The sequence below is a fragment of the Ceratotherium simum genome, chromosome 10 (assembly GCF_057802395.1).
Source record: "Ceratotherium simum simum isolate JZ-2026a chromosome 10, ASM5780239v1, whole genome shotgun sequence".
NCBI classification, from domain to species: domain Eukaryota; kingdom Metazoa; phylum Chordata; class Mammalia; order Perissodactyla; family Rhinocerotidae; genus Ceratotherium; species Ceratotherium simum.
This window is the reverse complement of record NC_141909.1, coordinates 16,586,306-16,658,394: the sequence shown is the minus strand read 5'-3', so window position 1 is coordinate 16,658,394 and position 72,089 is coordinate 16,586,306. Positions and strand designations below refer to the sequence as shown.

The window sequence follows — 72,089 nt, the reverse complement described above, 5'->3', positions numbered from 1 at the left end:
GCTGGCAGGATAAGGTCCAAGCATTTTTTCATGGCAGACAAGGCCCTCCATGACCTGGCCACCACATTCCTCTCTAGCCTCATCTCCCCTCTCACATTATAGAGCAGTAGTTCTCAGACATTTACCATGTTAACTATTTTTAAGTGTACAATTCAGTGGCATTAAGTACACACACAATGTTGTGCAACTATCACCATTATCCACTTTCAGAATTTTTTTGTTGGGGGAAGAGAGAGAATCTCCCTCTGCCCTTTCCCTTAAGGTTCTTATGGCTGGCCAAATAATTAACAAGACAGGTTAGCAGGAGAAAATAATACCAAGTTTAATAACATGTATACACGGGAGAAAGCAGGGACACTGAGTTTCTCAACACAATAGCACAAATTCTCCTCTTAAATACCATGTTCAGCCAAAGACAAAGGAGGATTTTGGGGGTGGGGGGAGTCACTTACAGGAGATTACCACTAAAGCACAGTAAACAAGAGTAAGGTTATTATGTAGATTTAAGGCCTCACCTTCCACATTGATAGGCCCCTAGAAATGAGGCCATCCCCCCCTCTTCCCAAAACAGAGAGGGAGATACCTTTACAAATGGAGATTTCCCTTATAAATGTAAATGATTGCCTGGCAACTCCTCACAGGGCCATCCAGAGAATGTGGCCAGAGACAGAACTTCCGATAAGATGGGCTTGTTGGTGCCTTTCCTATTGTAACATTTATCCTACATTATCTTTACAGCCATCATGATAGAAGATCTGTTCCAGGAAGGAGCTACCATGTCAAATTCTTTAGGCAGTTAGTGGGGGAGGTCAAATGTCCCTCAGAGAAAACAATCAAGGTAAAGAGATATATTTTAGGATGGCCAAATCTTGATCTCCCACATTTTCATCTTTCCAAATAGAAACTGTGTACCCATTTAAACATAACTCTCCCTTTCCCCCTCTACACAGCCCTTGGTAAACCTCTACTCCACTCTCTGTGTCTATGAATTTGCCTACTCTAGGTACCTCATATAAGTGGAATCATACCATTCCATTGTTTGTATATACCATATCTTATTTATCCATTCATCTGTAGATGCACATTTGGGTTATGTCCACTTTCTGGCTACTGTGAATAATGCTGCCATGAACAATGGTATACAAGATCTGTTTGAGATCCTGCTTTCAATTCTTTGGGGTATATATCCAGAAGTGGAATTGCTGGATCATATGGTAATTCTATGTTTACCTTTTCGAGGACCCATCATACTGTTTTCCACAGTGGGTGCACCATTTTACATCCCTACCAGAAATGCATGAGGGTTTCAATTTCTCCACATTCTTACCATCACTTGTTATTTTCTGATTTTTCAAATAGCCATCCTAATGGGTGTGAAGTGGTATCTCATTATAGTTATTATTTGCATTTCCCTAATGAACTGGAGGCACATTGTGAGAATGACTGTGCTACAGTAATACTGATAACCTGTAGATCCCAGAATACAAAGTATTATTTACAACTTGGTGCTTGCACTCTGCTAGTCCCTCTGCCTGGAATCATCCTCAGTTTCCTCCACTAACTCTGTTTCATCCTTTAAGATACAACGCAAATATCATCCCCAGAAAGCCTTCTCAGAACCTCTAGGTTGGACTAGTTGACCTCACAGAAGCCCTGAGAGGCTCAGGCCCCCACAGCACCAGGTGCTACAGAAAGAGGGCACAGGGGAGTGGGGAGAGTAAGGCATTGGATAAAAATCAAGCGTTTTGTTTGAAAGTCTGTATAGAGAGCTGATAAGCCCCAAGACCCCATCCCCCATGGCAAACAGCCAAGTGGCAGCTTGTTATGAGAGGTTCAGGGATTCGATCAGAGACGTAAAAGAAACTTTCCACTCCAAACAAATGGACTGAAGGTATATTTTATTATATAGAGGAAAGTAAATGCGATAGTCCACAAACAGATTCAAATAGGTCAAATATTGAGAGGGAAAAACATCAGCTCGACTGGAATGGGAAAACGTCCACATCGACTGAGCAGCAGATTCGAATAGATCATATAATGAGAGGGAAAAACATCAGATCGACTGGAAAGGGAAAACATCCACATTGACTGAAGGGAAATGACACAAATCAGTCAGAAAGAGAAACACCAGGTTGACCAAAAAGAGAAGACATCAGACTGGCTACTCACAACATCCACGCCCCACTGCCGGGGAGAATCTCTTCAATTGACATGGCTGGGCAGGAATCCGATCATCAGAGGTCCTGGGCTGGGCGTCCCCTCCACAGGTGAGGCTCTCACCAGGCCTCGGTTTCCAGCAGTTTACATAAGCAGTTACAGAGTTTACAATGCAAGCAGTGTTCCCATGCACAAATGGTTATCAGTGGCATACGTGCACTGAGCCCCCTGGCTATCGTCCCAGCCCGGCAGTTGTGTACGTGCATTGTTTTCCCTGGTTATCGTTCCAGCCTGGCACAGATGGCCAGTCTGCCCCAGGCTGCCATGCCTAAAGGACCTAGAAATTTTTACAAATTGCAACTGTCTCTGTGGGAGAAGGGCCAGTTCCCACCACACAGGAAGCAGATTTATATTTCTTTGTGTGCTGGTGGCTGTAGGTTCATGGAACGGCCAAACATGGCTATACTCATGTCAAGACACAGCTATAGAGGTCCCCCCACTTAGATTTCCCTTTAAGACTGAGCTTGCCATTCAGCTGCCAAGAATGCGGTTAGCTGACAGCCTCTGCCTGCAAAGCCTTCAGGATCCACCTTGGTTCCTTCTGAGTAGCCTCCAACCCATGACTGAGCACAATGAGGCACCTGGCATTTCTGTCTGGTATGAGAATTCGTGGCACCAATGACATGGTGGATAACAGCTACACAGCAGACCTAGAATGCAACTGACATTCCACCAAATATATGACACCATCAGTTTTAAAAAGCACGATTATTTTATATACCACTAAGAAAGACCAAACACTAAAAATTATCCTAAGACATTATAGATTTCCTAATTTCAGAAATGTTGAATAGTGAAGAAGTGTGGATCTTGGTGTCAATTAAATATGGTAGCTCAGATTGGAGGATTGGGGGCTCCAAGAGTTAAGTCCCTAAGAATAAAATGAAATCCATAGATTATCTGAAATATTTGAGCATTTAGGAAGGAACTTATTAATATGAGAGATCTGATGGAAAAATTAAAGATAATATCTAGAAAATTGAAAAGAAAAATGAGACAATTACAAACTCCAGGAAAAAACAAAGTTTTATGAGATAGGAATTATAATCATAGCACTCTTCTTGACTCTATAATGAAAAATACATATGTAATTATAATATAAATACTAATTTAATTAAAATTAAATGTGGTTTTACTATTTGGGGAGGATTAGAAGAGAACTGGAAGTTGGGGAAGTATGCAAGAGAGGTAAATTCTCATCTATTATTTCAAGAAGTTGATAAGAGCAGTATAAACATGCCACTTAAAAACATAATAAGAGGGGCCGGCCCGGTGGTGCAGTGGTTAAGTGCACGCACTCTGCTTTGGTGGCCTGGGGTTCACAGGTTCGGATCCTGGATGCGCACCAATGCACTGCTTGTCAAGCCATGCTGTGGCGGCGTCCCATATAAAGTAGAGGAAGATGGGCACGAATGTTAGCCCAGGGTCAATCTTCCTCAGTGGAAAAAAAAAAAAAAGAGGAGGATCGGCATTGGATGTTAGCTCAGGGTTAATCTTCCTCAAAAAAAAAAAAAACATAAAAAGAGATGAATGGGGGAAAAAGATTAATGATGGTGGAAGGGAAGGATATGGAGAAGAAGAAAATATCAACGATGACTACCAGGTTCCATTTATTAAAATAGGGACCACCAGGGGCTTAGCATCATACTGAGATTGAAGCGCTCCAAAGGCATCAATTTGCAAATATCAAGTAGGCAACTGGATACATGAGATTTCAAACTGGAGATCAGCTCAGAAAAGAGCTCTTGGCTAGAGATAAGAAATTGAAATTGGAAAAAAAAAAAAAGATGGTAATTGAAGCCATGGGAGTAGATGGCACTTCTCAGGAGGGTTTTTGATACTGGTGACTAGATGGAGAATTCCTAAGTGGAGGCGGAATGGAAGGCAGAGAGCAGCAAGTTGAGTACAAAGCAGGTGAGGAAAGGGAGACAGCTTTCAAAGGCCTCTTGGAGACCAAAGGCTTTTAACGTAAGTCAGTCAATTTCTTTATTTTTAAAGTTGCTCTTAATTTTAAGACTTTTTTTTAGAGCAGTTTTAGGTTTACCACAAAACTGAGAGAGAGGTACACAGATGTCCCATATATTGCCTGTCTCCACACATGCACAGCCTCCCCCATTATCAACATCACTCACCAGAGTGGTATATTTTTTACCAAGGATGAACCCACATTGATACAACATAATCACCCAAAGTCCACAGTTTACCTTAGGGTTCACTCTTGTGTTATACAGTCTATGGGTTTGGACAAATGCATAATGACATATAGCCATCATTATATTATCATACAGGGTCTTTTCACTGCCCTAAAAATCCTCTGTGCTCTGCCTATTCATCCCCACCCTGCCCACCCTTAGCAACCACTGATTTTTTTACAGTCTCCATAGTTTTGCCTTTTTCAGAATGTCATATAGTTGGAATCATACAGTATGTACCCTTTTCAGATTGGCTTCTTCTACTTAGTAACATGCACTTAAGGTTCCATGTCTTTTCATAGCTTGATAGCTCATTTCCTTTTAGGACCGAATAATATTCAATTGTCGGGATGTACCAGTTTATTTATCCATTCACCTACTGAAGGACATCATTGCTTCTGAGTTTTGGCAATTATGAATAAAGCTACTATAAACGTCCTTGCAGTTTTTTGTGTGGACATAAGTTTCAACTCCTTTGGGTAAATACCATAGAGTGTGACTGCTAGATCGTATGGTAAGAGTGTATTTAGTTTTTTAAGAAACTGCCAAACTCTTCCAAAGTGGCTGCACCATTTTGCATTCCCACCAGCAATGCACGCGAGTTCCTGTTGCTCCATATCCTGGTCAGCATTTGGTGTTGTCAGTGTTCCACATTCTGGCTGTTCTAATAGGTGTGTAGTGGTATCTTGTTAATTTGCATTTCTCTGATGACATATGTGGAGCATTAATTTTTTTTTACACTTTTTGCATAAAGTTTTTTTTTTCTTTTTTTATTGAATTTTCATTATATGTTCCTAATGCCTGTGAAGGTCATCTCCTGAGAGCAGACAAACGATAAAGGTCAATCATATTGAGTATATGATAGTTGGAAATGTAAGTGTACACAAAAATATGTGCAAGAACAAATGACACAGAGTAAGTGTTTTTATTTTGTCATCTACTCTCAAGATAAAACTTCACCAAAGACCATTTGCTCTCAGTTGGTCCCATTTTCTGCCTGTAACTTCCTAGCCTCCCTGAGCTCTAACCTCCACTCCTTTATGCCCACTCTCCATCTCCACTTTCTCTAGAGCTACAGGCTTCCTCCAAGAAGCACTTTCTTCCCTACACAACTAAGATCCATGGAGCATCATTTCAGTTACCCTCACTCTCAACTCTCTGGTCCTCTGCCCCACTTGCCTTGTATGTACTATGCCCGACTCTGGCTCAATCTACTTTCACATGTCTCAGAATTCTGAAATTACAGTGTTCAACTTCACTTAATGTTTTATTCCTGTTTGGAAAATTCCCTTATTGATTTTAAATATGCTTACTCTTTTCCCAATCTCCACATCCTTAAGGCCCTTACTCCACTCCTATCCCCCTCTCTCAACCACCTGTGAGTTAAAGACCTTGCTTCTTACTTTAAAGAGAAACCAAGGCATTGCTCACGCACTGAAGCCAGAAAGCTGGGCATAATCTTTTCCCTTTCTCAACACAATATCCAATCAGTTACCTTTTCAAATAATCTTAAAGTCTTTAGGGGAGAGAGGAATTAAAAATATATAATCAAATAGTTTAATAAATTTTTTACAGCAAAATAAAAACATACATTATTTTAAAAAGCCACATTCTACATTAAATACATTAAAATATTGATAATTTTATAAATAAAATCATTTTAAACAGTAAATACATGATAAAATTTCTCTGATACAAGGTTACGTACATATATTTCAATGACTGATTTTGAAAATATAAAAATTGCATCCTTCTTTTAAAAAACATTTAACTTAATGAGTTTTACAAAATTATCAAAAGTTAAAAAGTGCTAGATATGCTTCCATTTTGTTCCATTTTTAAAGCAATTATAGCACAACATCAGACCTTAAAAAAAGGTGAATTAGGGTATAAAGCTCATCCTATATTGCCTAAAAATGAAAACTTCAGAGACTTTCTAGGCAGTGGGAAAGGTTGGGAAGCCAATGAAGTTCAACGCCAGCAAAGGCTGTCACCTGCCCAGGGCTATTACCTGTCCTTGTTCTCAGAACCACGAGATTCCTCCTTCCTGGCCCACTCCTACAGAGGAGCCTTTTTATGCCTAATGGTTCCTAATTTTCAAGAGAAAAGGTTTCTGAAAGATTTTTTTTTTTTTTGGTGAGGAAGATTAGCCCTGAGCTAACATCTGTTGCCAATCTTCCTCTTTTCGCTGAGGAAGATTGGCCCCGGGCTAACATCTGCGCCCATCTTCCTCTACTTTATATGTGGGACGCTGCCACAGCATGGCTTGACAAGTGGTGCGTCGGTGCACGCCCAGGATCCAAACCTGCGAACCCCGGGCCGCCGACGCAGAGTGCTCATACTTAACCACTACGCCACCAGGCCGGCCCCCTGAAAGAATTTTGATATTTAAATCCTATGCCAATACTGAAACTCTTCTAAAGATTGAGGCATTTTGCATTTGAATTTTATAAAAAAAGTCATGAATCTTATTCCAAATGAAAAGAGGACACTTCGTTTGGTCACTTGATTTCATATCACTTGTAGAGGTAGGATAATTTTCTCCTCTCTCTGAAAACTGTCCTGACTATACAAATGATGGTTGTACTGGAAAGGGTTCTAATGCCTTTTCCACATTCTTCCAGTTGTGAAAATTCTCTCTGTACCACTCAACTGAAAGGAAAAAACAAAAGACAAAAATCAAAAATCAAAAACTAAAAACAAGATAACCAACACTTACTGAGTTCCTACTAAGTAAAAAAGTCTTGCCTGTCAGCTTATCAGCAGGTGAGAGTTGCTTAACAATGAAAGCAATTTGATTTTAAACTAACCAATGAAGTTAATCAGAAGATATTTCATCACCTGAAAACTTAGATTCAAATATCAACTTTTATTTTAACTTCAAAAGTCCTTCAATACTGAATTTGCTGGTATAAGTGTTTAAGACATTGTGATGCTAAGGAGTTCAGGAGGAAAGGGAGATAAGTCATTTGCACCAGTTTTAAAGTTACAGAAAAAAGTGTAATATTTTGTTCATGTAAATGTAGCAATACTACATTATAGGCATAGTGAGAAACTGTGAGCTTCCTTCTGTTAATATGTGAAATTATTTTATGTCACTACACTAAAACCTTTTTTAGTTAAAAAATGATAAATTTTCTTTGTATTTGCTTTTAAAATTCAACACAAATATTTTGTATTTCAAGGTCTGAATCAAGACTTTTTTCCCTACATTTGGGTATCTTTTACCATGAGTACATTTCTAAATAGAAGTTTAACATATATACACAGACTTTGTATACACTTATTTTAATGGATATTTCTAAATTTAATGCATATACTAAATTTGTTTCCTATTTGTTTGTTTCATTATGAAAAGACTCAAGACACTCAAAGACGGTGAACTGTCTATACTTCATCAAATCTAAGACGCCACTGATCTTACAGTGGACCATTATTTTACATACCACTAGGAAGGAAAAAATAGTTGCAATAATAATTATAAGACACTAGTGACTGTAAAACACATACCTTTCAAGGATGTGAAAAAATGTGTATCAGAGAATCAATGAAATAGGTATCTGATAAATGCTAAAACATAAGAAGACTGATCAGAAGTTATTCTATGAAATTCAAAGTGCTTAGGAAATATATTACTATTGCTAGAAATAGATTAAATGTAACACTGAAAAGTGAAAACGATTCATCACAATATTCTGCTGAATTTGTAATGTTCTAAAAATAAATTACTGTTCCTTTAAATTTTTCTGAATCCCCCTCCAAAAAATGACCAATTCATAACATACTTGTTTTCTTTATTCCTTCTTTCCAAGGCACTTTAGGTCTCCAACCTAAGCCATGTATTTTTTCTGACTTCATTGGATATCTCATGTCATTGGTAGGTCTTGGAAAACAAAAGATTTAAAATGACATTGTGGATACACATTTACAAATTTAAATACTAAGAGAAATAATACATGTCTATGCATCTTTACCATAATTCAAATTTTTTCTTAAAAAATCTTCCCTGATGACATGCTTATTGTAAAGAATTTGTAAAATAAGGTATATATTTAAAAAAATCATCTATAACCCCAGAAGCCTAACCTTCTCTGTAGTTCATCCCTTTCTTATTTCAGCCACAATCTAGGTATGAATACAGTGCCTCATACCTAAATGTTTGACCAATGAATAAATAAATACACATAAACTTATTAGGACTCTCATGTTTCCCACCCTAGATCGGGTACTTTATATAAATTACAATTAAACCTTACATACTTTTGTGAGCAAGGTATTCTTTTCCCTATTTCACATTGGAGGAAATCTCAGACTTGGAAAGAGCCAATAACTTTAAGTCACACAGCTAGTTAGTAATAATGTTGCACTTTATTCTGATGACATTTATCATTAGGAAAAAATATTTTAGCAGAAAACTCAAAAGAGATAAACTAGTTTCTGGTTAAGTCCATGTATTTTATAATTTTGTAAGTACCTAAGATTTCACAACCTTTCCCCCATGTTTTAACTTGTTACTCACCTATCATTAACATAATCGACCCAGTTTTCCATTTCAGACTCTGAACTGGTGTCTTTGATCTGTCAAAATGGAGAAGGCTTTTGAGTCAAATTATAAAATGAGACCAGAGAATAACAATGGTATTCAATAGCTGATTCCAAAGACAAGAAAAACCACCTCCTCCATTTGGGGGAGACGGAGACAGCTAAAATGAACAGCATTTTAGTAACACTTTCTATACTTTATAACCTAAATTCCATCTGAAGCTCACAGAGAATACTCATTGTATAAACTATGGGAGAAAATAAATTTTTTTGGCTTTTGTTTATCATTCAGTGTGATTTATAATAAAAAACATAGATTTGGTCTTCATCCCTGTCCCTAGCACAGCGCTCCTAAAACCCTTGGAATTTCCCAATGAGACAGCAAGTTGTCTTTTGCTACTCATAACAAGCCCCTTTTACCACACCAGCATTTGTTAAGAAGTGATTTTTGGAAAGCCCCTAAGCATGTGAGGGCTAGTTGCCAGGGGAACCAACCATGTGATCCGAGGGACAGAACTCAGCCCCTTTCTCACCACCTCTAGGGAGAGAAGATGGACTGGAGGTTAAATTAATCACCAGTGGCCAATGACTTAATCAGTCATGCCTACTTAATGAAGTCTCCATAAAAACCCAAAAGGACGGGGTTTGGAGAACTTCCAGGCTGCTGAAAACATGGAGGTGCTGCGAGGGTGCATGGACACTCCACACCCCCTCCTTCATAGCTTGCCCTATGCGTCTGCTCCATCTGGCTGTTCCTGAGTTATATCCTTTGTAATAAACCAGTAGTCTAGAAAGTAAACTGTTTTCCTGAGTTCTGTGAGCCACTTGAGCAAAGTACCTCCAATTTATAGCCGGTTGGTCAGAAGCACAGGTGACAACCAGGTCTTGTGATTGGCATCTGAAGCAAGGGAGTCTTGTGGGACTGAGCCTTTAACCTGTGGGATCTGATGCTCTCTCTAGGAGGATAATATCAGAATTGAGTTAAATTGTAGGAGAGCCAGCTGGTGTCTGAGAAGTGCTTGGTGTGGAAAACCCACGTTTGGAGTACAGAGTATTCTGTGATTAGCGTAAATGAAAACAAAAGTTCTTCCATACACTCAGTCTCCCTTTCTACTGAGTCCTGTGATTTATAATTGATGTTCAGTAATACATACACACACCCATAACTATAATTATTTATATATCATTGTTCCTTGTCTAGACACACAATTTTATATTTGTGAAATTGAGGTATTTCTTATAACAGGTATATACATTTAATGTACTAGGATGTTTTTCCCTGAAAAGCTATTACTAAATGAGTGATACAGGTTCAAATAATGACGTATCTTAGTATACATAATTATGAATTTCATTTTTTACTTGTCCACTTTTCAATTGAGTAAACTGTAAATTGTTGATTTTGACTAAATCAGTGATTATTGCCACTAATTTAGTGACAATTTGGAAAACACGATCCTTTCACAATATATACATACCAGTTGTATTAGTTCTTTGGCAAGCTGGAGAACTGACATTTCAAAATTGGTTCCGATGTTATAAATTTCACCTGGTTTCCCCTTTTTGAGGACAGTGAGAAATGCTTCTACTACATCAGTAGCATAAAGGAAATTTCTTGTTTGAAGCCCTGATCCATGAATGCAGCTAAAAAGATGAGATGAAAGGGAATCATCAAGTGTAAAAAAGTAAGCTCTCCCAAACCAGAGTAAGGCAATGACTGGGTACAACTCCAGAGAAGCCAATTCTCATGGGGATCCTAGACATCTTTTACTGAAAACACAAATTCTTATGACTTTTCTAAATTTTATCCATAGTTCTTAAATGATCTCCAAACCTCCTGAGAGTACTCAATAGGAAAGTGGTAAACATAAGTGAATACTGAGAAATATTTATTCATCAATTTTATACCTTAAATTAATTTTGAAGAAATATCTACAGTTCTATGAATTAAACAAATCCTTTGAAAAAGTAAAATTACATAAAAATCGATGCCTTTGAGTTCTAGGATATATCATTTAAGAACTGAAATTATCTTAGAAAGTATATTATAAAGATGAATTACAGATTATAATTATTTAAAAATCTATTACACTGATTGTAGAAGGAATTCTTAAATTTGTTGGGACATTCAATTCTGTGGCCTCCAACTCTAAGACTTCATGATTTTCAAGACAGACTGTCACCAAATACTATCAACATACCATACAGGTACAAAGGTAAATAATGACATACCATTTCCTGTTGTGTTGTAGTAAAGATATAAATTTCGGAATAACCTAAAAGAATATTTAAATATCATTTCAGATTTTGGAAATACACTCAATATGAATCTGAACTCATCATAAGATTAAAAGATTATTATTGTTAAGAAATATACATATGGATAAACTCTAATTCTTCTTATCAGGAGTTCAAGAAAAAACCTATTATAATTTTGACAAGTAAAAACTCTAAGATAGCTTCCTATTTCACAAAAACAAGTTGCTAGATAAATATGAAAATAAAATGATACAAATAGTGGAAAAATTCAGAAGAAGTGTTCATGAACAGTTTGCTCTCATCAAAAAGCTCACTTCTGTGCTGATTTTCCAAGGGCAGGAATCATATCCTACTTATTTATCTGCTTTACAAATAGTACCTACTGAATAAGTGCTTGTAAAATTAATAAAAAGTAAATTCTAGTGCCATTGGATTCAAAGAAAATTTATGTTAAACAGAGTGAGATAAATACCTAAATTTAAAATAAACCTGTTAAAGACACTCCAGAAATTAAAGCAAGCAGATATTAATACCAGAGATCAAGATATGGCCCTTTCCTTTGGGAGAATAGATCAATGCACCCAGCTGGGAAGTGCAAAACACAGACTCTAATTTTAGGCAGAGAAAGCAATAGTTACTTAAAATTGGGTGTAATGATACATAACCAACTGCACAGGCATTTTCAGCCTTTTAACTGCATTTCCTGATTCGCTACTTGTACTACTTTCAGGAAGACACTCAGGCCTGCAACAATGAGGAGGAGTTGGAGAACAGTTAACGAGCTGACTGTAAGACAAATGTATGTACAAGCCTCCTGCATCCCTCTCTAACCACCTTTTATATTTCCGTTCATACTGACATTTCCTGACATACTGGTCTGACTGCTAACCAGGAGTCTGAACCACGTTACAGGAGTGACGGGAGTACTCAATAGTGCTTTAGAATCTTGCAAAGTATAAGGCATTTTCACATATATCATCTCACTGGATCCTTCAAAATCCTTTCTAAATATTATCATCACCCTTCAATTTAAAGATGAAGCTCAACGGCCTAAGGTCATGCCAGCCGGCATCAGGTTGAGACTTCAACTCAAAACCTGACGAGAGTTGCATGTGGCCTACGTAGCATTTATAATCATGTATAATTACAACATAAATTATTTTGGACAAATAACTGAAGACAGACTATTTTAAATAATGAGAAGTTACAATCACTAAAATACACTATGAATTCAGAAGTAAAATGTACCTTTTCTGGATACTGATGTGGTCCATAAACATTACTGCTTCTTGTGATGACAACTGGAAACTTAAAGAGCATTCAACATTAAAGTAATGGAAAAGTCCAAACATAATTCTCTAAAGATAAGCAGTTTTAAATATGGGTGCTTCTGGCTAAATAATTCAACACACCTTAAGGACAGAAGTGAACGGATTTTTTTCTAACGTAAGGGTCCTGAAAAGACAGCGGAGGATGGGATTCAGATAAAAGCAAAGGTTCCAAAAGGAAGAAGAGGAATATTCTCTTTACTGGGACCAGGGGAGGATGAATATAGATGGAGGCAGGTTTTTAAGTCTGATAGCAGAAAATTAAGGAAATTTCCACGTGATTCTTTCAGAGACTACCTCTAGGACTCTACGTTTGGTTAGATGCCGACCTTCAAGCTGGCTTTCTCTGTTGTACCAACACGTACAAATAAAAAGAGCTACTATGAAAGGGAAAAGGACCAACGCTACTGAAACACAAAAGGCAAGAGAGTCTGAAGTAATCTCTTGGCTTGCCTTTCCGACCTCGTCCCTAATAACGCCATGAGAAGATCAGGGGGAGCCAAAGGCAGGGATTCGAGTTGATAATTCATATCGGGTAAGGCTCCCACACCGACAATGTCAGAGCCCCAGGGCAAGTATGCCTCCCATTCATGAGGAGCCAAGAGGTGAACCACGCAGAGAGGAGCAGGCGGAAGGTCAGGGAATCTGCCCTCCCTCTGTCTTCCTTCACTCAGAGGGTTCCTGGGACTCAGGATATTCCAACAGGGCTTTTCACTATAGTGTTACACTCTACCTATTACTAAAGTAGGAAAAAAATATACACAAATTATTCCTTTAAATGATGAACTGAATAAGAAGAAGTAGGTCCTACTTAGTCTACACAATATAGGAAATCAGTTTATTTATTTATTTATTTATTTTTTAATAATTTTATTTATCTATTTTTCCCCCCAAAGCCCCAGTAGATAGTTGTATGCCACAGCTGCACATCCCTCTAGTTGCTGTATGTGGGACGCGGCCCGAGCATGGCCGGAGAAGAGGTGCGTCCATCAGTGCGCGCCCGGGATCCGAACCCGGGCCACCAGCAGCGGAGCGCGTGCACTTACCCACTAAGCCACGGGGCCGGGCCAAGGAAATCAGTTTTTTTAATTCCTTAATATATAACTTTTCTCAACCTATGTCTTCTACTCTAAAAAAGAAATGTTGCTAATGCTAACTTGGAGTGTTTTGTTTTGTTTTTATTTTTATTATTTTGTGAGGAAGATCAGCCCTGAGCTAACATCTGATGCCAATCCTCCTCTTTTTGCTGAGGAAGACTGGCCCTGGGCTAACATCGGTGCCCATCTTCCTCTACTTTATATGGGACGCCACCACAGCATGGCTTGACAAGCAGTGCATCAGTGCACGCTCGGGATCCGAACCCCGGGGCCGCCACAGCGGAGTGCGCACACTTAACCGCTATGCCACCAGGCCAGCCCCCAACTTGGAGTTTTTGTTGTTTTTTTTTTTTTTGGTATTTTTTTTTTATTGATGTTTTAATAGTTTATAACATTGTGAAATTTTGGGTTGTACATTTTTGTTTGTCCATCACCATATATATGTCTCCTTTCACCCCTTGTGCCCACCTCCTACCCTCATTGCCCCTGGTAACCACAATACAGTTTTCTCTGTCCATGTGTTGGTTTATATTCCACATAGGAGTGAGATCATACAGTGTTTGTCTTTCTCTTTCTGGCTTATTTCACTTAACATAATACCCTCCAGGCCCATCCATGTTGTTGCAAATGGGACGATTTTGTCTTTTTTTATGGCTGAGTAGTATTCCATTATATATATATATATATATATATATATATATATATATATATATACACCACATCTTCTTGATCCAATCATCAGTCAAGGGACACTTAGGTTGCTTCCACTTCTTGGCTATAGTGAATAATGCTGCAATGAACATAGGGGTGCATAAGCCTCTTTGGGTTATTCATTTCAGGTTCGTTGGATAGATTTCCAGTAATGGGATAGCTGGATCATAGGGTATTTCTATTTTTAATTCTTTGAGGAATCTCCATACCGTTTTCCATAGAGGCTGCACCAGTTTGCATTCCCACCAGCTGTGTATGAGGGTTCCTGTTTCTCCACATCCTCTCCAACATTTGTTGCCTAACTTGGAGTTTTAACACCTAGGTCCAGAGAAAATTGACTCAAGAGTTTCTGAAATCAGTTCTTACCTTATATCGTTCCCAGTAAGATTGTACAAAACACTCAGCAGCTGCTTTAGACGACGCATAAGGATTTGTAGGTTGTTTGGGTGAAGATTCATCAAATTCCTAATTTTAAAAAGATATATATTTAAAAAATAAGTGTTATGCATACTTTCTAAGAAGAAAAATTAGAAAACATATTACAAACTTGAAACGTTAATCACTACATTTAAAAAAACATTTATTGAACCCCAACTATGTGTCTGCCATTTTTCTAAGACCTTTCTATGTAGTAACTTCTTTAAAGTTGACAACAACCCTGTAAGGCAGGCAGAGAGAACAGCAAGCGCAAAGGCCCTGACACAGAAGTGTGTCCAAAGGAACTATAAGGAGGTTCGTGTGAGGGAAGAGAAATAGGAGATGAGGTTGGAGAGCTAGAGGGAGGCCAGAACATGTGGACCCTTGAAGGCCACTGTAAAAACATTAACAGGTTTTGGGCAGAGTAATGCCATGATCTGACTTATGTTTTAAAAATCATTCTGGCTACTGTGTCAGATCTGATGTAGGGTGACAAGGGTACAAGAAGAAAAGTCTACCTCATAAAAGTTGCAAAGACAGTTGAAAGTGGTTACTTCTTAGAAGTGGGACTGGGGATTGAGGACAAGTGGTCAGGGTCTGCATTTTCTCATTATAAGTTTTTTGAAACTACTAGATTTTTTTTGCTATGTACATGTGGTAAAAATAAAAAAATAAAACAAAACAGAATGAGGTCACTGCAAACATTGACTATAAAAAATACCGACCAGAAGAGAAGAGATTCCAGTTTCTACAATAATTTCACACTCACTCTGACATTCCAATTTGCTTTCTGAGGGGAAGAGAAAGGTGAGCAGACAGCAAGTATGTGGCAGCCTATCTTACATATGCTTTGGCCCACAGGAATGACATTCATCATGTAAGACTGGGACAAAAAGCTGAGATCAGCTGCTCTCTTACAAAATAGTGTCAGTCAAATTACATATAAATCTGTGCCGGGACTAGGTTATTGTTGCCAATGGGTGGCATTATTTGATCTGAACAGGAGATACAATGGAATAACATTTGGAGAGTCCCAGAAGTTGTATAATCAGAGGATGAAAAAAGCCCAGAGTAGGTTTTAATAAGACAGATGTGTATGGTGATCCATGGTAAGCAGGTGCAATACACATTTGCTAGGCTTACCTTATCAAGACTGCCTCCATAGACTTCATCTGTGCTGACGTAAATAAACTTCTCCACTCTGGCTTCATGAGCTGCACTTACCAAAACGTGAGTGCCGTAAACATTAACATATGTAAACTCAAAGGCCCGTACAAATGAAAGATCTAAAAAGAGAGAAAAAGCTAGAACAATCCCACCCAAGGGACAAAACAAATACCAAGCAATAGACTCAGGTTCAAAGAGTAACAATGATTTCTAGTGGAACTGAAAAAACAAGACAGACTTCAAATTCTGAAAAAAAAACAGAGTTGAGAATAGATACGTGGAGTTACGTGTCTAAAGTCTTTGTGTTATTTGAGAGGAGGGCAAAGGTTTCGATGGACTTTAGTCTTTGATAAGCTAATTACACATGTAATTTCCAGGGTAACCACTCAAAGAACACAAACAGAATATATAACAACCAACTAGTAGAGGAAGAAAATAGAATAAAAAAAAAAGTTGCTCAGTCAAGTCCTTAAAAAAGCAAGCAAGAATTTTTCTTAAAAGGATTTTGAAAAAAGGCAAGGAAGGGTAGGCCCCGTGGCTTAGCAGTTGAGTGCGTGCGCTCCGCTGCTGGCGGCCCGGGTTCAGATCCCGGGCGTGCACGGACGCACCGCTTCTCCGGCCATGCTGAGGCCGCATCCCACATACAGCAACTAGAAGGATGTGCAGCTATGACATACAACTATCTACTGGGGCTTTGGGACAAAAAATAAATAAATAAAAAAGGCAAGGAAGAATTTTTTTAAAAAGAACTAAAAAACAAACAAGCAAAGACACAGAACAGGTGAGAAAAATAGAAAGCATATAATAAGATGGTAGAAATAAATCCAAATATATCAACAAACTAAATGCTCAGGGTAAATATCAAGGATGGTCGGACTGGATTGAAAAAACAAAATCCAAACACAAATTGTTTATAAGACATACAGCTAAACCATAAAGCCAGAGAAAGGTTGGAAATAAAAGGATGGAAAAAGACATATCATGAAAATAATAACTAAAAGGAAGGTGACACAGCTATATTAATTTCAAACAAAATTTACTTCAAGGCAGCACACATCACCAAGGAAGAAAGATCACTTTATAAGGATAAAAGGTTCAATTCAGCAAAAATATACAGGAGATTTGAAGGATATGATTAACCAATTTAACCTAATAGATATTTAAAGAGCAACATACCCACCGTTTACAGATTACACATTCTTTTCAATACACGTGTAATATTTACACAGAGTGACCATACACTGAGCCAAAAAGCAAGTTGAAGCACAAAGAACTGAAATCATACAACATGTTATCTAACCAATAAAATTAAGCTAGAAATCAATAACAAGAAAATCCACATGTTTGGAAATTAAGATATACACTTCTAAGGAATCCATGGATTGAAGAAGAAATCAAATCCTTAAAAAGATCATAAAAATAATGCACATGAAAACTTGTTATATTCAGATAAACCAGCATTTAAAAGTAAATTTATAGCCTAAAATGTAAATATTAGAGAAAAGCTCAAAATTAATAAGCTAAATGTTATGAAATATTATACAAAAAGGTAGGAAAAAAATAGAAAATAAACCCAAACAAAGTAGAAATAATGAATAATAAACCTAAGAGTAGAAATTCATTACGTAGAAAACAAGCATACAATAGAAAAGATCAACAAAGTCAAAGATAATTTTTTGGAACAACAAAAGGGTGGGAGGGTATCAAGAATTGGTGAATTTGCTGGTATCAAGAATTGTTACAAAGTTACAGTGATTAAGACAGTGTGGTAATGGCATAAGGACAAAGACCAACAGAACAGAACAGGAGCCCAGAAATACAAGCACACAGAAATGGGCACCTGAACTACAACAAAGGGGGCGAGGAGGAAAGGCCGAGTCTTTTCAATAAACTGTGTTGGGTAAACCTAATATTGATACATGGGAAAAATCTGAATGTACAAGGCAAAACAGTAACTTTCATGAAAAGCATGTAAGACTATCTCCATGACCTTGGAGGTAGGAAAAGAGTTCTTACACAGAACACAAAGAGCACTAACCCTAAAGGAAAAGGGTGATAAACTGGACTACACTGAAATGCACAACTTCAATTGATCAAAAGACAATTTAGAAACTGAAAAGGAAAATGAAAGATTGAAAAAAGGTAATAGCCAAAGGCTTGAATCCAGAATAGATAAAGGACTTATAAAAATCTGTAAGGAAAAAACTGACAACCCACCAGAAAACACAGAGACTTAAACAGAAACTTTCCAAAGAAGACAGACCAATAAGAAAGGCGAGAGGATAGTCCAATAAATAAATGCAAAGGTTTTTAACCTCATTAGTAATCACGGAAAAATAAAATAAAACCACCATAGACTGACAACAGCAAGTGTTCATGAGCATCTCATAAATTGCTGGAAGGAGTGTACAACTGCTTTATCATTTACCAAGTAGAAGGATTTGCTCTACCAGATATGAAAGTACTATATTAGTCAATATACTGTGTAACCAGCACAGGTATAGACAAAGAGACAAATGAAGAGTCAAGAAACAGACACTCATATAAGGATACTTGATATATGACAAGGCACAGGAAACTGGTGAACTTTTCCCTAATTGGTAGAGGTCCAATTGGTATTCAAATAGAAAAAAATGAAATTGAACTCCTACTTTATACTGCACATAAAAATCAATTTCAGATGGATTACAAATCAAAATGTGAAAGGCAAAACTATAAAGCTTTTCAAAGATAATACAGGAGAATATCTTCAGGACCTTGGGGCAAGAGAGAACTTTTTTTTTTTTATATAATATTTCTTTTTTTTCTTTTTTGAGGAAGATTGGCTCTGAGCTAACATCTGTTGCCGATCTTCCTCCTTTTTACATTTTCTCCCTGAAGCCCCAGTACACAGTTGTATATCCTAGTGGTAGGTCCTTCTAGTTCTTCTATATGGGATGCCGCCTCAGCATGGCTTGATGAGCAGTGAGCAGGTCTGCACCCAGGATGCAAACCAATGAACCCTGGGCCGCTGAAGTGGAATGCACAAACTGAACTGCTATGCCACCAGGCCAGCCCCAAGAGAGAACTTTTTAAGACCCAAAAAGCATTAACCATAACATAAAGGAAAAGATATATAACTTCAACTACATGAAAATTAAGAACATCTGTTCATCAAGACGCCCTAGAAAAAACATCAAAAGATAAGCCATGGAGTGGGAGAAGATAGGTATAATAATGTAACAAAGGACTAGTATCCAGAACATATATAAACTCCTACAAATCAATGATAAAAAGGAAAATAACCCAATTTAAAAATGGGCAAAAGATTTCAACAGCATTTCACAAAAGAAGAAATCTAAATTACCAATAAACATATAAAAGGTGCACAGCTTCACTTGTCATCAGGGAAGCAGAAATTAAAACCACAATGAGATACCACTACACACTACTCAGATTGCCAAAAATGAAAAACTAACCTTTGGTGAGATGTGGAGCAAAAGGAGGTCTCACACAGTCTTGGAAGAGTGGAAACTGGTATAATTACTTTGGGAAACAGCTGGACATTATCTCAATGCTGAAGTGTGCAGATCTTATGAATCTAGTTATACACTGAGAGAAAGGTGTACTTGTGTGTTCCAAGGTACATGTGTAAGAACATTCATGGTAGTATTGTTCAAAATTGCCCAAAAGTGTAAATAATCCACATGTCCATCAAGAGTAAAAGAGATACACAAATTGTGGTATATACTTAGAATGGAACATTGTATGTCACTGGAAATGAACAAATTGTACCTACAGCCAACTACAGGGAGGAATCTACATAAATGAAAAAGCAGTATCAATAAACCGACATGTTATTTTATATACACATTTTAATAAAATTTAAAAACAGGCAAAACTAATCTATACTATTTAGGGATAAATTCATAGACACTAAAACTGTAGACAAAACTAAGTGAAATTTTAATTTTAAAATCAGGTAATAAAGCAGTAGTAATACTATTATTAAAGAGGGTTCAGCAACATCCTATCTGTTGTTTAAGTGATAGCTACATGGATATTTACATTATCATTATTCATTTACCTTTACTTCTAAATTCTTCTGAATATATATTTCACAATATAAAATGTTAGACAAATTATTAGAAGATATTTCAGGTGTACAAAACAGTAACAGATGATAATGTAATGTTCAGGGCCGGCCCCGTGGCTTAGTGGTTAAGTGCGCACGCTCTGAACCAGGCGGCCCAGGTTCGGATCCAGGGCACGCACTGATGCACTGCTTGTCCAGCCACGCTGAGGCGGCGTCCCACATACAGCAACTAGAAGGATGTGCAACTATGACATACAACTATCTACTGGGGCTTTGGGGAGGAAAAGGAGGAGGATTGGCAATAGATGTTAGCTCAGGGCCGGTCTTTCTCAGCAAAAAGAGGAGGATTGGAATGGATGTTAGCTCAGGGCTGATCTCCCTCACACACACAAAAAATAAAAATGTAATGTTCAACTGTGCATCACCACCCAGCTTAAGACAAACACCATAAAAAACAAAGTTGAAGGCCTATTTCCCCAGAAGTAATCCCTAACCTGAATTTGGTTAAACTCAGAGTTTTAAGATAGCATTCAAGGTTACATTTCAACCTACACTAATAAAAGTGATCTGAAATGTGCCTAGTATCTTGATGACAGTGACCACAGGCTTGTTTTTCTGATAGAGCATGGTATCTACTCTTTCAAAGACATATATTAAGTACCTACTTGTTCAACCTCATTAATGTACTTTGATTTAGGCTACTTAGCCACTGGAAAAAAAAATTTTGCCCATCATAACTGTAATATAAAACAATGCTTACCTACATGTGTTTGCGCAGCAAAATGCAGTACTATATCTATTTTCTCTGTTTCAAAAAGCAGTTTCACAAAGTGAGAATCACATATGTCACCCTATATAAAAAAGCAAACATGAAAAAACGAAATTTCATTGAGTACTCCCATTCATAATAACCATTTTACTATATAAACAAAAAAAAGATAATAAAAAAATTAATTCTTCCCACCACCTTGGTTTAATAAATAGAGAATATCTTGAATATTCAACTGACAGGTCAAGAAAGTATAGTAGTGATGTATTTCTCCAGCATCCTAGGATATAAGATATTCAATTCAAAATATTTTTTTGCAAGTAAGTGTCTAAAACAACATTTTATTGAGCACCCACTACTATTAAGGACTGTGCTAGCTTTTTTCCTTAACATTCTTGCCAACCTAAGGTCATCGTGTTAATAAGAAATTTTTAAACATATTTTTAAAAGTTTGAAATAACCGTTATCGAAGTATATTGAAAGTAAGTAACAACTGGAATGACATTTTGAAAAACGTATTTAACCACAACTAAGCACACTTATGAGTACTTTTGATGTTATATGTACAGTTAGTTCTTCTAAAAATATGTATTCTCAACAATTCTTTGGTGTCTGAAGGAAACACTTTCACATAGAAGAACAGAATTATGAAATGTTTGCTCAGTATATTCTTTAACATTTCTGGTTAAAAAAAGAATTTATAGGGCCGGCCCCATGGCCTAGTGGTTAGGTTCAGCACACTTCACTTTGGTGGCCTGAGTTCACAAGTTCGGATCCCAGGCATGGACTTACACCACTTGTCAGCCATGCTATAGCAGTGACCCATATATAAAATAGAGGAAGACTGGCATAGATGTTAGCTTAAGGTGAATCTTCCTCAAGCAAAACAAAAAGAGGAAGACTGGCAACAGATGTTAGCTCAGGGCTAATCTTCCTCAGCAAAAAAAAAAAAAAAGAAAGAAAAAGAAAAAGAGAGAGAATTTACAGAATCACTAAAAAAAACATAAATCATAAGACAAACAGTTTCATTTGACATTAAAATTTCCCTTTGCAAATTAATGGCCTGGCTCTCTGGTTCATACTTTGGACTCTTCTAAGAGTGGCTAGTAAGAATCAGCCTTCCAGAGCCAATCAATCAACCTTCATGGGAGAAGACTATCCCATGGGCTGTGTGGTGGGCTTTTTGGCTGTTGGCTGGACTGAGTAAAACCTGGCCTTATATCAATCTCTTTAAATCCCAGAAAAGCCTTATTAAGAAGGCTAGTGAAGCCCTAAAAGTCACAAACCATGTAAGTTCAATCAGCTACTCATAGATCTGCCAAGGCACCAAAAATCAAATGTAGCTTTATATGTGGTGTCAATCCAAAAGTTGTATTCTCTATAGCACACGGTACTTCTGGAAATTAAAAAGGCTTTCATAAGTGTGCCTTCCAAGCCCATATTACACAAGTTTGTAATCCCATATTGTAAACCCATATTACACAAGTCTGTAAAGTAGAAAGATAAAATGTCTGAATGACTAAAGAAGCACCGTATAATAACTATATAATTACAAGAAAACTTTCATACCTGTATAAATTTGTAGTTCTGTTTGTTAGAAATTGTTTCAAGATTCTTCAAGCTTGCACAGTAATCCAGCTTAAAACAAGTGGGGGGGGTGGAGAAACAACACAAAAAGTGATAATGGCTTTTCCTATAAAAATATCAATTTATTTTAAAGACTATAGATGTTCTGATTATAATACAAGAACATGTCTTCTTAAAGTGTTTGCTCTTTGTATTTTTAGAAATTTCTGACATCTTAAAAGTAAAGAAGAAAAAACATGTAATTTTATTACCTTTCCAAAATACAAAAAAATTACTTTTTATAAATCTGTTCTTTAAACATTTTTCTTGTCCAGATTTGCCTCCAGCCACTGGTGGCTAGAAAAGTTTACCACTCCTTACCGACAAGAAATTAGTGATTAAAACAATTATACCTGTGTTACACATATTGTAAGTCATTACACTTTTTCCTGAGTTAACTGTTGGTAAGTTGGTGTACAGATGGGGTGAAAAATTACTGTCTATGATGGTAAGGCAGGCAAAAATTCATAAGACTTACAGATTATTCTTTGTCTACACATTTTTATTATTATGTTTTATGAAATTAAGGTTAACTAATTGCATCTTGTGTTTAAAGTCAAAAATCCAGTGATGACCAATCACGGCTTTCAGACTCTGCAGGGAGACTCCAATCATTACAGAAAAATTCTCAAAACTCTAGTAACTTAACTGCATCTTAATTTAAAAAATAAATATATTTAAATATAATTTAAAAAATAAATATATAAAAAAAATAAACTGTCGTGCTGCATAACGTCATTTTGGTTAACGATGGACCACATATATGACAGTGGTCCCATAAGATTAGTACCATATAACCTAGGTGTGCAGTAGGTAATACCACCTAGGTTTGCGAAAGTACACTCTAAGATGTTTGCATAACGACGAAATTGCCTAATGAGGCATTTCTCAGAACGTATCCCTTTTGTGAAGCAGTGCATAACTGTATAATTTTCCAGGAGGTGGCAGTTATAAAATTAAATAATAAAACCATAATCAAATAATCAGAGTATCCCAACTCCAAAAAAGATTAATAATCACAAGATCACACTAAATATTGAATTTAGGATGAAGATTTTCTTTTGGTAAAAATACTGCACTAAAACCTTTACTTTATGGGCTACCAAAATAAATGAAAAAGTTTCAAAAGACTTTATGTAAGACTAAATACAGCAAGAACATGACTATATAGGCCCCTAAGTTGCTAAAATGACTAAATAAAAAACTAAAATATCAGCATAACAGGATTCTAATATTTTTTAAAAATATAAATAAGTTTCAGTACTTAAAGCTCATTTTTATAAAACTCACCTTGTCTAGATTTATGATCATATAATTTGGATAATCTTCTACTAAAGAGACAATCATATGTGATGCACTATAAGAAAAAAGTGTATCTTGTTAGCAGAAAATTTAACCTTTTCCCTAAATTCTTGAATGTTACCCTAAGCTGTCGATTGTTAGGAAACTATTCAAAGATACCTTTAAATTTCTCCAAGACAACAGAAATAATATATCTACACTGAATATACACACACCCACACTTTTCACTAACCTTCTCAACAGTATCAACATACAAAGTCTTATACTCCTTTTATACTATGTAGAACAGAGAATTCACTGGTCCTGGGTATAAGAAAAAAATTAGTTTAAGCAAATGATGCTGTCCCTGGATGCTCTGAGTGTGGGAGGAAAGGAGGATGATAAACACAATGAGCAATGGTTAGTGCAAATGGATTGAAACTATAATGAGCCTTTTTGGTGACAGTAGGCATAATTACGTAAAAATAAAGTTAGTATGAGCATATTGAGTTGTCTATGTTCACAGTAACCCTGCTGCAGTTTATCTCTTGGCACAAGGATTTGGTGTAAACCAGAATCCTCTGGGGGACGAGATGGGGTAGCAGTGTCCTAGACTAAACCTAGGTTTCCAAGGCTAATGATGGCTGAAACTATCCTGAGCTGGATACCCATAGTGGCTCCTGGGTTTCAGAGGACCCTGAAGTGCAACCAGAGGCATATCTCAACGAGACAATGCACCAGATTTTATCATATACACCAAACCGTTGGGCTCCCAGGAACAAGAGCAGCCCCTGACCAAAGTTAGGAACTGAAACTTTGTACCTGGCAGCCCTTTCAAAGCAATTTCTAGGATGTACTCTTCCTGGACCAGCACTCTCACACTAGTACCACCCTTTATATGCCCATGCTCCTCTTCTCATAAGTGAATCTTGCCTGCCTGGTACCCTCCTCCAAGTCACTGTCAGATTAGAAGAGGTGATTTAATGTGCTAATGGGCCAGGGGGATAAAAAGATCCCATGTTCCTCTTCTTCCACTAGACACTGGGATAATTTCCTGTTTGTACTCATGAATTCATCCGTTCAGCAATTACTGAAGACCTTTATAAAATAAGCCAGGCATTCTCCCAGGTGCTGAGTGAACAACAGTCTGCCCTCAACCACTTTACATTCCAGAGTGGGGAAGCAGGCAATAAGCAAGTGAACACAAATACAATAACAATTTCAAGGCAGCTGAAATTAATTTCAGCAATATAATTTCCATAAAGGCAATATAATTTCAGGTAGTGATAACTGTGTTAGTTGGCGGAGGAGCTATTTTCGATAGGGTGGTCAGGTAAGGCCTCTCTGATGAGGCGATGTCTGAGTAAACGTCCGAACTGAGTGACGCAAACAGCCTAAGCAAAGGGGAAGCAAGTGCAGAGGCCTCAAGACAGGAGCAACGAGCTCGTGTGCTCCAGGAACTGCAAGGGTTACGGTAAGTGTGGCAGGCACTCAGCCGCAGATCAGGTCGGAAAACAGGGCTTGGGCACTTGAGTCTTGTAGATACGGTAAGGAGTTTGGATTTTATTCTCAGCCTGACAGGAACCATTGGAGTAAAACTCTATGAGCTGATTTACTTAATAAACAACACCGACTTCTGTGTGAGGAACAGACTTTAAGGGAACCAGAGGGGCAGCAGTGTGACCAATCGGGAGGCTACAGAAGCAGTCTAGGCAAAAGAAGACAGTGACATGGGCTAGGACGGAAGGGGGAGGGGGTGAGAAGTGTTCGCCTTGACGATAGACTTTGGCAGTAGTGAGAGGACTTGCTGACTGAATGTGGGTGAGAGGGCAAGAGGCATCAAACGTTTAGTACAGGTCAAAGCACCAAGAAAGGATTTTTTAAAGTCTGCTAAATAAATGAATGCCCTAAGTCGTTTTTTGGCGCCTATATGTACAAGGTTTGAATATGGGGGCGGGGGGAGTTGGTGAGAAGCAATGTGGGCGCACTCAGAAGAGTGACAAGTGCATCTCGGGCCAGGTAGGACAGCAGTTTTGCTTTGGGAGGGAGGCGTTTTAAAGAAGCCGCAGTTTCAAAGGAACCACGTCTTTGCAGGCCGGGGAGGAGAGAGAAGGTAGAATGATCTCGGTCGTGCTTCAAGACCCTCTCCATATCAGACCCCCAAAGTTGGTCCCAAGTTGCCAAGGGCAAGCAGAGCCGCAGGAAAGGGTTGAGGTTTATGGGGAGCCACGGCTCGGCCAGTGGCGCCGTTACCTACATGAAACCAGCACCCCCGGTCACCAGGACCCGCTTGGCAAAGCTCCTGGAAGGACCCCAGGGCTCCGCCTGGAACGCAGTCGACATCTCCCGGCTCAGCAATGCCTGGCACCGTAAAGCGCCAGGTCTGTAGGCCGTAGGGAAGGTCCACCGCGACTTTTTGCGACGCGTCTTGCTCCCCCGACACGTCAACGAGGCAGGCAGCAGCCGCTTCCGGAGCGTGGACGATTTGTCCCCGCCCACTGGCGGGGAGGTGCGGTCCTCGGGTGCGCGGGCAGCGCAGCGCCACTGCGCAGGCGCAGTTCTTCTCTGCTACTGCCTGGCGGGCTAGGAGCTCTTGGGGTGTCTGGGAAAGTGGGGTCTGAGACGTTTTCGGAGCAAGTGTCACCAGCATGAATTAGGCTTTTCTTAGATACACAGATAGTCGGAGTTATGCACGATTACCTTCCTGTGATCCTTGTACTATAGCCATCTCCACAGATTACCCACCAGTTGAGCTGAGGACTCCTGGCGAGTTCCCTTGCAAACTGTAGAGATGGGAGGTTGGAACTGCAAAATGACCTTTTACTGCTGTTGTTAATATCATTATTAGAGACAGCACAGGCTGCTTGCAATCATGGTAAAGATGTTCTCTAGATCCTACCCTTACATCTTTTCCTACTACTCCTCTTGCACACTCTGCCCCAGCCTCCCTGTCCTCCTTGCTCTTCCTTGAATTCGCCTGGCATGCCATTTCCTTTAGGCCTGGATGCCCTTCCCCAGATATCTGCCTAGTTTTTACCCTTACTTCTTCAGTTTTCAGCTTGAATATCACCCAGTCCTTCCTTGACCACCCCAATTAAAATATCAAACTCTACCCTAGCCCTGCCAAACCACTTTACCCCTCTTTATTTTTCTCCATAGCAGTCATCAACATTTATGTTGAATAGTTCATTGTCACTGCTCCATGAGGGCAAGAATGTACCAACATGGAATAAGGACCAAAATATATTATAGTGGATACTTACCATTTTATCTGACCAGACTCTCCCACCCTTTATGATCTCCCGAAGTTGACCCACCCTAGGCAGTCCACACTGTGGACATCTGACTCACCCTAAACAAATTGAAGCCTCTTCCTGGGATTTGGAATTGGACTAAGGTTCTAACATAGTCTAGCTGCTCTCATTGAACTCTGAAGACCTACAAACTTGAGACTTGGTGGCCATATTCCATACGGGTAGGGAAAAGAGGAAATGAGTACTTACATTTTTACTTCATATACTTTTGACTGTGAATTTTTTTCAAAGCCGCATGAATTACTTTTATAATTATTATTATTTTTAAATATACAAACTCTTATTTCTTTATAATTTTATTTATTTTTTAATTTTTCTTCCCCCAAAGCCCCAGTAGATAGTTGTACGTCATAGTTTCACATCCTTCTAGTTGCTGTATGTGGGACGCGGCCTCAGCACGGCCGGAGAAGCGGTGCGTCGGTGCGTGCCTGGGATCCGAACCCGTGCCGCCAGCAGAGGAGCGCACACACTTAACCACTAAGCCACGGGGCCGGCCCTACTTTTATAATTAAAAAATAATGCAATTTAAAAAACTCATCATATTAATATCTCCAGTTTATTATTGGTCTGCCAGAGATACTGAAAATGCTGGCTATATGATAGGAAGTCTTCCCTCAAGATTTCTTTTTCTAAATCGTGAGATCGGTTGTGAGAACTTGCTTATATGTAATAACAGCTGGTCGTTGAATGAAAATAATTTATATACATTTATTCATGAAATAATTTTGATCTTCTACTCTCATCAAGACAGACGTAGTCTCTGACCAGCTGGAGCTTACAATACAGTGGTGGATTCAGATAAATCAATAGACATTTACAATACAGAATGGTAAAGTGCCAGGGTAGGGAAGCAAGGGATTTCGGTTCCAGGGTATCTAACACAGACTTGGGGGTTTGAGAAAGGCTTCTTAAAGTGCCTTGGGAAAGAAGAGTAAAGCAGAGGAAGGAAAGTGTTGGGAAGGTTGAGTGGTAGAATAAGCAAAGTATTCCAGCCAGAGGGAATCTGCAAGTGATCTACGCCCAGAGGGGAGAACTTGGAGTTTTCAGCGAACCGACAAGGGCTGAGGACTTGAAAGCCTTATTTTAAAGAGTTTGGGTTGTGTACTAAAGGCAATCGAGAGTCTTTGAAGGAAAGTGATGCAGTCAAATTGCATTTCCCAAAGCTTTCTGTGACTCTAGGGTAGAGATGGGCTGTGTGTAGCCAACTGGAGACAATTAAGACCCGAGGCAAGTCAGTTGCTATAGGCCAAGTAAGAACATGATACCATCATGGCCCAGATAGGATAGTGGCGGCTGCTTCCTATCATCACCGCCCAGGAGAGCCCCTAATAAACATGTTTCATTGAATTGATTGCATGTAGGGGTGTAAGGGGTGGGGGTCGCTATAATTCACAGCCGACTGGCCTACTGGATGATGACTTGATTCAAGACAGTTAACCTAGGAGGGAAAAGTCGGTTGGAGGTGCCAAAAGATGTCATGCACTAAACTGTGGACATGTACAGTTAAGTGTCTTAGAAACAAACTGCAAACGTCCAGTGGGTTACATAGGCATCTATGGCTTTCCGGGAGTTTTCCTTTCTTCGCCAGAAATGCTGCTGTCGTGTGATTCTAAGTTCTTTCCGAATCCCACACGCCCCTTGAAAGCCCTACAGGCCCGCGTCGGCGCTCCCGCGCATGCGCAGTAGCACCACGCGCTGGGACAACGAGAGGAATAATTTTTCCGTAACTGAAGCAACATCCTCCCGATTCTCCATAAAAAAGGCGGGAACTAGCCAACAGGCTGGCGAGTGATGGGACGCGCCCATCTGCACGTCCCGCCCACTTCAGCCTCTGATTGGTGGATATCCTTGGCCCGTGGCGGAAGGGCCCACCCCATTGGCTGTGAGTCTCCGGGGGCGGGTCCGCGACGACGCCGGTCCCGCTCCCTCCTCCTCCCTCCACCCGCAGCTGCCGACGTGGGGCCGCCAGCCGCAGGCTGTTAGGGGACGGGGTGTGGGTACCGAGCGGGAGGCGGGGATGGGGGGTCTGCGGCTGCTGGCCGTGGCCCTCACCTGCTGCTGGTGGCCGCCGGGCAGCCAGGGTAAGACCCTGCGGGGCAGTTTCAGTAGCGCCGCGGCCCGAGACGCTCAGGGCCAGAGCATCGGCCACTTCGAGTTCCACGGTAGGTGCGGGGGCGGCGGGAGGGATGGAGCGCGTGGGCCCGTCCCGCGGGCCGCGCCTCCCCGCCTCGCGTGGGGAGCCCTGGAGCCGGCGGCGGCGGGGCCGGGACTTCACCCAGCTCACCGGGACTTGCAGCGTCGCCGGCAGCCCTCCCCCCACCGCAGCTCCCCGGAATCGCGGGGTGCGTGTATGGCCAGCCCCACTACTGCTGCTCCCCACACCGTCGTCAGCACCCTCCCCCGATTAGTGATTGTATGCTGCGCCTGAAGCATCATTTCCCCAGCCCTCCCCATGCAAACGAATGTACACATGTCGCCTGCTGCATCTTTCGAGATCCTTCCGTCAAAGGAGCATCCTTTACTCACTCTTCGTCTCAGCCTCTTATATACACTAAGGCACTGTAGTGACGTGTGGATTTAAGCTTCAGAACTTAGCTTTCCTGGGGTTTGCTTTTGTTTTTAAGATCAATTTGATAAAACCTACTTGCAGCAGAGAGGTTTTGGAAAACAAATAAAACCAAATTTAACCGAATTTTATAATAATCTTGTTGTACAACAGTTAGGTTTCTCTGCTACTAGACGAGTAGCTTTGCTATGAACCATGAGGCCTAGGATTAACTTGACAGAAATGCGTGTAAGTGTGTCCTGGAAGCTTCATGATGTGTGTCCTGTCTGGCCCTTCTGAAATCAGAACTGCATTTGATTGTTACCTTCTGGTCTCCCTTAAAAATCAGTAATTCTTTAGTGAATGAATTTGCAATTCATTCTAATTTTTTAGTTTACTTGCACCCTCAAAATTAAGTGTTTTTCTTGGTACTCTTAATTTAACTAGTACTATATTTCAAATAATTATTTGCCTTGATAAGGTTAGAATCCTTGGTTCATACAGTCTTTAGCATTAAAAGATGCACGATCAGACTATTGTCCTAGAGAGAATTCTTTGGAGAAGATAATAGAAATGAGAACCTATTTTGGTTTCGGAAAGGAATTTATTAGGAAATTACAGAATTGGTGGTATGAAGGGAGAGGAACCAAATTTCTTTTTTTTTAATCTGAAGTTTTTTAAATAGCTGAGAAAAGGAGATGCAACCCAGTATTCTAAAATCCAATGTGGAACAGACTTTGGGTGAATGAAGAAGAAACTGTAGGAACAGAGTCTTATTATTTTTTAGGTAACATTTTCAGTTTCTTAATCAACTAGGTGTAACTATACTTTGAGTATCGACAGTGATAGTAATGTCACTACAATAAATGGCACAATCTGGACAATGCTGGAAAATCGGGAATGTATGGAAGCTGTGACATGGGTTATTACTCATGACTAGCAGAGAGACTTAGATAACTCCAACATTTCATGAGAATTACCTGGTAAACATAGAGAAGAAATATATGTAGTAAATCCAGATTTCTCAAGAAAGATTGAGGAATAGTGTTCCAAGTATTTTAACTCCCTTTCTCTTTCTCTCTCTCTCTCTCTGTATATGTATATATAATTACTATTACCAATTTTCAGTGAATTCGAATTCAGTAAAATAATAATACTAAAACTATACTGAAAGATTGAACTCTAATGCAGAATGCAATTTAATAGGGCCTTAAAGTTACTTTTAAGACTTTTGATAATTTATAATGTAATCAATTTATGTGGGAGACTTAGACATTCTTTCATACATACTATACATTTAAATTTATTTAAAATGTTTAGTCAAAGTGATAATTACAATAACAAAAGTAAAAGCAACGACAGGAGAATAGAAGATCTTAAAATGACAAATGAAAAACCAGTCTCCTGCTTCACTTCTCCTCAGTCAGAGTCCATTTCCATAGAGGCAGCTGTTTTTTGCCTTTTCTGTTCTGAGCCTTAAATGTAGTTGGTGTGTGCAACCAGGCTCTTTCTATAGTAGTCTTACAACATGTATTGTTCTGAAAAGTTCCTTTGTAAAAGTCACAGCTGTCAAATTTTGTGTCAAGTGTAAAATGTCTACCCCAAAATGTCTACCCTCATTTGTTTAAACTTTCTTGCTCTTGGCTGTGCTTATTTTTTACATTAAAAGTATAATTAAATGTTAACAGCCATGTTACATTAATAAGCAAAAGAAGCTTTGGCAGGAAATTTCTATAGATAGTTTATGAGCAGATGTTAAAAATGTGGAATTGTTGTAAAACGAGGCAAAAATTCTGTTACAGTGAAGATCCACATACAGCAGATGTTGCTGTTTATTCAGTGAAATGTCGTTAGTCGTCAGCTGAAGTATAAGGAAGCACAGCACATTGATTTGGATAGTTAATGTGCATAACCTCTTGACTTGCATCTGAATGGGATATTCATTGTAATGTGGTCTACCCAGTTAAGTGAGGTTTAAGAAAAATTTTGCTCTTTAAATTGCCACTTTCATAAGTGGAGGTGTTGAATTTTCCTGCCATTTCAATTCCGTTCAAGACCAAACTAGTTGATAATTTTTGTTTTAATGTCCAGGTGACCATGCTCTCTTGTGTGTCAGAGTCAACAACATAGCAGTAGCTGTTGAAAAAGAAGCTCAACTCTACCTGTTCCAAGCCCAGGAATGGCTAAAGCTGCAGGAAAGCAGTCATGGTTATAGTTGTGGTGAAAAATTATCCAAAGCTCAGTTGACAAGTGAGTATATCCTTTTTTTGATCATTAGATACATTTTTTCCTCCTTAATGCTAAAGTATAGTGTTTACATACCAAGATGTTTCATGACACAGCACATATCACACTGTGATGGCACTTGGTCCTAGTATTTTATAAGCTGAAGTTTAAGGAAACGAACCTTTTCCTTGATCAAAAGAGAGATTGTGTTTTCCCGCTTTTATCATTGGCAATTTTTAAAAACGTATCCAGATAATTTATAAATGTTTACTTGCCTTCATTCAGACTTTTTGCAGGTTGCATAATGCATGCCAATATGGCAGATATATTTTGACCCAAGGGCAGCATGAAGTGAATGGTAACGTTTATTGAATGCTTGTTGTCTGCCAGCACTGAGCTAAGCATTAAACATGGATTATCTCAGTTGATTGTATAATTTAGCCAAAGTGATACTGTTTTGGAACATGTTATTGGAACACAGGACCTAGTCACATGGTGACACCATGTGTCATTTTGGGGTGTACCTGCATCACATTATTTGTAATCCTCTAGATTTGCCTCTTGGGAGGCTCTGCTTTTGTTATCCTAGTTTCCTGAATCCTTGAGCTCTTCCATTGTCGTCAGCACTATCCCATACATTAGAGTGTCAGCCATCCAGAGTGAGTGCAAATCTCTTTAATAGAGAAATGAGGAGCATGTGCCATGCTAACCATTTTACCCCTTAGAAGTTAATTGATTCTATGCGACATTAGGAATGTGAAGCCTCCATGAGAAAATATAGGAATTATCCCTCCTCTTTTTCCCCTGCCATGTTCTGCATATCAGTGAATCTCTGAATCTTCTTTCAGTCTTGTCAAGTAAAACACTGCCATTTCTACACATCCAGTCTTCCTAGTTTTAGCAGCTGTCTGGTTCCCTCATAAGGCAGCTAGCTAGAATAAGGATAAGAATAGAAGTCTCCAATCCTTGCCACCCATTGTGGGGATCTGTTATCTAGATTTGTGAGATGACACTGACAGTATGCTGAAGAAGTCTGAATGACTGGATTCAGATATCAAAGAGACAGTTAGTTACATAAAGGTGTTTACCTCAACCCTGAATTTCAGAACTTACCTGGGAAATTGGTGCAGATGCTCATCAGTTATCTTTTCCTGTCTACAGTTTGGTTGTCTAAGTATAAAAAGTTCTTATAACATCCAAAACTGAACTCGCCATCTTGCCCATCCAAAGCTGGTCCCCTTCCGGTGTTTCCTGTTTCGGGAGCTGGCACCGCCATCCATCCAGTAAACAAGCCGGCAACCAAGGGTCTTCCAGCCCTCCCCTCCTTGACCTCTCTGTGCCCTTCCAATCTATCAGTAAATGACTTCTAAATATCTCTTGATTTCATCTTCTTTTCTTCGTCTCTACCCCCACTGTGTTATTCCAGCTGCCACAGTCTCTTACCCATACTATTGCAATAGCCTCCTACTTGGCCACTGCAGGCCTGCTGGTCCCCCTCTGTAACCAGAGTGGTCCTTTGGAACAGCAGATTTGATCATGTCACATTCATCTCCTCAGCACACCCTTAAATACTTCAGTGGTTTCCTCCTGCTCTTAGGACGAAGACAGGCGTCCTTAACTGACTCAGCAAAGCCATCATAGTCTGGCCGTTGCTTACCCCTCAGCGTCATCTCCCGGCATTGCCCGCTCGTGTCTCATTTTATTTGCAGTGCTTGTTTATTGCAGCGCTACCCCGCGCCTTTGCTCAGGCTTCTCCTCTGCGTGTTCTTCCTTCCCCTCCTCTTTGGCTCCTCCCTCCCCTAAGTTAACACTTGAGTTTTTATAGCCTCTTGTTTTCCTCCATAGCACTTATTATGGTTACCACTTTACATTTCTTTATTTGTTATAAAATCAGTCAGTGAGAGCAGTAGAGCTCTTTTGCTCTGTTCATTTGCTCATTCATTCACTGAGCACTTCCACTGTTTCATGTACTATGCTCGCACTAGTGATAAATCAGGGACCAAAATACTGACACTTCTTGGTCCTTAAGACCAGTGGGGGTGACAGGAATGAATGAATAGATGTGAAATTGCGGTTGTGTTAAGTACTATGAATGTTAGTGCTTCATAACTAACATGAAGAGAGAATGAGAATTTATGATATCCTAGTGTTGAGTTAAGCATTTACTGAGGATTTGTAGGATGAATTGTCATAGAGCTTAGTGCTTGAGGGGTTTTTTGGTGGGTAGGTTGTTTGCTTTGTATTTGATACCTCAAAGTCTTTCTTTCTCCAATAAAAACTTACTAGACAGTTTAAAGCTTTGACTATAGGAATTGATTTGTCTTATATCACATAGTCAGTATTATAACAGACTGTATCATCAGTCATATACTTCCCATTGCATGATACTGTCTCCTATATACAGAAGTTCACCTCCTTGGTAATGGGTTTATTAACTATGCCTAACTCCCATGTAAAACCTTTCTGCTGCTACGCACTATGAGAAGACTAGCAGATTTGAAAAATTCTCATAGCGTCGAATGTTGCCTGATTCATTCTCCCAAAGTAATGTTTGAGAAATTATTTTCAGTCTTCTTTGTTCTCTTTCAGTAATGACATAAAACAGGTTTTTTAAAAAAAAAATGGTAAAAACTATTTTGTAAGTTTGTAAAGCAAGCAATCAAAACATTTAAAAGCACTGAAAATGATGAGTTCTATGTAAAAGAAAATTTAACGAGATTCAGAGTAATTTGCTGTCAGATTACAAGAGCTAAATAGAATTTTGTATATAAAACATTTTCAGTATTGTCTTTTTACATCATATGTGTATATTTTCTTTTGTACATTTGGTATATTTTATAAATCATTTAAAGATGTTAGCATGGGCCGGGCCCGTGGCTTAGCGGTTAAGTGCGCACACTCTGTTACTGGCGGCCCGGGTTTGGATCCCGGGCGAGCACTGACGCACCGCTTCTCCCGCTATGCTGAGGCTGCGTCCCACATACAGCAACTAGAAGGATGTGCAGCTATGACATACAACTATCTATTGGGGCTTTGGGGAAAATAAAAAAGGAGGAGGATTGGCAATAGATGTTAGCTCAGAGCCAGTCTTCCTCAGCAAAAAGAGGAGGATTAGCATGGATGTTAGCTCAGGGCTGATCTTCCTCACACACACAAAAATATATATATATAAAGAAATTAAGAATAAATTGAAGTCAATAATTTAAAAAATAAATAAATAAATAAATAAAATAAAGATGTTAGCATTTTATTATTCTTTGTACTTTGGTAAACAGTATTCATTTCTTTTTATAATGTGATTGGGCAATTAGCCATTCAACACCATTCTCTGCATTTCAAGTTTTGTTAATGTTTGAGGTACTAATTACATCAGCATAGAATATGCGTGCTGTGCTGTAGTCTTTTGTCTCAAAAACAATGAACACACAGTTTGTCAACAGGCTTGTTTCCCAGGCTTGCTGAAAAAGGCAGCAAGACAAAAACTAAAGGCCAGTATCACTTTATGAAGAACACTTTTGTTTCTGTTTGATGTAAATCTGCATAATTTAAAACGAAACGTGAAAGTGTATATTGGTAAAAATATAATCATTAATTTTTATATTGTTTTGTGCAAGGGATAAAACAGCAACACAGCAGAGCCTTTATATAATGAGGTCCAGATTATGTAATTGCAAGGTACACATTTCAAAAGCCTGATTTCTGAGCCACTTATTGATCATATATTGAATTCTTATTAAAGGTCTTCAAATATTTAACAGAAGCTAGTCTTTGCTACATTTTTCCGGAAGCTGTATGGTAAAAAAACAGTATAGGGCCGGCCCCGTGGCTTAGCGGTTAGATGCGCGCGCTCCACTGCTGGCAGCCCGGGTTCGGATCCTGGGCGTGCACCGACGCACCGCTTCTCCAGCCATGCTGAGGCCGCGTCCCACATACAGCGACTAGAAGGGTGTACAGCTATGACATACAACTATCTACTGGGGCTTTGGGGGAAAAATAAATAAATAAATAAAATTATTAAAAAAAAAGCAGTATAAATATCGGCTAACTTCAGATAGCCAAAAAAAGCAATGCTCTGGTATTGTTAATAAAATCATTGTGTTCAATTTAACTACTAATCAATTATAAAGTCCAAGTCCTCAAAATTTGAATCCTGACTAGATACATCTGTCTCTCATTCATAAAGATTACCTATAAATAACATTTTCCCAACTTTTTATTAGGAAAATTTTCAATCATACAGAAAAGTTGAAAGTATAGTACAACCAACATCTGTACATCCTTGGCTTAGATTCAGTAATTATTAATATTCTATTACATTTGCTTTATATTTGTGTGTGTGTGATTTTTTTTTTTAATTGAGCCATATGAAAATAAGCTGTGGATGTCACGAACAGTTCACCCCTCCATATTTCAGCATACTTCTTCTAAGAATAAGGCCACTCTTCTCCATAACTACAATACTATTATTACACCTAAGAAAACAAATAATTTCATAATGTCCTCAAAATCTATTCCATATGAAAATTTCCACAGTTACTTCAAGAAATATCTTTTATTTATTAAAAAGGTTTTTTTCTTCAATTGAGAAAAAGATCAAGACTAATTGGCATGCTGTGGGGGGCAATTCAGAGTCGGGAATTGGGCCCATCATAATCTTATGTTTTAGGAATACTCTACTTTATATAGAATCAGACTCTTTACATAGGATTTTCATATACTGTCTCATTTGCTCCTCACAAGAACTCTGAGCTAGATAGGGCAGCTATCTTAATTTTACTACTGAAGAAACAAATTTAGAGAGGTTAAGTAATTTATTTGCTGAGTTACGAGGTTGGTAAGTAGTAGGACCAAGACTTGCTCTTCTGACTCTTCTACTCTTTATTACACATAGTGTTTGAGACACTTCTCTACTACAACTTTGTGATAGTGTTAGTGAGTGCCTCTTAGGGCAGAATCATAGTTTTAGATCTGGAAGGGATCTTAGACATCATTTAGTGTTTCTCAAAGGAGGTGTTATTGGCATTTTGGGCAGGACAGTTCTTTATTGTGTAATACTTTACCTTGTATTGCATGAGGCTTAGCACAGTCCCCCCCAAGTATCTTCTCAATTATAATAAAACTGGCCCTACAAGCTTTCAAATGCCCTGGAGAGCAACAGGATTATGCTGGATTGAGAACCACTTATTAGTATAACGACCTTGTTTTAAAGAAAGGAAAAGGAGAATTAACCTTTATTCAGTAACTACTATATGACAGATACCATGCTAAGTGACTCATATAACTTAGTCCTTGCATCAGCTCTTTGCTGTAAGTATTATCTTCATTTTGCAGATGAAGAAAGTGAGTGTCATTGCTTATGTAACTTGCCTAAGGTCACATAGAAGGTAAGTCTTGGAGTCAGGATTCAAGCACAGATCTGTGTAATGCTGACATTCATGAGTCCCCCCCAGCCATATAGACCTGACTCAGTATAATAACTCTGATTTTTCTGTAATTTCTATTTTTCTTTTAGTACATTTTTTAAGAATAACCAATGAGAAAAAGATTTTGGAAAATCTTTTGAAGGTATTTGTCAGTCATAGTTTTTAGATGTAATGATTTCCTAAGTTGAATGCTCCATTTTAAGTGTAACTCAAATAAGTAATTTTCAGAAATGTCACTGTGATGCTTACACAACGTTGTGAATGTACTTAATGCCACCAAACGTACACTTAAAAATTGTTAAAATGGTAACTTTTGTGTTGTGTATATTTTACCACCATAAAAAAATTTTAATGTCACTAACCCACTTGAAAACTTTGGAAATATTTAAAATTAAAATTCAGAGTTTCTTGAAACCATTCTACTCATTTATGGCATTTCATAGTACTTTTATAGTGATTCCTTTGGTTAAGGTACATTATTTTTATCTGCTTTATGATTTACAGTCCTTATTCCAATACTACACCAGGGCTGGATTTCCACAGCAATAATAACTAAACAAGAGAACTCTAACTTCAAATTAATTATATGACTAAAACAATGAATACATTTGAGAGTTTTGCTTTGAAACTGCTATTTTCTTTCTCTTTAAAGTGACCATGAATCAGACTGAACATAATCTGACAGTGTCTCAGATTCCATATCCACAAACGTGGCATGTGTTTTATGCAGACAAGTATACCTGCAAAGATGACAATGAGAATTCTCAGGTGGAAGATATCCCATTTGAAATGATGTTGCTAAATCCAGATGCCGAAGGGAATCCATTTGATCATTTTAGTGCTGGAGAATCTGGTAAGAATAGATATTTAAATATATGTCCTAAATACAGAAAAAGATTTTTGCACAAATATCTTCATGCTGTTTTTAGAATATTAAAAATTAAAAACAACTTATGTGTTCAACAGTAGGGAAATGGTTAAATGAGTCTTACAGCATTTTAATAGCTATACTATTAAATTAAAAAAGGACATTAAATTTTATATGTATGATTTCAAGTATGTTAAAAAATGCAGAGAATAAACGGAAGTACAAAAATATTAATGTATTGTTTCCATATGTTGGCTGTTAGAATTATGGATAGTTTTGTTTTCCTCTATACATTCTAGATATTTTTGGTTTTATGATAACCTAGCATTATTTTTATAAACAGAAAAATGTTAATAAATCGAGCAATCTAAATTGGAAACTCAGTGATTGAGATTAGAAACTACTCTGCTTTGTATGACTGTCCTTTCACTAGATTGTTTGAGCAGATTTAGGGATTGTCTTCATTGGAGCTTGCAACCATTTTAGGAATGATCAAAGCTTATAATGCTTTCCAGAAATCAGATTTATTCCCATAAAATATTTCATCAAAATTTTAGGTTCACTGTGTACTGTGTGCTGAAGTGAGATTCCCAGCCCAAACAGAAATGAATGACTTCTTGTGATTCATGATAGACATGCTATAAAGTATCCAAACGTTTTTAAGTTAACACATCAGAATGAAAACTAAATCTGTAGGCTGTCTGTCAAAGAAAAGGGCTTCATGAGTTCATTACCCATTTAGAAGAGTCAGTTTGCTTAGAGAAAAATTCCATTCCATTCCATTTCATTGGTCATCAAGGTGTGTGGGTGGACGTAGGGCAGAAGTTGAGGCCATATTAGACTAGACCGATTGTTTAGTTCAAAGTGTAAATTGCCACAGCTAGGAAAGCAACTCAAGGAGCATGTGTTATAGAAAATAGGTCACAAGTAACTTAATGTATGAAGAGAGAAACTTTTTCTTTTTAAATGTCCTTTGGTCTGAAAATATATATACATAGTGACAAAGTGGGGTGCTAAACATTTTAAAATAGTTAATTCTAAAAGTTCTGTCTGTGAATGAAATGACGTAAGGGTAAGCTACTCAAGTTGTTTTTGAATGCAGATGAATTTAAAGATTAAATTTCACTTAATGGTACTTTGGATCAGTGTAGATCATTATTGGAAGTTAACTCAGTCCTACCATTTCTTTTATCTTTATAAAAGATGTTGACGTTTATTTTCTGTAGTTTGGAAAGGCATTGATGAAACTCATGTCTACTGATAGCATTGGGCGGATGGTTGGACTAAATTGCTTTTAAGGTCCCTTTTAGCCATAAAGCTTCATTATTTCATGTGACACATTTTTAGGACTGGTCAAGGCTCAGCAGGAAGTAATACTCTGCTGCAGTCACTGTACATGCAAAGCCTCCTGCCTCCAGTGGAGTCCAGAGCCAATAGCGCTTCCCCCTCCTGCCTTCCAGGCAGTAGGCCTTTGGCTCAAGAGGTTGTTTTATTTACTGTGTGGATCCATGAGACTCTACTGGATCCCGATATGCTTTTTCTTGCCTCCTTATTTAGGCTCCCATTTCTGGTCTCTTGCCTCGTTTCTGATTTGACATGCTAACATTGACTGTAGACTATAAAGTGATCAAATTTTGTTCCCCGTACCATGCTTGGGCCACTGAATGTCAATCATACTCGCCCTGGCTGATCCTGAACCTTGCCCATATCTTAGAGCATTTTTTCAACATCCTGGATTATGGCCAGCTGCTTCTTTGGGGTTCACACTAGCCATTCTGATTCAGTTCTTAGTCCTGACTCCTTCTGACCTGCCTTGTCCTGTGACTGATTTTGATTAGATGCTTACACTTATGTTTGAAATCTGTCTTTTTTGTACCAGAATGGGGAAAGTTACATTGGTCATGTCACCAATAATATTTAAATGAGGGACAAAACCTCACCATAGTATGTATTTTCTTTAAGCATGGGATTTTGTGCCAGGCTAATCTGTGCAGATTGATTATTAAAAAGTGCCTGAAGTACTCAGAAGTATTCAGATTTGTTGTGTGGCCGCCTTAATTCTTTAGGATCACATCATTTTATTGATTAAAATGCCTGAAAGCCTTAAAATATGATTAATTCTACATTGCTATAAAATGTGATTAATTCTAGCTATATTGAAGTCTAGATTGGTGGTTCTCAACCCATCACTGTGTATGCATCTGGAGAGCTTTAAAAAAAAATAGATGTCCACACCTAGAGACTCTTATAGATTTGGTTTTGGAGTGGAAGCCAGGCGTTTGCAGTTGATCAAAGCTCCGAAGTTGACTTTAATGTGTGGAACCGCTGATCTAAAAGTCCATATTCCATATTGTTTTGGTAATGTGTTGGTTTTAAAGTAGAGCCTTAAGAGGGATTCTTCCTACTCTGTAGCCTCAGGTATGGAATTTGTGTCCAGGGAATAATCCCCAATTAGTTCATTTTAGAAACTTTTGCTCATTTGTCTGGTTTTCTACCCTGAGTAGGATAAATTGATTTGCTGTGCTTTTTACTGAGAATTGACTGTTAAACCATATATCTGAAAGGTTTGAATTAGAATAACCTGGTGCAAATACCTGCAATTAATGTTACATGTTATTCTGGTTAAATTTTATAATTTATTTTCTTTCAAACTATAGTTTCTTTCAAAACTATAATTTCTTTCAAATTATGTATTTTATATCTACCAGACTTTGGTTAATCCTATATTTTACAGATTTGATGTAGATTTATAAAAAAAAAAAAAATTAAAGCAAGTTTGATGCTATTTGACAAAATACTACATAGGAATATCATGCTTTAAGGGAGAATAAAATCAAACTGCTTCTTAAAAAAATTAGAATCCTCATTAACTGTATTTGTGCTCTTGTTAGAGACCAAAAGAAAAAGTACCCAGGATTTTGAGAGTTAAAGCATTATCATCTAAAGTAGGCTGGTTTTCATTGGAATAATATTACAGCCTCTGTCACATCTGCCATCTCACTGTTTTTAAGATTCTAGATATGTTCCTTCTTGCCTCTTGTCCCTTTTTTCCTCTGTTATCCCAAAAGATAATGGATTGGATCTTCCATTTAGCTCTGGTAACATGTTGGAATGTTTTTGGCTTAAAGTAACAGAAAACTCCAATACAAGTGGTATAGACAATAAGGAAATTAATTATCTTACATAAGAATTTCTGAGCCTTCTTCAAAGTGGTTTATCTACTTTATCAGCATCTCTCTACTGTTCTATTCTCTGTCAGCTTTGTCCTTAGGCTAGCTCCCTTGTGTTCAAAGTTAACTGCAGCAGTTCTGGGTGTCACATCTAGATATAGTCATGCGCCACATAGCGATGTTTCAGTCAACAATGGACCTTGTATATGATGGTGGTCCCGTAAGATTAGTACCATACAGCCTACGTGAGTAGTAGACTACACCATCTAGGTTTGTGTAAGTATCTGCTATGATGTTCACACAACAACGAAATTGCCTAACGGCGCATTTCTCAGAACGTATCCCCGTTGTTAAGCAACTCATGACTGTAATGACAAAATTCAGTATCTTTTTTTAAGAGTAAGGAAACCTTTCCCAGAAGCTCCCTCATCACATTTCATTGGCCAGAACGGAGTCACATGCCCTTGCTATACAACATCATAAGAAATGTAAGTGAAGGTGTCAGAAAGAAGATAAGAGTAGACCAATATGTCAAAGTAAAGGATTAAGCTTTCTTCTTATTGGCAAGGGTATTGGAATTTCTCTGCTTGGTTTAGACTAATGAGGAAATATCTTGAGACACTTGAGAGTGGGGTGGACACTGGGGCTCTCAGACAGCAAGCATAGTGGGTAAGCAGGAGTGTTCGAGGTGCTGCCCCATGACCCAGTGACTCTCCCCTTTTCTCACCCTCCTTTCTCCCATCTCCTCTTCCATCATGTAGCTGGAGCTGAGTTTTTTGAAGCTGTTCTGTAAGTTTTCTTCCTACTGACTTTTGCCAAAGCTTCTTCCCATTAAGCTTGCCTTAAAATCTACACATTTACTTGTAACATAAGTGTTTGCCACCTTTGCATGCTCATTTAAGAGTATATTTCCTCTTTTGGTATAGGTAAGATTTAATACCCAGTATCAACCTTTTTTAAAATTAGATTTTAATTTCGAAGTGAGCAAACATAGATTGCTTTCTTGTGAAGGATGGTGGCAGAACAAAAATAAAGTTGATAGCTGAAGAGAAAAAAACAGACTTTTTTCTAGAGGTGATTTATTTAAAAGAACGCTGAGTGCAGAATCACTGTTTTATCTTTAAAGTATCTTGTGGACAGGAGCAAGGTAAGAATAATTTATGCAGAATTCAGTGAACGAAGTGCAAGACAGATGTTCTAGTTCAAGTTATTTAATATATTATGTGAATGAAATAGTTTGTTGGTTATAATGTTAACTTTTTCTGGAAGATACATTTAATTTTGAAAAATCCTAAAACATTTTTTTGCTGGTGGCATATGCCTTATTTTCAAACCTCTCTTCCTCCTATATTATTCTGATTACTCAGTAGATGGTCTGAGGATTTTCTTTTCATGGTAGATTTGTAACTTAATGGAGTCTGAAACTTTATCTTGTAATGGATATTCTGTAAAGTATTATAAATAAATAAAACTTTAACTAAAATGCCATGTTTAATTCTTTACACTAAGAAGGAAAGATAAACACTAAGATTCAAAACACAAGATAGCGTAAAGCATTTTACTGACCCACAGTTATAATATGTTTAGCTTATTTTCTATCTTGTTCCATTACTATAACAATCCCAGGCTTATTGTCCTATTATTTCTAGAGCTGGAATACTTTTCTATGTACATGCCTCTTCTGTTATTTGATCTTCTCTTCCTGAAGCCTAAACATGCTTTTTCACCTGGACTAGAGAAGTGGACTAGCGACATTTATTTATGTAGAGCAGGAGTGACACCCAGTGGCTGAAATACTTCTTATCTCTCTCACTTTTTTTTTCTCCTAACCATGCCAAAAACATGATTGAAATTGAACTGTTTATTGACTATTTTTCCTTCTATTTGTATCTTCTGGATTGCTTTTCCAAAATTATTTTCCATATAATGGAACTATTCCCTTCTCTGCCATTGTTTGGAGTTTACCCCAGATGAGAAGCTGGAGCAGGTTCAGTGTTGACAATTGGAATGGAAGGGATTGTGGTTTAGACTGTTCATCCACAGATTCAGAGAGACAGCTCTATTCATAGCCACTGTCACTATATGCCAGTGATCTTTAGATAGAATATAAAAGCCCTAAAATTAGGGACTAGCGTTAGATGTAACCAAGTATACATAAGCTGTTAAACTCTAAGCTAGCCCTCTGGTTTATTATAAAAATTTTCTGAAAGTTTTGAAAAATGAAGACACAGTCGAAGATATTCAGGTAATGCAGAAAAAGGGTGTTTATCTTGAGGATGCATGAAGACTGTACTGAAAAGCTGTTAGTAGGAACTAGAGGCTGCTTGATGACTGGCACTATGGCACTATTTTTAATATAAAATCTGCATATTTACTTTGTTCTTGTCTTTACCAACCAGCTCCCTTTGCTCATTCAAAATTTCTTCTTACTCAAAATTTTTATTTTATCCTGGCCTGTGTTGACTCCTTTGGCCTGTGTTGACTCCTTTGGCCTGTCCCAGTATCATCTCCTTTCAACTTCAGTTTCTATTGCCTAATCCTTTCCATGTTTTGTGGTTTGATTTCCTGAGAGAATAGGATTAGCCTAACTTATCTCTGAGAACCGAGTTATGCTGTTGGCCAGTGGCTGGTCTTTGGATGGGTAGCCATTTGGTCAGGCGTTACAGTTTCAGTCACCTGTGGAGTGGAGTCACATGGTCTCCATAGGATTTCCTCTTTGACAAAAACTGAAGACACTTTACTTCAGAAGGGGATTCTGGTCATAACAGGTATTTTGAAGCTTTCTCCAAATGGAAATTTAAGGTAATGGTACATTCCAGAGCTGTGGTTCTCACGCTTTAGCTGCATCAAAATCACCTGAAGGGCTTATTAAAACACAGATTGCTGGGCCCCACTGCCAGAGTTTCTGATTCAGTAGATCTGGGATGAGGCCCAAGAATTTGCATTTCTAACAAGTTCCCTACTGATGCTGCTGCTGCTGGCCCAGGGTTCAGACTTGGAGAATCATTGTCGTGGTACATTAAACTATTGTTGACTTACTAAATCTGTGTCTGAACTTCTTAAAAAGGAAATCTACTTTAGGGGTAAAAAAGTATTTCTAACTGAATGCTGAAATCACTGTTTTAATTTACTATTTTAAACAAAACTATGATTTTATGGTTAGTCTTTGGGCTTATTCCCCGACTACTGTGTTTTTTTGTAGATTGAGTTTGCTAGTTTAGTTTAATCTGCCTTCTTATATTTAAAACTTTATCCCAAAGTAGAAAATTGTTTACGTTTTAATAATTTCCCTTTTTTTTCTTCTTACACAAGTGAATGCTATGACTCCAATTAAAAAACAAGTTCTAGAAATATATTGTCAGGAAGATTTGAAAGCAACCCAAGACTATAACTGGCTTTGTTTTACTGAAGCAAACTCCTTTCTTCTCTTCACAGGGTTACATGAGTTCTTTTTCCTCCTAGTCCTAGTGTACTTTGTGGTTGCTTGCATTTATGCTCAGTCATTGTGGCAGGCTATTAAGAAAGGAGGACCCATGCACATGATTTTAAAAGTTCTGACAACTGCATTGCTGTTACAAGCTGGTTCAGCTTTAGCTAATTACATTCATTTCTCCAGGTAACTCAAAACCACTAAAACTGTGTTCATCATTACGTCTAATTAATCCTAATTAGTCCACCAAAATTATGCTTGCTTTGATTATGAACAATTTTTTTCACATTTATAATTTACGCTAATACTCTCCTCTTCAATTCCTCAGTTACTCCAAAGATGGAATAGGGGTACCTTTTATGGGAAGTTTGGCAGAATGTGAGTATCTTTCTGAGCATTTTTTTAAAACGTGAACTTGCTATCTGCTTCTTGTTTGTTTTCCTTTTTTGTAAGTTATTTTTTGTTATAATACATTTTTTCTATCCAAGGTAGGTTACAATTCACCTTGACTGAAAACAGGGTTATAGATTTGGTTCTAGTATGTTCTGTTTAGTTTCTTTTTAATAGTAGGTAATGTGCTCTTCATTGTTTTTAGAGCATATTTATATGCATTCTCTCATTTTATCCTCAATAAAAGTGAAGTAGGTATGCTTATCCTCATTTTGCAGAAAAAGGATCTGAACTCAGTAACGTGAAGCACATTTGCAAGTGTCAATCAGCTGTTGAGTAGTAGAGCCATGAGTTTTCTGACCCCAAAGCTGAAGGTTTTTCCCCCTATTTTTATCCCTTTTTTGACTCCTTTTCTCTATTTCTGACCCAGAGCCGTAGAATACACCAATGATTGAGCTGACCTCACAGCTTTGTTCATTTATTTTTAAGAAGTCTTATGAAGTAATTTTTCAATTAAGCGTGGTGGAAAAAAGTATTTAAAAGTTCCCATAATTGTGACTTTTTAAAGAAAACTTCAGAGTGACATCAGGTCATATGCTATTCTCAATCCTGGAAAACTAGTTAAGATTTGCTCTAAAAAAGCAGCTTCTGAATATGAAGCAATTCTAGGATTTTCTTTTCCTTATATTTCCATATTTCTTTTGTAGTTTCATCAGACTTTATTAGAATAGCTTATGGTAATTTCTGTAATCATCTTAGGACCCACTTATCCTGATCTTGCTGCCTATTGTAAGATTCTAAAACTTCTAGAACCTTTCTTTTTCCTAGTGAAGAGGACATGCACTGTTCACCTCTTGGGCATGAACAAGAGTTGCTTCTCCTTTCTGAGCATTATCTAGAGCCCTGATTTCTCCCACTCTTTTCTCTTAGGTGGCTCAGGTTGTTTAATAGAACCACAGAATTATAAAGCTGGACAGAACCTTAGAAATAATTTAGCGTATGCATTTTAGATGAGGAAATTGAGGTCCAAAGAGGCAAAGCACATAGAAGCCCATCAGTGGCGAGCTCTACTAAAATCAAGGATTTCTGAATTTATGTGACTGTCTGCTAGATACAAAACAGTGTTTTAGGCTGACTGACTTCTTCACTGTAGGTTTAAAAGCAACAGTCTTTTTTAAAAAACTGCAATAAATCAATGTTGCTCATTTTGGTAGTTTTGACAACAAGTTTGGTTAAATGATTAAAATTTCAAGATTTTTAATCAGATTCCCCAGAATGGGATTTTTGTGTGATCTGTGTATTTTATCTACAATTAGTTATTTTTCAGCAACAGACAAGCAGTGTTCTACCTATCCTCACAGTTATGGTATTATATCAATATGTGTATTACTTAGTTTATAAAGAAATGAGCTAGAAAATCAGAGATTTTTTCCTCCAGGTATTTGTTTTTGCTAATTAGCAACTTATCTAGGAATAGTCCTTTGGTAACTTCTTTATCTAAGTAACTGAATATGTATTTGTGAAGTGTTTAATAAAAATGATTGGTATCACAGTCATTTAAAATCTATAATGAAAGAAAATTGTGCTTGATCTGAAAGGCCATGACATTTTATATCATTCAGATGTAGTGACTGTTCATTATCACAGTTCACTGTTACAAATATATAAGCATAAATGTAGAGTATCCAGTTTCAATTTGTATTGCAGTCAGAGGAAAAATATGTCAAAATATATCTGAAAAGGTGTATTGTTAATAGGTTTTTGGCTTGTAACTTTAAATATAAGGATTATACCATAGCTAGTTTTATCTGTTTCTCCAAGAATATATAAAAGAAGGAAAAATTGTAGATGTCAAAGTTATGTATGGCAATTTGAAGGAAGTTTTACTGTGTTAAATTGTGATCACACCTTTATTCCAAAAGCCACATGAAAATATACTTTGATGAGAAAGTGATAATCTTTCTGTTAAATCAATACATACTAGCTTCTAAAATAAATATGCATGGAACTTGGAGTATTTATAGATGGTTATGTTTGTGTTGCTGAACCGGAAGCGGGTGGTTTTGTCACATCCTTTTTAAAGTAGCAGGCTTCCCCTGCAGTGTAAGTGATGGCCACCTGGTGGCACATTACACTAATGCATGGAGAGTTTCGGTTGTCTTCGGGACTCTGACACTAAAGCCAACGTAATTGGATGTTACAGCAGCTATGCAGTTTATTGTCATGCTATTTCTTATTACTAGTTTTAGAAAATAAGTTCACATTATATAGTTCAGCCATCAAAAAAAAAAAAATCAACAACCCAGAAATGAAGGTGCTAATATTCTCCACATTACAGAAATTATATTTAAAATTTGTTTCTTTTAATAAGCAGTGAGTTACAGAGAACAGGATTATGTAGTTAGAAAAGCTAAGAGAAATGGGAAACACAAAGAGATTTAAAGTTGGCCTTAAAGATATGATATGGGCATACGTGGATATAAATAGGAGTATTGTCATTGTTTTAATTGTTTTCATAAATGTTTACAAATTTAATGGCAAAATTTTAATTCTTTAGAATTATCATACATGAATAGCTCTTATTATTGAATTTCATCAGCTTCTCTTTGAAAATGCTTATCTTTTTGTGGCTAAAGAAATAATTATATTCTAAATGCAAAAAGGACCAAATTCTTTGTATTGTGAAAATTCGATTGACTTTGGTTTTCATTTCCCATTAGTTTTTGACATCGCTTCCCAAATTCAAATGTTTTACCTACTTCTGAGTCTATGCATGGGTTGGACAATAGTCAGAATGAAGAAGTCTCAAAGCAGACCTCTGCAGTGGGATTCTACTCCTGCATCCACTGGCATTGCTGTGTTCATTGTTGTAACGCAGGTGAGTGTTGATACTCAATATTTCTGCTTTGCAGTATTCAGAAATGCAGACTTGAGTGTACCTCCTTTCAAAATTGAAACCTGGAATCCATGAGGAATTTGTGTCATTTTAAAGTATGAATTTAAAGAGTGATAGATCAAATAACGTCTTGATCTTCTGAGTGTTAGTGTATGTAGATTGTAGGATTTAGTTGTAATTTACCTGAATTTGAGCTTATTTAAGCTCACTATGTTTAATATTAGGTTAGATTCTCATTTATTTCATATTTCTTTCATATTTTCTAACACAGTAAGTACTCAACATTAAATGAGTGAGTCAGTGAATTTGAGATTTATCCATTGGCAAGGATCTTTATGTGCAGTTCTACTGCTGTATACAGGAAAGAATTCAAGTGAATATGTGAGATTAATGAAAAAGCAAAATACAGAATAAAAAAGAATGGGATCTAGTTTTTGAAAACAAATACAAAAGCAATTTGGCCTTTTCAAAAGATCTTCTGTGCCTTTTCTTTTTGTTTTCCTCTATAGCAATAGTACTGATTTTATTCTAGGATCTCCATATGCCTATTGCAATGGATTTATAAAAATTAAGAACGGTATAAACGTAAAAATTTATACTGAGTTTGTGACCGTCATTAGCTATAGATGAAGATGAAATATATGCCTGGCTCTGTAAAGGACATTATAATCTTTAAGTTTTAATGCATTAAATAAATTGAAAAATCCATTACTGAAGGCTAAGGCCTGTGCTTTATTCATTTCTGTACCTCTAGTATTTATTTAGTACAGTAGGTGCTGAGTGAAGTGGGTGTATTGAATATACGTGATTGATTTGAGAAAGAGACTGTATCACAGGTGGGATTTTTAGAAAAGAGATAACACTAGGGCCGGCCCTGTGGCTTGGTGGTTAAGTGCGCGCGCTGCGATGCTGGTGGCCCGGGTTCGGATCCCGGGTGCGCATCGAGGCACCACTTCTCCGTTCATCCTGAGGCCGAGTCCCGCATACAGCAACTAGAAGGATGTGCAGCTACGACATACAACTATCCACTGGGGCTTTGGGGGGAAAAAATAAAATAAATAAAATCTTTAAAAAAAAAAAAAAAAAAAAAAAAGAAAAGAGATAACACTAGGAAGGGAGAACTAATGAGAATTGAATTAGAAGTGATTAAAATAAGGGCAAGATTATTCCAACTTAATGTTTTTGATTTAGGAGTTTTGGAGAGTAGTGTTAGTATCAGGTTGGATTCTCATTTTTCAATTAATAGCTTTTTTAAAAATTGAATTTTCATTGTAATTTTAATTGATTATCAGAGACCAATACAAATTGAGAATTGAGGTTATGACACTACCCTACAGTTTATGTGAGCATTTATGAAGAATACATTAGACATGGCCTGGTCATCAACAACAGCCCAAACAAGGTGAATGAGACAGGCAACCAGAGACTACATAAATATATACATGTATTCCACAGGTCACATATTAGCATGAGTATGTGAAACTATGGGAGTTCAATTATATAAAAATGTGAATCATAAGAAATGGTGGTTCTATTTTTTTTGGCTTTATTGGGGTATAATTGATGAATAGAAATTGTATATGTTTGAAGTGTACAACTTGATTTTGTTTTTTGGTGAAGAAGATTGGCCCTGAGCTAATAACATCTGTTGCCAGTCTTCCTCTTTTTGCTTGAGGAAGACTCTTGCTGAGCTAACATCTGTGCCAGTCTCCCTCTATTTTGTATGTGGGACGCCACCACAGCATGGCTTGATAAGCAGTGTGTAGGTCTGCACCTGGGATCCGAACCCGCGAACCCTGGGCTGCCAAAGGGGAGCGCGCAAACTTAACCACTATGCCACTGGGCCGGCCCCTTGATGGTTTGATATATGTATACATTGTGAAATGATTGCCACAATCAAGCTAGTTAACATATCCATCACCTCACATAGATACCAGGAAATGGTAGTTCTAAAATAGCACTTCTTTGTTGTAAAAGTTAAGTTTAGAAATGTAAGTTAGGGAATCAGATGGGTATAATACGGTGGAGTGGAAGAATAACACTTTCAGTAATAGAGAGCAAATATTCAGCCTAAGAAGGAAATTTGTGTGTGCAGGATGACAAAGGAGTTCATCTATGAAGAGTGATGGTAGAAGTAAAATTAGGGTAGAAGATTTGAGAATGAGAAAAGGAAGAGGTTCCTTGTAAACCCCATAAAGCCTAAGAATTGGATTTAATAATTGAATTTTGATCTAAATTCTTTGGAAGCCACTGAAGACTCAGTTCTGAGGGATGAGTTGGCAAATGAAGGAAATGCAGAGGGCTACTGACATGTGTCCTGGTAAAAACATTACAGTAATTTAAGTGATTGGTGTTTGGTAAAGATGGAGGAAACATGGACACTAATTTCTACTGAAGGGCAATAAACAGAACAGCTTAATGAGGAACTTGCTGAGCTTTCTGCTGTTATAGGAGCAATATGGGAGAAAAGGTCAGCAAACAAACAAGGGTGAATAACTGTGCCCTGGGTGCGTGTAGTCAACATTAAACCCTCCCCTCCTTTACCCGGGGAGGTTACCATGGAAAAAGAGTGAAGTCTGAATTCAACAATTATACTTAATTTCTGGATTACAAAAGATACTGAGATATTTGAAAGTTATCCTGAGATAGTGGGCTTGAATGCAGTACAGTTTGATTCCTAATAAGGTGTTGAAGTAAGAAAGAGCTGGATTTGGAAGAAAGTTTGTGTTTATTCTCTTAACCTTTTCAACTGATTTTCATCCTTAGAGATGTCTTACTTGAATCATGGTAGCAGTAGCATTTTTTATCTTTCGTATGTGGTCTCATTTGATAAAAACCCCTTTTCTCGTGCTTAGTGTATCAGCAAGGGAAAGACTGCCTGTGTTTTTTTACTTGACAGCCTTTAGAGTCTGATCGATCTTAGGAATGTCTGTATACTGTTTACGGGGATGCGTAAGAGTTGAAAAAAATACTTTCTCATATGTAGGTATAATTTTTTTTTCTCTAAATGTCATAATGTTTTTTGCAGAGTATTTTGCTACTTTGGGAACAATTTGAAGATACCAGTCCTCACAGCTACCATTCGCACCACAACTTAGCAGGGATCCTCCTAATTGTTTTAAGAATTTGCCTAGCATTGTCATTAGGCTGTGGACTCTACCAGATCATCACCGTGGAGAGAAGTACACTGAAAAGGGAGTTCTACATCACGTTTGCCAAAGTATGGATTGGTTAGAAAATGGCTTCTTCTGATTGTCAACTTAGTTCTGCTTTCTTGAGGAAGTGATAAGCAACCATGCACTAACATTTATTAAATTTTATTGTGCTCCAGCCACTACTATAAGCCCTTTATATGCTTCAGTTCGTTTGATCTTCACAACCTGTGAGACGTAGATATTATCCCCATTTTACAGAACCCATGGAATAGTAATTTCCATGTAATCTTTGGCAGGTCAGTTTTGCCTGGCTCATAATTTCTTTATCAGTAGAGATTTTACATTTTTTTCTGTAGTATCAGAATTAAAATTTTTTTTAATTAAAATGTGATATGCATTTCTCAAAAAACAGTTATTAATTGACTATGAAATTTTACTCTCAGAATTATGCACTATTTTCTAACAACATGTGAGGAGCTGTCCAGCATAAGCAGATGGAGCCAGGAGGCCGCGTACATATTATGTTTCAGCCGTTTCACTGCATCCATATGAGATCATGTTCATTTTGTTCCCCCTCTCTGTGTCCTTCTTATGCTAGTGAGATCTAAAAGCAAATTTGAGCTTTTCTATACTGTACCCATTTAACAAAGGACGAAATCAGGACCCTCCCTCCCTAGGAGGTTATGTTTTTCTGTCAGATTGAGAGAGTCCATATCCCTTCTTCTTGACAGCTCAAAACAGTGTTCTGGTAAGCTGTTTAGTCAGCCCACCCTAGTCCACAGAGTGTGAGCGGTCCACGGCAGCTGTGGAAAGAGGGCCAGATTCCTTCTTTATTCCTAGTGTGGAGCATTTTAAAGCCGAGGCCCTAGGAACCCCCTTCAGGCTTCTGAGAACCAAACAGGCAAGAAAATGCCATTTCACTTTTGAATTTTTCACAGGGACAGTAGTGCTTATTGTTTGAAAAGTTAGTATATTAAGATGTTTATAAAGTAAATTTCTTCTTTTATGTTTAAAACAGTACCAAACTTTTTTCTTGAACTTAAATTAAAACACATAAAAATAATTTTTTTTAACTTTTTGAATAGGTTCAAACATCCAAAAGTATTTAAAGAGTAGCAAAACTTGTTTCTTACCTCTCTCTCATCTACTCATTTATCACCTACTCATATAATCGCTATTAATTCCTAATTTATCCTTCCAGATAATTTTTATTATATATTCCTACATACTTCCCTCTATTTTTATACAAATGGTGCATACTAAACACATTTTTCTACATCTTTTGTTTTCTATGTCTTCAATGTACTTAAGCATCTTAACAGCTAGTATGTATTAACTTATTTTATTTCAAATTTAATTTTGGAAAAGAATATGGTGCCATGGTTCCAGGAAACATAGAAAAGAAATATTTGAAAAGTATAATGTTAAAAAGTTTCCCATTCTTATTTGCCCACTTCCACTCTCTGCTGTACTAACCCTCAAACAGGTAACCACTATTAATCAGTTTTTGTGTCTTCTTACAGAATTTCTTTGTGTATCCACATGCAAATATGAATGTACATTCTTAATTTTTTAAGAAATACTATACATTTGTACCTTGCTTTTCTTAATTACTGCTTTGTTACTTATATTATTTGTAGTATATCAAAATGTGTGTATGTAAAAGAGTTAAGATTTCAAATACTCCAGAAAATACCCATTTAATTAGAAACAAAATATTAATGTCACAGCAACAGCAAACGTATTTCTGCATTTTATTGCAAGTTCTACTCTAAAGGCCAATTGAGATCAATCAAGACCTCTTAAATATGCTAGAAATGTTTTTTTATCTGGTGCGTTCTGAAAGTAAAGATATAGCTGCACTTATTTGACTCATTTTCTTTCATTTCAGGGCTGTATCTTGTGGTTTTTATGCCATCCAGGTCTTGTATGCATTTCTGTCATTTTTAGTGACTACCAAAGAGATAAGGTAAGTAACGTACATGATTAAAATAGTTTTTTGTAGTCTTTATTGGGAAATTATTAAAGTAGGAAAGACCTATTTATTCATTCAGAGGGTCTTGAGTTCTTTAAAATAAAACTGAAGCAAAATATTGAACAAGTAAATATATAAATTAGAAGTTTAAAATAGAAAATAAAAAATTTTAAATTTAGTTTTTAAGCAAAATGATGGAAAATAGCTTTTGTTATTCTTATTTTAGCCTATTTCATAATACTGTTTTATAAACTGAATTAGAGAATTCATAACACATCTTTGTTAAGAAAAAATTATTAAAATGTTTTGCTACATAATGGTAAAAACCAAGATAGATTTATAAAAATCAGTCTAGTTGCTTTAACAAACTACAGACTGGAATGCCACACTTGAGTCTGCCACATTTGAGTGTGTTGATACCCACCTTCTTTGGTGAACAGCTCCATCATTTCAAAGTGGAGTCCTGCCACGAGCCCTTTACAAGCAATGCAGTACGTGCTTGAACGCACAAATAGGGCTAGAGCCTGAGGTGTTTACAAAGGGTAAATCGATAGGAAGGTAGTCTACAAAAATAGAGAAGCGGCTTGAGAATTTTTGAGGGGGCTTTTAGAGTACTCTTCAAGATTCAGGTAGGGGCATGCTTTATTCCTATTACTAGATTAGCAGGGAATCTGATTTTTCTTATTACTTTCTGTAGTGCACGCATCCCGAGGAAAGAATGGTTTAGCAAATTATTCTTTTGTATCTTATTTTGGCATCTGTAAACTAACTGTTAAAGGAATTTTGCCTTTGAACAATTGCAGTTCTGAACATTAGTCATATTTTCCTATTGAAAATTTCTTTGATAAAATGTACCCATGGTAAAGGTGGAGAATAGAGTATATATCTATTACATATATCCATTATTATATATATCTATTATTATATTTATATATGTGTATAAGTTCATGATAAATTAAATGTAATTTCTCTGTTTTTGCATGTAGTTAAAGCATTCTGTTTCTTTTCTTTTCAGGTTATTACAATAGGTGTTATCCTTTGCCAGTCTATTTCCATGGTTATTCTCTACAGACTCTTTCTATCCCACAGTCTATACTGGGAAGTTTCTTCACTTTCCTCAGTAACACTACCACTGACCATATCATCTGGACACAAAAGTCGGCCTCACTTCTGATACTTGATTTTCTTTAAAGGAAAGTGAATTTATTGAAAAGAGTGCAATAAAGATCCAAATACAGTGACTTTTTTTTTCATACTTTTGGTATGAAGAGTTGAACAGAGAAAGCAGAGCATGTTATTTATACAACTGCATTTAAGCAGTACCAAAACTGAAAAAGATAATAAATGAAATGTTTTGAAATAAACTCAAACTTTCAAAAAAGAGTGTTGTTATAAGGTGATTTATGCAATTTCCATATGGAAATAAAGATGAAAAAGAATTATATGATATTTTGGTAAGAGATTCACCACTTATAATCCCTCATCTTATATCAATAGTAACTCAGGTTTGATAGTCTTATAAAAAGTAATCAGTTAAATGATTACTGCTTATACATATCTAAACTAAGTCCAGTTATGAAATCAGTGTAGTACACTGATTAAAAACTGCTTCTTTTTATGCTTTAAGGAAAATGCATTTTATGTTGGAGTGTAAAAGAATTGAAAATGAAATTATTGCAGAAAATGAATATAAAATATATTCATGGTTAAATGAATAAGCTTTTGTTTATTTGTGGGTGGGGTCATTCTCCATTGTCTTCTAGTTCAGGTCTTAGCTTGATTAGCAAAGGGTTTTTGACAGATAATCTATGAAAAATACAACTTAGACACATTACATGGGTTGTAAGGACAAAGTTTTAAAATCTGAGCGCTTAGGTGAAGGGACAAGCAGGTTTACATGTTTAAAAAGAAAGAAGGAAAAAGTACTATGTGATATGGTACCAAAATTTTAATCCGGGTATAATTCATTTCTCTTAACATTGAATCCCCAATCATAATTAAGCCGTATACACAGATTAAATTAACAGAAGCATTTCACATGATATTGGTTTCAGTCATCGACTACCCATGAATTCCTGCCCAAGGATACTTAATCAGGATTAAATTTTCTATGAATAATTGAAAAACAAAATACTCACTGGATTTGTTATAATCCGAGTTGGCACTGGATACTAAGTAGTTGCCATCTTGAATCCTTTGTAATAAAGCCGTATTTTTTGTGTATGTGATGCCACAGTATGGAGTATGCTAGCTAAAAAATACTCTCTGAAGTGCCTGTTAAAAGAATTGGGATGGTTGTCTATACCTGCTGTATAAAATGAGTATTCCCATTGATAGTCACTGATTGGAAATTATTTTGTTTCTGTTTGTCGAATTGTTCAGCCTTTTTCATTTTTACCTCTGGCTTATTTAAAAAATATTTTTTATCTACTTTCAAAGGTATTACGTTTTTAAGCAAGAAATGGTATACTGATCTAGTAATTAAATGTTTTAATTAAATGTTAAAATAATGTACCACAACTTAAAAATACCTGTGGCTTCGTCTTTGTTTTTTCCTGACACCTAGTCTCATTGGAAATGAATAGTATTCTGCTTCATTTTAAAGGCAAAGTATATATGTATGTGACTAGCAAAATGGCAAAGTGACAAAGTTCAGCCTGCTCATTAAATCATCTCTTAGAGTTCTTGGTAAATTATTTAATAAATGAGAGCTGCAGGTTGAGACTAGAAAGTCTGAGGTGTATTTTAGGTTTACATAATCTGCTAAGTGGTCATGACCTTTTCTTTTACCATGTCTCACTAATAACCCCAGTTATTGTCTGTTGTGTTCAACCGAGGTGTAGTTAATTAAGCTGAAAAAAAGAAGTGAGCCTTTTCATAAATTTTGTGAACTTGCGACAATGGGAAGGGAATAATCTTTGTGTTACCTTACACAACGTAGAAACTATAATCAACATATATGAAATATATTACTGTGCTTGCATTTACGAAACTTTTAACAGGTGTTTTTTTTACTTTGTTTTTTAATTTATGGTTGAGTTTGCTGATAATTTATTTTGTTATTCAAGAGCCATTGTTAAATGAAGGAAAACAGTTGTTAATTAATGTATAAAACAGTTGTTAATAAAGTTTAGTAATCAGAGCTCAAATTTATAGTTCCTAAGTGATGACGCAGCGTCCCTCTTTTTCTGAATGTTTACATGGAGGTTTGTCACCACAGATTACAGAAAAAGTGTACACTGCAAACTAATTAAAGATCAAAACTTTCCTACTTTTTTTCCTCTGTCAGATAATGCTTTTTTTAATCTATTTTTACATTTTTTTTTCTTTAAAAAGATGAATGGTCTGTCCAGAGCTTTTTTTTTTCTTTTTTTGTTTCCTTTTTTTTTCTTTTTTTCCAGAAGCATTTTACTTCTTCCCTTAGGAAAGTATGGAAGGTGTGTATTTTTACTGATGTGGATAATAATGTTAGCTCCTCCTCACCTGAGTGACTCCTGTGCATCAGGCCCTTCACACTCATCACTGAGCCCTGCTGCACTAACCAGGCTCCCCTGTAACTGAGGGTGAGAGAATAAATGATTCTTCTCAAGTCGCCTGACTTCTCTTTCATTTTTCTGCTTTACCTTCATGATTTAATGAGCACCTATTAGGTGTGTATGTTTTTACTGAGAATGAATAGCTTCCATAGTTAATGTTAGCTGTTGCTTTTAGCATGAAACCTGGAATTGTGCTGAAATCAGAAATGAGCTTGCACATCTGTAAGGGTATACCACCACACACTTCAGTATTTGAACCTTGGCTTTCAGGCAGACTGTATTGTTAGCAAGGAGAATCCAGGCAGAAGAGCTTGCTTTAGGAAAAGTTTTCATGATCTCAAGTAAAGTAAGCCAAGTCTGATGAAAATAGAAGATATACAGGTCTAAAGCCAACTCTAACGTAATGAGACTAGAACTGGTACATCAACATGAACACTGGCCCCTTCAACATGTTTCCCTTAGGAGGCTGTGCGTGTTCTCTAGAAATCTGAAATTATTTGTGAAACATTCTCTTTAAATAGCTTGAGTGGTGTCAAATATTTGAGGTTTTTTGTTTGTTTTTGAGAAGCAATGTTGTAGCAAATCAATTTGAGACCAGATCTGAAGAGATAATACTGTTTTCTAGTCCAACATGAATTCGTGAATTGAAACTAAAATAATGAGATTGGTTTTCTTATGAGATCTGAAAACTAGTGTGGAAGCATGCTAGCCTGACCTCTTACAATAGTTCTCTAAGTAATATTGCTGCTTCCCATACGTGGGCAGCCTTCTCTGCACAGTTCCAAGGGCGTCGTGCACGTTGTGCTCTAGGAGTGTCATTTACATAGAATACCAGGAGGGCTGGAGTCCCAGATGGAAGTGGCCTTGCCCACTAAGGCCCATTCTCCGCAAAGCAAAGGGAAATCAGCTGGATGATGGAATTCTTTATGCTAAACTTATGCCTTTTTTTTTAAGTTTGAAATTATTTTAAAATGGAGTTTAGAAATGTAAATCAGATCAAACTGCTACTGCCCTGTTAAAAACTCTTTATTTGCTTCCCATTGCACTTAGGAAAAAAGTGATCTGTGCTCATTACTATGTTCTACAGGGCCCCCCGTGACCTGGTCCCTGCCTCTATCTTTGATCTCGTTTCCTACCACTTTACCTCTCATCATACCCCAGCCTCATCATCAAAACATTCTTCATTTATATCACTGCCTCAGAGCTTTTGCACTAGCTATTTCTTCTGCCTGGAATATTCTCTTGCAAATCTTGGCATGATTGCATGGCTGAATCCTCCTCATCCTTCAGGTTCTCAGCTCAAATATCTTTCAGAGACCTCTGACCATCTCTGGTGGATTTATATGTTGCCAATTTAGCTAAGCTGGAGATTTGTTCCTAGAATTCTCCTTGCATAGTTCCAGGATAGTGTGCGTCCTAAGAGATGTTTGGTGCGAGATTCAGAAGGCAGAAGTAAAGTAGCCAGATGCAGAGTCTTTTTATACTTGAAAGATCCAAGCCAGGCACACAGCGTTGCTGCTCACCAATGTCGTCGTTTGTCTGCTGGCTCGTCGTCTTGGTCTGTGGGCCAAGAGGCAGGCCCGCAGGAACGCCAGCTCCTGCTGGATTGCCTCCTTTAGCTTCTCTCACTCCTGGGCCAGGTGTGTGTTTTACTCTGTGACAAAGTGTGCCAGGTTCTGCAGGACAATCCCATCGTTGAGCTTGGAGGCTTGGAGGCAGTGAGAGACTGGCATGGGCTCCAGTCCATCCTCACGAGTTCCACTCAGTCCCTATGGGTTCTACTCATGCTGGCAGCTTCCGGTATGTCCTTGCTTCCCCCACGTCACATCCATCTTCCCTTCCCACCCGACAGACACAAAAGGAACAGCCTCCTGTAACCCCTACAATAAATCCCTTTTTTATGTATTGAAAGATGTATCTGTGTGTTATATCCTGCTGCTTCTCCTTTTCTGATCAGACGCTAATACACCATCCTGTCTAATGCTGCTCCCCCATCCTAATCACTCTATTACATTATCCCCTTTTCTCTTTATAGTACTTACTGCTTTTTCTTTGCCTGTTGCCTCTCCCCCCATTGAGAATGTAAATTCTAAGGGAGTTTGGCCATTGTCTGTATTGTTCATTACTGTATCCCTAGCACCTAGAATATTCCCTGGTGCACACTAGATGTTCAAAAATATTTTTGAATTGAATGAGTGAAAGCTATTCTGAAAAAGAGTTCCAGCCGTGTACTTAGGAACATAACATTAATTAAATAATAGAACCTCTCGCAGTGACTTCAATAATGCTTTGCCTGTTCTTTATTCAACTATATGGAACTGAAAATGTATAAAAATCTTGACTAGTTGTTATAAAGTCTAATCTCTAAAACTGATCAATCGTGAGAGGATTCCTCAAGTTGTCAAAGAGGCAGTTTCCTTCTATTTTATATAGTATTGTGTTAGGACCATGTGTCTGGTTTCTTAGCCCAACACAACTAAAAGCACCAATTTAAAAGAAGTTTGAGTCAGCTAAGGGAAGGAATGTTGACAGTAGTCAGAAGCAGCTGGGAGAAGACAGAAAAACTGAAAATGACAACACTCAAATCACAGCAGCCTGGGGTCATTTAGTGTGGGTGAAAACAGCCTTGTGGTCCCAACAGACTCGCAGAGCTTTATTGTTAATAGAATTCATGACAATGACCCTTAGTAATCAAAAGATAAAATTATAAATTATGTTCAGTATCCTCAGAGAAATGTGCAATTCATTGTAATATTTTATTATTTGTTAAACAGGTAATATGTACACATTATACAAAAGTTAGAAGGTTGAAAAGGACGGAAAAGTAAGTCCTTCTCCCAGCCACTCCTTTCCCTTCCCTCGATCCAACCTCTGTTAACCAATTTGTTGTTTATTTTTCTAGAGGTGGCTCCATGGATATATAAATATACATAGATATGAAACACAGGTTATAGCATACTATACAGATTGTTTTGCACATTCAGCAGTTTAGTCTGTATTCCTACCTACAGAATTGTCCCATTCATCAATTGCATAGAACTCCATTACATGGATGTATTTTAATTTTTTTTTTAAATCAGTCATCTGTTACTGGACATTGTTGGTTTCCAGTCTTTTGCTATTACAGGTAGCCTCTAAATCCTTGGAATAAAAAGTTTGCCTGGGGGTCGGTCTGGTGGCGTAATGGTTAAGTTTGGGAGTTCCAGTTCCGCGGCTGAGGCTCCGGGTTCGCATGTTTGGATCCCGGCTGCAGACTGACGCACCACATATCAAGCCATGCCATGTCGGTGTCCCGTTTAAAGTAGAGGAAGATGGGCACGGACATTAGCCCAGGGCCAGTCTTCCTCAGCAAAAAGAGGAGGATTGGCAACAGATGTTAGCTCAGGGCTAATCTCCCTCAAAAAAAAAAGTTTGCCTAGCCCTCTTCCCCTCCTCCCAGCATTCCCCTCAAGCCCCTCCTTCCCAGGATCTAAATCTTTGGAATTTTTCAGAGTGATAGAAGTGTCTTTGTTATTCATTGTGGAACCTGATAGTTTATGATAACAAGATGACTCAGGATGAGGGCTGACCACACCAAAAAGGCAAACCTTGTGATTAGAGGGTTGGGGCTTTAAGTTACAGTGATCTCGGGTCTGACCTGAAGCGGGAAGAGGGGCTGGAGATTAAGTTCAACCTTGTGGTCAATGATTCAGTCAGTCATGTCTATAGAATGACACTCCAACAAAAACTCCAGACACTGAAGCTCAGGTTAACTTGTAGATTTTTTTTTAATACAAATGGAATTATCAGTATTTTTTTATGGCTTCTGTGTTCTACCTGTGTCACAGGTAGAAAAGCCTTACCTCTTTGAGATTATGTTTAAATCTCGCATATTTTCTTCTAGTAGTTTTATGTTTTATTTTTTGTGTTTAATGTTTTGATCCACATGGAATTTATTTTGCTGTAAAATATGAACTAGGGATTCAATGTAATTTTTTCCAGATGGTTGCCTAGTTATTACAATATCATATATTGTGTAACCACCTTTTGTTTACTAATTTGTTGCTAGCCTATTTCCGGACTTTTAAGGCTGTTCCAATTAACTGTTGATTCATGATATATTACCACACTGTTTTAATTACAGCTTTAAAATATGCCTCACTGTCTAGTAGGGAGAATTTCCTGTTAGTGCTCTTCTTTTTCATAATTTTTCTGATTATTCCTGCCAACTTTTTCATATGAACTCTAGAATTTCTTTTTCTGATTTTCAAAAGAAAAACAAATCCTGTTTACTATTTTTAGTGGGATGAATTAAGTTTCCTATCAATTTAGGGAGATATGACTTCCTTAATATGTTGTATGTTAATCCCACAGATGGTAGCTCATCCTTTTGGCTCCTTAGCCAAGCATATTATCAACTATCTGAACCTGTGGTTACCTCCATAGTGATCCAAGAAACTGGTATGAAATATCTTTCTATTTCTTTAATGTGAGCATGTATTCATCAATCACTTTTTAAGGACTTCTTTATATAGATCTTGTACATTTCTTGATACTCCTGGATAGTTTAATTTCATTATACTGGATAGTTTTCTTTCATTATATCTTGCATACGGTTATTGTTTTGCACATGAAGACTATTGATTTCTGTATTTTAATTTTGCTCCCAATCACCAAAATGAATTTTCCTAACAGTTGTAATAATTTTATCGTTTGTTTTCTTGTATTTTCTAGGTAAACAATCATGTCACCTGTATATAATGATCATTTTTATTCTCTCCTATCCCTTTTTTATCTCTCATTTTGCCCCCGTATTGCTGGTATCTCCAGAACAGCATGACTTAGTTTTGGTAACATGGCAGTGAAATTTCTACATTCCACATGAATTGGTTCCAGGTAGCCTTTGAAAAGTTAAATATGTATATTGTAATCCCTAGAGCAAAACCTAAAAGCAAACAAACAAACTATACAAAGATTTTATCAAAAATACAATAGGAAAATTAAAATGACATACTAAAAAAATGTTCAAATACCCCCAAAAAAGAGAGGAAAAGGGAAACAGAGGACTTAAAAACAGAGAAACAGAAAAATAAGCAGAAAACATAATGAAATGGTAGACCTAAATCCAAACACACCAATAATTACATTAAATGTAAATGTTCTAAATATGCCAATTAAAAGACAGAGATTGTCATAATAGATTTTTTTAATGTCCCAACCTATATGCTATCTACAAGAAACTCACTTCAAATGTAATGATATAGGTAAGTTAAAATTAAATTATTGGAAAAGATATACAGTGATCAAATGAAAGCTAGAATGACTTTATTAATATCAAAGTATACTTCAAAGTAACAAAAATTACCAGGGATAAACAAAGGATGAAAAGATAACAGGGTCAATTCACCAAGAAGAGCTTACAATCCTAATGTATACACCAAACAACAGATCTTCAAAATACATACAGCAAAAACTGACAGAACTGAAAGGAGAAATAGACAAACCCATAATTATAGTTGGAGGCCTCAACATTCTTCTCTCAGTCATTGATATAACTAGTAGAATATCAGGTAAAGAACAGAACACCACCATCAGTCAGCTGACTTTGACATTTATAGATCTTTCAATCCAACAGCAGCAGAATATATATTCTTTTCAGGTGTATATGGACAATTCATCAAGATAGACCATATCCTGGGTTATAAACCATAAGAAATACAAAAGAATTGAAATTGTACAAAATATGCTCTCTGATCATAATCAGTAACAGAAAGATAACTGGAAAATCTACAAACACTTGAAAACCAAACACTTTTGAATTAACCAGGGCTTACCAAATATATTTTGAGCTGACTGAAAATGAAAATGTGGCATATCAAAATGTGTGGGAGGAAGCTAAAATATTTCTTAGGAGGAAACTTATAGCGTTAAATGCTTATATCAAAAAGAAGAAAAGTCTTAAATAAATAATCTAAGCTTCCAACTTAAGAAAATAAAAAGGAAATGAAAAATAACCCCAAAGCAGCAGAAGGGAAGAAATGATAAAGAGGAGAGCAGATATCAATGAAGTTGATCACAGAAAAACCAGGGAGAAAATCAATGAAACCAAATCTGGTTCTTTGAAAAGATCAGTAAAACCAATGAGCGTCTAGCAAAACTGACAAAGAAAAAAATGAGTGGCACAAACTACCAATATCAGGAATGGAAGAAGATATCAGACTCTGCAGACATTAACAGAACAATAAAGAAATACTGAAAAAAATAACTACTAACGTAAATATGACAATTTACATTAAATAATCAATTCCCTGGAAAGCGTATGTCAAGAACTACGAAGGGTCTGAAATTTTACCCTGCTTACAAGCTGCTGGTTAACCTGTTACTGCTTCATGGAGGCTGCAGAGCACATGAGACTTCTAGGTCAGAGATGAAGGACTTTATTACTTATAGCGCAGCAAATAGCGTGAGCTTCATGTTGGTATGCATCGGTTACACATACCTTCTAACTCCATGGAGCCAGTATAACTGGGACTGGATGGATATTACACATGCAGTGAATTCATATATCCCCCCAAGGAATACCGAACTTGGGGAGTTTATCTCTTTTATAACTGGCTCTGTGATGTGAGGGTGATATTACCTCATCCTACTTACTGCAAACACAGCCTTGAGAAAGGGCCCAGATAAAAAGTGATTAGAGCTTTGTGTTCGTGGCATTCCCAGCAAGACTATGTAGGGATGCACAGGGCCCATGGTTGATTACCTCTTGCACACCACAAACTACCAAAATCCACTCAAGATGAACTAAATATCCAAAATACTAAAGTACTATAACCACTAAAGAATTCTTGTTTAAAAGCCTTCTAAAATAGAAATCTTTCAGGCCCAGATGGTTTCACTGGTGAATTCTACCAAACATCTAAAGAAGAAGTAACACCAATTCTATATAATCTCTTCCAGAAAAATATAAGAGGAGGGAGAGAAAGGTGCAAAGGCAATTCAGTGTTGGAACTATTGGACATCCATAGGCAAAATAAATGAACTGCAAGCTAAACCTCACACCTTATACAAAAACTAACTCAAAATGAATCAGAGACTTAAATGTAAACCATAAAACTATAAAATTTTTAGAATACGTAAGATGAAATCTTTGTGACTTAATGTTAGGCAAAGAGTTCTTAGCACCAAAAGCACAAACCACAAAGGAAAATATTGATAAATTTAACTTCATTAGAATTAAAAACTTTTGCTCTGCAAAAGACACTGTTAAGAAAATGAAGGGACAGGGGCCGACCCAGTGGCACAAGCGATTAAGTGCGCGTGCTCCGCTGCGGCGGCCCGGGGTTTGCAGAGTCGGATCCCGGGCGGGCACCAACGCACCGCTTGTCAAGCCATGCTGTGGTGGCGTCCCATATAAAGTAGAGGAAGATGGGCATGGATGTTAGCCCAGGGCCAGTCTTCCACAGCAAAAAGAGGAGGATTGGCAGATGTTAGCTCAGGGTTGATCTTCCTCACACAAAAAAATAAAATAAAAATAAAAAAAGAAAATGAATGGACAAACTACAGTCTGGAAGAAAATATTTGTAAATCACATATTCAATAAAGGACTCTATATAAAGAATGTGTAAAGAACTCTAAAATCCTACAATGAGAAGGTGACCCAATAAAAAAATAGAACAAAGTCTTGAACAGGTACTTCACCAAAGAGAATATACATATGACAAGTTAGTACATGAAGAGGTGTTCAATAATTAGCCATTAGGAAAATGTAAATTAAAATCGTGCTGAGATACCACTCAGTACCTATTAGAACAGCTAAAATAAAAATACTGAAAATACCAAGTCCTGCCAAGGATGTAGAGCAACTAGAACTCTCCTACATTGCTGGTGGGGATGCAAAATTGTACGGCCATTCTGGAAAACAGTTTTGCAGTTGCTTATAAAGTTAAGTAAATTACCATATGACTCAGCAACCCCACTTCTGGGTATTAACTCTAGGGAAGTGAAAACTTATGTTCAAACAAACATCCATACACAAATATTGATAGTAGCTCTATTCACAATCATAAAAAACTGGAAACAACCAGATGTCTTGAATTGACAAAGTATGATATATTTATACAAAGGAATAATATCAGTAATAAAAAATGAACTATCGATTCACATAACTTGGATGAGTCTTAAAGCATTATGCTGAATAAAAAAAGACAGTCTTAAAAGGTCATATACTGTATGGTTCCATTCAGATGGCATTTTCAAAAAAAAAAAAAAACTATGGTGTTGGAAAAAAAGATCAATGGTTGCCAGGAGTTACAGGTGGGAGGAAGATATGACTATGAAGTGTAACACCAAGGAGTTTCTTGAGGGTGATGGAACTTTGTATCCTGATCGTAGTTGTGGTTACATCAATTTATACATGTGTTAAAATTCAAAGAACTGTACATGAAAAAAGTCAATTTTACTGTTATAATTTAAAGCATAAAAAAATTTTCAAAAAATAGATGTTGGATGTCTAATGCCTTTCAACATCCAAGAATATAATGATATGATTTTTCTCTTCTGTTCTATTAATGTGATGAGTAGTATTAATAGATTTCCTGATGTAGAACTACCATTCGATATATTTTTGGAAGTTTTACCATCCAAAACTGATGAAATATTTTAAAATTTGGAATATTTAATATGGCATAAACTTTAGGCAGGTTGGAGAATGAAAATATTGCAGATTCTCTCGTTCCTGAGGATGTCTTTGAAGGACAAGATTCATACATGTTTGTTCTGAAAAGTGTATTTAAAATCAGTTGTATTATTTCGAATTTTTGCTTTATGCATCACTTATATTTCAGGTTTATTGCCACTGGATGCTGTAGAGTATAGCTGATTAGGTATAAAAGGTGCTGAAATCTTTCATATTTAGAACACATTATGATCTACCGGAAAGCACGTGGACTTTCGGCAAGACAGATTGATTTCAAATCCTGGCTCTACCATTTTTCAATGATTTTCTTTCATGTAATTGGGTTTTGGAGCAAGCAGTGATTCTTTTGCACAGAGAAGGCGTCTTACTGAATAGAGAGAGCAGTGACGTGCGAGATGGGTTCTCTTATTGCTACCTCATGGGACTGTTGTAAAGATTACGTACGGTACTTGTGCCCACTCAGTACAATGCTCTTTACTTATAGACCTGAAGTTTGTGTGCAAAACTTTCAGTGAACCTGAGGTTCTTCCTAATCTATTCACCCATGGAGATAATATTTAAATGTCCATGAGATGAAAGTGTTTGTTTTATTTTTTTTTTATTTTTTTTTAGATTTTTATTTATTCAGTTTTTTTCCCCCCAAAGCCCCAGTAGATAGTTGCATGTCATAGGTTCACATCCTTCTAGTTGCTGTACGTGGGACTCGGCCTCGCGTTGGACGGAGAAGCGGTGCCTCGGGGCGCCCCCGGGATCCGAACCCGGGCCACCAGCATCAGAGCGCGTACACTTAACCGCTAAGCCACGGAGCCGGCCCGAAAGTGTTTGTTTTAAATAATCATACATATGTGGTTAGAATAGAAAGTAGATATGATTGGAATATGTTCAAGATTCTAATTCACACACGACTACATTCCAATTTACACCCACACAAAATAAACTTTCAAATCTCTTTCCTAGCCTGTGAGCCTTATAGATCTATTGGAAGATTAGCTTTAAAGACTTACCCAGAAGTTAGAGTTGGAAAAGGTTTTTTTGGGTGGAGTTTTTTAAGTGGAAAATGGTTTCTTCTCAGATATACCAGTTGCTATGACTGACGTTCCTCATCAAATTAGTGAACTGTAATATTCTTTATTTCCTTTTGTAAAGACATCAGGTTTTTCAGAAATAAATGATATTCAATAGTTGTTAAAGTTTAATATTTCCAAACTAACAATCCTTTTAAACCCCTGTAAACTGTATCTTTGATTGTTCCTCAAAACACGTAGAGTGCTTCATAAAGTTAACCTGAAAATTCAAGATGGAAAGCATTCCTGATATAGTCTGGCCAGGTTTTAAACACAATAGCAAAAATTGCAAATAATACAGCTCCTATCTAGATTTCAAGGTCATGGATCTCTCACATTTTTAAATATAAATTCCCTCACAGAGATCAACGTTTCGCTGCCTGGTCTTCAGCTTCCGGGAGCCCATCTCTTCCATCCGGCCACTCCTCGCTCTATCCAGGAAGACCCCTTCCCTATGTTGAAAGAATCACCGTTTGCTTTGAACCAGATGTTTTCCCCCAGGGCTCTGCTTTAAGTTGGTAAGGCACTATTTCCTGCCCTTTGTCTTCTTATTTTTCATACTTCTCTTTATCATAATGTTGTTTTGGTGTTTCTAGTTCTTGATGATACACCACTGTCAGCTCAAGCTTATGCTGAGTTTCAACAGCTGTGACATGTCTCAACTGCATTATCTTGAAAGTGTTGGCACTAGTGAAGAATAGAAAGGAGCCAAATTAATACAACAAAATATTTCACAGGGTTCCTATGGATACATCCTGAAACCAGGAAGTACACATTGGGTTGCGTTGACTCGTTCAGCCTGTAATAGCCTCTCCTATCCTACCGCATCATTTGTGTACACTGTATAATATGTGCTTGAGGAGAATTGGAGCATCTGATGATTGCAATCACATCACTAAAGGTGTGCCTTTTTGCCTATAAAATCCATTCTTAAATGGGTTATTGTGTTTGAAGTGATTTATTGCAATCTTTAGAGATAAAATATGAATACTCTACTAGGGGTGTGGAAATCAAGATACAAAATGGTATGTTTTATGTAGAGGAGTAATCAGAAAATAATGAGTATGCATTCTAATAAGGGTAAAGTCACTCCAGCAGATTGAAAAGACTTCGTTTTATTGCAAGCTTAACCTGTGCAGAGCTGGACTCAGGCAGTAATAACGTGGGGCTACGTTCCTTTGCATCTGATTTTATGAGACCTTTATGTGTCAGTGTGACTTTCCTCTTTATATATTCATATTTTAGTTGTAATATATTTGCTCAGAGTTTGATTTTTTTAATGAGGTAAAGCTTCAGGGTAAAAATGTAAATGCTACCGTATAGCCCCTGAGTTATGAGTGGCAGGGGAGGAGTCGGGAAAGGAGAAATGTATTCTGAAGTGAGGATCAGCTTGTTTTTCATTTTAAAAGGAAATGCTTTTTACCTCCATATATAGTGACATTTTTTTTCTGGGTGATTCACCTATACCCAACCTTTTCTATTTAGTTCTTCATCTGTTCCTTTATACTTTCTAAGAACTTTGCCTATAATGTATATTGGAAATATTTTTCCTAGTTTGTGATTCCCTTTTCAGTTTTGTTTGTGATTTTTTTTGACATACAGAGATGTAATGTTTTCATGTAGTTAAATATATGAATATTTTCCTTTGGTGTTTCTGTCTTTATTGTTCTTTAGTACCCTAAGATTACATAAACAGTTATTTTTTTATTCATTAATTCCACAGTTTTTTTTTTTAAGGTAACATTGGTTTATAACATTATATAAATTTCAGGTGTGCATCACTATATTTCGACTTCTATGTAGTCTGCATTGTGTTCACCACCAAACGTCTAGTTGCCATCCATCACCATACAAATTTGCCCCTTTACCCCTTTCACCCTCCCCCACCCCCTTCCCTTCTGGTAACCACCAATCTGTTCTCTGTATCTATGTGTTTGTTTGTTGTTGTTGTTTTATCTTGCACATGACTGAAATCATACAGTATTTGGCTTTCTCCCTCTGACTTATTTTGCTTAACATAATACCCTCAAAGTCCATCCATGTTGTTGCAAATGGCAAGATCTCATCTTTTTTATGGCTGAGTAGTATCCCATTGTATATATATACCGCATCTTCTTTATCCATTCATCTGATGACGGGCACTTAGGCTGTTTCCAAGCCTTGGCCATTGTGAATAATGCTGCAGTGAACATAGATGTGCACATATCTTTTATAATTAGTGTTTTTCTGTTCTTTGGATAAATACCTAGAAGTGGAACAGCTGGATAATGGTATTTCTATTTTGAATTCTTTGAAGACTCTCTGTACTGTTTTTCATGGTGGCTGCACAGATTACATTCCCACCAGCAGTGTACCAGTGTTCCCTTTTTTCCACATCCTCTCCAACACTTATTTCTTGTCTTTTTAATAATAGCCATTCTCACGGGTGTGAGGTGATATCTCATTGTGGTTTTGATTTGCATTTCCCTAATAATTAGCAGTGGTGAACCTCTTTTCATGTGCCTGTTGGCCATCTGTATATCTTCTTTGAAAAAATGTCTGTTCAGATCCTCTGACCATTTTTTAATTGGATTGTTTATTTTTTTTCGTTGTTGAGTTGTATGAGTTCTTTATACATTTCGGATATTAACTTCTTATCAGATATATGATTTGCAAATCTCTCTTTTTCTTCAATCAGTTTTTTAATCTATTTGGAATTTATCTTGATGTAAAACAGTAGTTCTTATCCAGAGCTATGCATTAGAATTACATGAGAAAAAAAATTCATGCCTAGATCCCATCCCAGACTAAAGCATTTAGAATCTCTGACTGTGGAGTTTAGCCATGATATTTTTCGGAATTTCCGTAGTGATTCATGATGCGCAACAAGAATCAAGAACCACTGTGTAGAGTCGGGTATGAAACCAATGTTTTGTTTTTTCAAATTGTTCTAATCTACTTCACAAGGATTTTTTTGAAGAATATTTACTGATATGAAAATGGTCGTGATAAAATGGGTGTTAAGTAAAAAAATATTGATATAAGCTTTATATGTGTGTGTAGGTATACCGATACTCTCTGATTCCAATTTTACAGTAATGTATATAGTACTATATACAAGACTGAGAAAATACACCCAAATCTTAATGATGATTATCTCAGGGTGGTGGGACTTAAATTTTCTTTTTCTTTTTCTTAAAGTAATTTTTTTTTTTTGAGGAAGATCAGCCCTGAGCTAACATCTATTGCCAATCCTCCTCCTTTTTTTCCCCCTTTTCTCTCGAAGGCCCCAGTAGATAGTTGTATGTCATAGTTGCACACTCTTCTAGTTGCTGTATGTGGGACGCCACCTCAGCACGGCCGGACAAGTGGTGTGCCGTTGTGCACCCGGGATCCGAACTGGGCCACCCAGTAGTGGAGCGCACGCACTTAACCGCTAAGCCACGGGCCGGCCCCTTAAATTTTCTTGTTTATTCTTTTCCGCATTTTCCAAATTCTCTACAAAGACCATGTATTACCCTTTATAATGAGAAAAAATTAGTTGCAAAAGAACTTTAATTTTTTTTTATTGAGGTAATATTGGTTTATAACATTGTATAGGTTTCAGGTGTACAAAACTATAACTTATCTGTATATAATACAGGATGCTCACCATCAAAAGTGTAGTTTTCATCTGCCACCATATAATTGACCCCTTTTACCCATTTCACCTTCCTCTCACATTGAACTTTACTTTTTAAAAAAAGATTAATTTCGGGCCGGCCCTGTGGCTTGGTGGTTAAGTGCGCGCGCTGCGATGCTGGTGGCCCAGGTTCGGATCCCGGGTGCGCATCGAGGCACCACTTCTCCGTTCATCCTGAGGCCGGGTCCCGCATACAGCAGCTAGAAGGATGTGCAGCTATGACATACAACTATCCACTGGGGCTTTGGGGGGAAAAAATAAAAAATAAATAAAATCTTTAAAAAAAAATAAAATAAAATAAAAATAAAAAAAGATTAATTTCTAGTTATTATTTTTTAAATGGTACATAGAAGATACTGTAAATGTTTCAACTGTGTGTGACAATATTATTAAATTAAGTCTATAGCTTGAAAAGTTGGCTTATTAGACAAGGACAAATGCACTAGCATAATAAACTTTACTATGCTTGCTGCTTATATTTTTACAAATAAATAGATATTTATTTTATATATATATATTGATTTAAATTATAACCAATTTTAAGTTTTTACAATTTTTGCTTTTTAATATTCACTTATCTCTGAGAATAAAATACAGTTTGGGAAAGACTGATAAAAAGAATCTATATATTTCAGTATTTGATTTCTTTGGCCAATGAGGAAATCATAGCAGCCAGTATGGTTTTATCTTAGCCTGTGTTAGCACATTTCCTCATTTTGCATAGGGAAATCAGTTTAGTAATAAGATCTTGCATTTACATAGGATTTCTAAAGACATTAGAGACTAAGAACTTTAGACAACATTCAGTCCATTCTCCTGTTTACAGTTGACGAGACTTTCTGAAGACCATTTATTTCATTGGAGCCTAAGAAAAAGGCCTGTATTAGGTTGGCAGGATTTTACTATACTTAACTGAATCTAAGGTTTCATTGTTTTTAAGACTCACCATTAATGTTACTAAGAAAGAAAAGGTGTTGCTAATCAAATTATGATACAATGCTGTCCAGACACATCAACTGTTAGATGCATCCAATTTCAAGATCTTAAAATTTGAAAAATATGTACATCTTAGAATTGATGAAATACAGGCATTATTTTCTTCAACTGAGAATACAGAAAGATGAAACTTTCTTGTCCAATATATCCAGGATTTGAACTTTAATATCCAGATTGTTCTACACCGTAAGAACCATTAAGTTGTAGATGTTATAACTGAAATTAGTGAAGAAAGGTTTCACATGACAATTTGTTAGGAGAATTATTTAGGTCAAGTGATAAAGGCATTATGGTGGGAGATCAACCTGGGAAGTATGAGGCCACATTTTCCTACCAATCCAAGTGGCACTTGAATTACCTGTTTGGAGATGTTTGTTTCTGCCATATTAAACCTAACATCTTGTAGCTAGTAAGAGTTCTTCTGCAAAAGCTTTCTGATTGGTTAAATGACTCAGGCACCTGCTTTGCCATAGCTTTGGCACCTTCCCAAGTGCTAGAGTGGAGTGAGGGGATGTGAAACATTTTATCCTAAATATATGACCTGTTAGATCTGAGCAGAGTGGCAATTGTATTACTTAGTCAAATCTTAAAATCTTAGATTTGAAAAAGCGTCTTAGAGATTCTTTTAAAAGGATCCCCTCATTTTACGAATAAGGAATCTAGAGCCTCCAGCAGTAAATAATTTGCTGAAGATCACAGGTTACATAGAAGCAGAGCCAAGGCTAGAATCCAGGCCCCCCGCTCCCAGTCTAATATGCCTTTTGCACTGTTTCGTACTCCCAGCATTCAGGGATATAATGAAGATTATGGTTATTAAGTAATTGTAAGTGCACTGAATTTGTAAACTATGTACTTATTTTGACATATTTGTTTTGTAAGTGTTTGCTTCACCTACTTTGGGAAAAATCTAAAAAAGAAACTAGCAGTGATGACTTACTTATAACTTACAGAGTTCAAGGTATTGGCCAAGTACACATTATTTAATGTAACCCTCTCAACAACCTTGAGAGGAAATGAGTTAAAATATAAGTAATTTACCGAATGTTACACAGTTAAGTGACAAAATTGAGAGTGTGTCAGGC

The 72,089-nt window shown here is 37.1% G+C and overlaps 2 protein-coding genes across 4 annotated transcripts; one reads left to right on the top strand and one right to left on the bottom strand.

The window, feature by feature from the left end:
• Positions 1–5,943: 5,943 nt before the first annotated feature.
• On the bottom strand, positions 5,944–26,107 carry TGDS (TDP-glucose 4,6-dehydratase). Of its 2 annotated transcripts, XM_004423110.3 has the most exons (12): positions 25,939–26,103; positions 23,691–23,757; positions 22,344–22,412; positions 20,766–20,856; positions 15,907–16,049; positions 14,713–14,811; positions 12,459–12,518; positions 11,184–11,227; positions 10,430–10,595; positions 8,929–8,987; positions 8,195–8,292; positions 5,944–7,061 (listed from the first exon to the last, which is right to left on the bottom strand). In XM_004423110.3, the coding sequence occupies exons 1-12, from the start codon at positions 26,022–26,024 to the stop codon at positions 6,976–6,978; spliced, it is 1,068 nt and encodes a 355-aa protein (XP_004423167.1). In that variant the 5' UTR covers positions 26,025–26,103; the 3' UTR covers positions 5,944–6,975. The 2 variants fall into 2 exon arrangements, with proteins under 2 accessions (XP_004423167.1, XP_087292052.1); XM_087435926.1 differs by lacking the exons at positions 5,944–7,061; positions 8,195–8,292; positions 8,929–8,987 and adding an exon at positions 9,166–9,907 and having other exon boundaries at positions 25,939–26,107.
• A 2,890-nt stretch (positions 26,108–28,997) lies between these two features.
• Positions 28,998–56,336, top strand: GPR180 (G protein-coupled receptor 180). Of its 2 annotated transcripts, XM_004423111.3 has the most exons (9): positions 28,998–29,157; positions 31,632–31,790; positions 37,842–38,042; positions 44,663–44,843; positions 44,986–45,035; positions 47,768–47,925; positions 50,972–51,163; positions 52,990–53,067; positions 54,089–56,325. In XM_004423111.3, the coding sequence occupies exons 1-9, from the start codon at positions 29,013–29,015 to the stop codon at positions 54,245–54,247; spliced, it is 1,323 nt and encodes a 440-aa protein (XP_004423168.1). In that variant the 5' UTR covers positions 28,998–29,012; the 3' UTR covers positions 54,248–56,325. The 2 variants fall into 2 exon arrangements, with proteins under 2 accessions (XP_004423168.1, XP_087292051.1); XM_087435925.1 differs by lacking the exons at positions 44,663–44,843; positions 44,986–45,035 and having other exon boundaries at positions 54,089–56,336.
• Positions 56,337–72,089: the final 15,753 nt, after the last annotated feature.

Bases quoted from the DNA above. Each gene is read 5' to 3' on its own strand.
- TGDS (XM_004423110.3), bottom strand. From the start codon at position 26,024: ATGTCGACTGCGTTCCAGGCGGAGCCCTGGGGTCCTTCCAGGAGCTTT. The intron at 8,988-10,429 runs GTATGTATATAT...CCATTTTGACAG, and splicing joins CCAAAGAACTAATACAACTG to ATCAAAGACACCAGTTCAGA. The intron at 7,062-8,194 runs GTATGTTATGAA...TTTTCCTTTCAG, and splicing joins AGAAGGAATAAAGAAAACAA to TTGAGTGGTACAGAGAGAAT.
- GPR180 (XM_004423111.3), top strand. From the start codon at position 29,013: ATGGGGGGTCTGCGGCTGCTGGCCGTGGCCCTCACCTGCTGCTGGTGG. The intron at 38,043-44,662 runs GTAAGAATAGAT...TTCTCTTCACAG, and splicing joins TTTTAGTGCTGGAGAATCTG to GGTTACATGAGTTCTTTTTC. The intron at 53,068-54,088 runs GTAAGTAACGTA...TTTTCTTTTCAG, and splicing joins GTGACTACCAAAGAGATAAG to GTTATTACAATAGGTGTTAT.